Source organism: Panicum virgatum, chromosome 9K (assembly GCF_016808335.1).
Source record: "Panicum virgatum strain AP13 chromosome 9K, P.virgatum_v5, whole genome shotgun sequence".
Taxonomy (NCBI): Eukaryota; Viridiplantae; Streptophyta; class Magnoliopsida; order Poales; family Poaceae; genus Panicum; species Panicum virgatum.
Genome location: NC_053144.1, coordinates 18,976,087 through 19,037,034, shown reverse-complemented (window position 1 = coordinate 19,037,034; position 60,948 = coordinate 18,976,087). Strand labels below are relative to the sequence as shown.

Here is a 60,948-nt window from a genome sequence, read left to right as displayed (position 1 = left end):
ACTATCCCTGGTTTTTTGTTTTATACATACTTGCACTTTTTTTTTTGAGCAACATACTTGCACTTATTGATCGTCAGTGAAAGGGTGAAAGAATCTCTCTACGCTGTGTTGGTATCTTGGCACAGAGACTGACTTACAGGAACTCTACGTGGGCTGTGTTTAGTTCCAAAATTTCTTTCTCCAAATTTCACTATTCGTCTATCACATCAAATCTTTTGCCTCATGCATAGAATATTAAATGTAGATAAATAAAAAACTAATTGCAGAGTTTTGATGTACACGACGAGACGAATCTTTTGAGTGCAGTTAGGTCATGGTAGGACAACAATTACCACAAACAAACGAAAAGTGTCACAGTATGTTACAGTGTCCGATGTGAATTTTTTTACCATCATTTTACGGATCTAAACACAGCCGTGGTGAGAGTTCCTGCTACTGACCTAGAAACATACCGGCAGATTGGTCCGGAGCAAATTAAATTTTGTTGCAGATTCTTCCTAGAAATAATGGCAGGCAATTAATGTCATGCAGAGAATTTTGCAATGAGTTCCCCAAACTTGACGCTTCCTCTCCCTGCATCTCACCACATCTCAAGAGGTATGTACAGGACACACACACACACCCCAAAGATCAGTGAACTGACAAACCTGAAACAGCTGCTAAACTATAGATTTCAACCCTCTCGTCCCCTCTTCTTTACAAATTACAGATCTCTCTGAAGTCTGCTGCTGCTGCTACTACATCTATCTTTTTTTTGGCGATCAAGTTAAGATGTTCATCTGTCCATTAGAACCCTCCTAAGCTTCCCTGCTTCTCTCCGGCTCCACTGCTGCTGCTTCTCTCCCTAGTGACCCTGATGTAGCAGACGATAACGATGATCAACGCGGCCGCGAACCCGGCGAGGATCACCTCCCCGCCGGCCTCGGAACGGTCGGGCCCGCCGCCTGCCCCGGCCTGCACTACAGCATCCGCCGGTCCCGCCGCCGCGGCGCCCGGCGAGGCCGGCGGCTCGGCGATGCCCAGTAGCGGCCTGGCCACGGCAGCACCACCGCCGTGAAGGGCAGCGCCAAGAAGAACCACCAGGAGGAGCAGCAGCCTTGCCAATGGCAAGAAGCCGCAGCGGCCAGCCATTCTACCGCCGCAAAGCTGTCTGCAATGCAACTCCCTCCCTCCCTCCCTCCCTCTCTCAAGGCTCGCTCCAGAGTTGTGCGGCAATTGGAAAATGTGAGAAGGGTGGTGGAGGGGGAGGGGTTGATATGGGCAGCGTAGCGAGCTGAGCTGAGGGAGTGAGGTGGAAGAGGCAAGCAGGAGCAGGAGCCTAGGGGGACCGTGGTCTCGCGCCTGGCTGGCACATGAGAATCGAGGCCGAGGGAGATGGTAAGCTGGGTGTCACTGGGCAAAAATTCTGCTCCACTGTGGTGCGACGCTGCTGCGCTCACGGCTCACCGCTGCTGGTTTGGTTGTGGTTTGGTTGGAAGGGACCCGGGACGGGAGGAGGTCGGGATCGGGGGAGATCGTCTCGGGGAGGGCTGGACCTGGACGACGTGCCCGCGCGCCGCCTGATTGGGGCAGCGCAGCGAACAAAGCATGGGCATGGCTGTTTGATACCCTTACCACTCCTGTCCTTTGCCTTTACCATGGAGTGGTTGTGTACTTGTGTTGTGCTACTACCGGAAGAAGAAGCTATTCTTGCTGGCGAGCTCGGTGAAATGGTGCGGTTGTAGCAAGTGTGCTAGAAGAATCAAAACTCTCTCCTTTTGAATTAAGAGTTATCAAACCTCTAGTATACAACCACACCCATCGGTATGTCATGTGTGAGGATACCGAGGAGAATGTTTGTTCCAGTTGGATTAGCTGACGTCATGCGTACTACCAAACTGCCCTGCACAAAACCAAGTGTTGCACAAAACAAGCAAAGCAAAGCCCAAGCACGCATGCCGCATCCACGGAGAAGCGATCCGTCCCGTCCGGGGAAGGCTCTCACACGGGCAGTAGTACTACGCCCCAGCACAGCACTGCTCCCCGGGAGGTGGGCCCCGCGTTTGACCGGCGTCAGCGTCAGAGCGCCGGCGGCGTCTTTATTTCCCGGCAGCCGGCGGCAGGCGGGGAGGGCCGGAGGACGCCGTGCTGGGGCGCAGCTGGCTCCCTCCTGGCTCCCGGAGCAAGAAGCGGTGAAGCGCAGCCACGTACGCCGGCCAGGTCAGAAGACGCGTTCTCGCAATCCCGGATGTCCGGAGCAGAGCCGCTGTCTCACCTCGCGCCCCCCGCATCGCGACGGTTTGGTACCAGCCGGCGTGATTGGGTTGGGTTGGGTTTGATTGCTCACCGGTGCACAGATTGGTGAGGTTTACACGACCTTGGACATTTCTCCGGCTGCCGGACGCGCGTGTCAGCGTGTGCACTGTGCTGCGCGTGCACGCTCTGATGAATCGAAGCCGCCGGGCATGGCGGGACGGGCGCATGGCCCATACTCTTGTGGTACAACTGATGAATGGTCTCGCTCGCTGAGCTACGCTACAGTTCAGTAGTACGACCACTAGACCGGTGAGATTCAGAGCTGTCCTGCTCCGTGATGGCAGAGGCCTCAAAACTTCGAGAGGTGACACATGCGCAGAGGCTCCGTGAGTATCGCCTTTGATGAGATTTGGAGTTCACCACTCAACAGAGTTGTATGCAGGGTTAACCGAACCGTCGGTAACCGGTCCGGTTTGACCGGTTACCGGTCAAACCGGTCCGGACCGGTACCGGTTCGGTCCGGTATGAAACCGGTCCAAATTCAAAATTTAAATTTGAATTCAAAAAAATGAAAAATTCCCAAAAAATTCCTAAAAATACTTCAAGGTGCAATGAATCTAATGGTGTCAAATTTTCTCCAAAATTCGTTCATTTAGTATGGTTTTCGGAATTTATAAGTTAAATAAAAAAAGAAAAAGAAAAAAACCGCGGCCCATTAAGGCCCATCGCGCGGCAGAGGTCATTTAACGTCGCGTGTCCCTCAGCCGAAGCCTCACCAGCGCCTCCCTCACCCGCTCCCCCCTCACTGACTCCTGTCCGCCGCCAGAAGTCGCCGCCCGCCGCTCGAGGCCGGTTAGCCGCTCTCAGATCCCGGCTAACCGGTCTCCCTCACCGGTAAGCCGGACCGGTAGCAGATCTACCGGTCCCGTCCGGTTTTCCGCCCGGGGAGGCCGGTTTACCGGTATGGGGAGGCGGTAAACCGCCGATTAGCGTCGGTTGCAGGTGAAGGTATCGCATCACCCACTGGACGGGATATTGATGGCAAATACCTTGATCAGAATGAGCAAGACTTGAAGACGAGGTACGTAAAGTTTCAGAAAGACTGGCCCTTATTTGGCATCACGTTAATGTGTGATTCATGGACTGGTCCGACGAGGATGAGTGTCATCAACTTTTTGATATATTGCAATGGGGTCATGTGGTTCCATAAGTCTATTGATGCGACTGGAAGAATTCAAAATGCTGCATATTTGTTCAAGGTAGTCCCTCAACCTGTTCCATTCACATTGTGTATGTTTTGTCATGTTACTAAAAAATCCGTCTTCCATTGCAGGAGATTCGAAAGGTGGTGGAAGAGATTGGACCGGAGAATGTCGTGCACGTAGTCACCGACAACGGCTCGAATTACAAAAAAGCATGCAATGAACTACTAAGTGATGTGTATGACCACATAGCTTGGACACCTTGTCTAGCACACACCGTCAATTTGATGTTGAAGGATATAGCTCGAAGGCCTGAACATGGTGTTATCATCAAGCAGTGCAAGCGAATTTCAAATTGGTTACACAATCATGGTCAGTTGAATACAATGATGAGGAACGCAATCGGTGGTGAGTTGGTCAAGTGGAATGCCACTCGATTTGGAACCAACTACATGTTCCTAGAGAGCATCTATCGGAAACGTGATCGTTTCATGCAGTGGATGGCATCTACTGAGTTCCAACACAGCAAATGGGCGAATACCGAAGATGGTAGATTTACTCATGCAAGTTTTTCAAGTATGGAGTGGTGGGATGCATTGAAATATATCATCGACACAGTTCAACCAATATACAAGTTCCTCCACTTCGCTGATCAGGACAAGAAGCCGAACATGTGCGAAGTCGTGATGGCCTACCAGACTATGAAACAGGAGCTGAAGTCTTTCTTTGGAACAAATGTTTCCACACTGAAAGAGTATGTTGAGGTGGTGGACGAGAGGTTGGATGATGTGTTCATAGGTATATATGAACACTCACCTAGGGAAGAGAAAGTTGCACAAGGGGCCTAAGAAGGGTGACTCGAAGCGTCGAAAAGGCAAAGGAACAGCAAAACCAGTGAGCAGCGACACCGAGACTGATGATGGCGAAGGTGAGCGTAGTCCTCCGTATCAGGAGTCCGAGGATAGCAGCTCGGCCGATGATGGTGATGATGGTGACGGTGCTCAGCCTAATGCTGGTGGTGGAGGTAGTGGTGCTGATGATGCTGCTGGTGGTAGTGGTCATGCTCGTGGTGTTCGTTTCACAGGTATATATTGCACATATAAATACACACATATTTCTGACTATTGACTACTAATTATGAAATATGGTTGATTGCAGGGGAAACTCAGTTCACACATGCTACTCAGGACACCGACCATGGAGCATCGCAATCGCAGAGGAGAACAGGTGGACCGACGGACTATGACAGTCCACAGAACTCTTCTTCCTCCTACAGCGATTCGAGGCACTCTTTTCACTATCCCATTCCTAACATCAGCATGCAGCCACCGACGAGATGGGTGTACGAATGGGAAGACCCCCATTTTTACACTATGTTAGTTCAGGAATGGCAGACAACATCGGCGTGGACGGGCCAAACTTGGCAACACTACAAGGCTGAGCTGCTTAGAGTGCGAGGTATCGCTTTGATGTCCACCGCCGAATACCAAACCGCATCTCAAATGGGGGTCTTCCCATTCCTACGTTGAACTTTTCATTTCATGTGTATAAGTGTATGACTCCGTATTTGTATGCACCCTATTACTATTGTATTTGTATGCATAATTATAACTCATTGCTTTGGTAGGGTCATTTACATTAAAATGTGCATAGCTCATGTCGAAATTTCCTTTTATTTCACACCGGGAATCAATTTTTCAAGCGGCGAAAAAATACTCTAAACAACCGGTATACCGGCCAAACCGGCCGGTATACCGCAGTGAGCCGCAACACAAAACCGGCCGGTATACCGGTCGGAACCGCCACCACGGTAAAATTTGAATTCAAATTCACATTTGACCGGTTCCGACCGGTAACCGGCCTAACCGGACCGGTAAACCGGTACCGGAGCCCGGCGGTTAGGCCGGTCCGGTCGGGAAATTGAACCCTGGTGATGGGTGGTTGCCCTTCAAGAACAGAGTTGTGTGAGGGGTGTGAGGACTGAGGAGAGGGCGGGTGTGGTGTGTATATATATCGGCAGTGGGCGGCTGGAGACCAGAGGGAGCGACGTGGAAGACGATGAGCTAGCAAGGGGGACCAAGGTCTCGTGCCCCGGCTGGCGCATGAGAATCTGAGGGAGACGGTGAGCGGTGAGCGGTGAGCTGGTTGTTGACGGGATTCTGCCGCGACGCGATGTCTGCTGCCCTGCTCCTGCTTGTTGTTGGATTGGTCGGATGGTTGAACGGGAGGAGGTCGGCATCGGGGGAGATTGTCTCGGTGAGGGTGGGATGCAAGGAGGATGCTGTCCTGGGCAGTGGGCACTGCAGCGCGTGCAGCTGTGCTGTCCTGTCAGGTCTTGTTAGTTTTCTGTTAAAAACTTTATACTCAATCACATCAATATCTGAACACATTGATACTGCGTATCAAAAGTAGACGAAAAAAATCGGCTTTCAAATTGTGAGACGAACTTTTTAGACCTAATTAGTCGTAATTAGACAATAAATTGCTACAATAAATATTCGCAAATGGTGGATTAATTAGTTCTTATAAATTCGTCTCGTAGTTTACAAACGAGTTTTGTAATTAGTTTTGTCATTAGTCTATGTTTAATACTTTAAATGTGAAAAGATTTTATTTCAAAAAATTTAACCAAACAAAATAAAAAGAAACTCTTGCGGTCTCGCTACAAGATGATCGTCAATCAACGAGCATTTTGGATTATCGGGCATGGGTATGATAATATCTGAGAAAGCAATAACCAATCTTGCATGCTGCATCCTCAGAGGAACAAAGACCATGTGGCCATGTGGGGAAATCCATATTGGGGAGAAGTTTGCTGGTTCCGGAATGGTTGTGGGGCTTGCAGCAGGTGAGTGCTACAATACTCCAGGTCCAGGAACAGAGGGGCGCTGCTACAATGCTGCACTGCTGCCGAGTGCGTGGCTGATGAGAGCATGGATAATGGATTTCGCCGGTAGCCGGCTGAGATCGTGCCAGGTCAGAGCGCACTCTAGCAGTATTTATTGTGCACAGTAAGAGGAGTAGGTGATTTCGCCGGCTCACAGCGGGCGTTTCGCTAGCCGCCCACACACTCTCTCTCCAGTCTCCACTCAGGTAGGATCCCAGCCGGCTCATCGCCAATCACTATACTTGCTAGCTCTGCATTTGACCGTGGTCGACGTCAAAGCTGGTTGCATGTACGGAGGGAGAACCGAGGACGTCAAAGCTAGATCTCCACGACCTCGAGCTCCCAGGCAACCAGCCGCTCCCTGTCAAAACACGCGGTCCGGACGTTTAGTACACGGTCTGCTTTCCGTCCGTATCGAGACGATAGGAGGCTAGGGCCGTGTTTGGTTTGGTGTGGAAAAATTTTTATGGAAACTTTTTTTTGTCTATTTGACCTCTAATTAGAAGTATTAAATGAAGTCTAATTATAAAATTACCTCCACAATTCTCTGTATAAATCGCAATACGAATCTAATGAGGCCTTTGGCATTTGATTAGATGATAGTTACTGTAGCATCGCTGTAACAAATTAATATTTAATTACCGTTATTAGATTTGTCTCGAAAAGTTACATCTATTCCTGAAAAGGTTTTGTAAATAGACTTCATTTAGTACTCCATGCATGCATTCATCTTTTTTGTAAAGTTGACGTGACAGCTAACCAAAATCCTGCGTGCAACTTTTTCACGGCCTTGTGCTCGAATGTGACTACAAGGCTGGTACGTGCTAGCTCATGGAATTTGCGATAACTAAAATTTCACTGGATCTGCACTACGGCCCCGATGTGAGTGTAAGTGGTACGTAACAGATTACAGATACTACGGCTCCAGGAGATGCAGTAGTTCAGTGCCGTGCATCACTGCCTCCCAGTGGTGGCAGTAAACAGCTAGGGGTTTGTGCATCCTTTTGACTGCTCACTTCTGTAAAAAGTCGAAGCGGCTGCATGATCGGTTGTTCGATGGATGGAACACGCTTTTGGTCCAGGCGTTCGGCGCCTACGTTGCTCCGTATGGACCATTCGATTTTAAAAGCCTCTCTGATCGCCCGGCAGCAACTTTTCACGGCTTTGTGCTTGACCTTATGGCTACAAAGTTTAGTAGCTTATGATGGAGTAACCAATGCGAATGTGAGCGTCCGAGTGTGTCAACCACCAACAAAGCATGCCATGCCATAAGATCTCCAGGGATCGAATCCAATGTGATGTGAAATTGACCAAACAAAAAAAGGTGATGGTAAAAAGGCATCTTTTTATGCCACTTTTGCACTAAATACACTACGCAGCATAAAACTAAAGCTGTCTGCTACTCGTACTACTTGCTTAAACCCCAAGTCATCGGTAACCACTAGGGTTAAATTTACCGACCGGAACCGGTCCGAATACCGCGGTAACCGGTCAAACCGGTCCGGACCGGTTCCGGTTTGGGACGGTTTCAAACCGGGCCAAATTTAAAATTTGAATTTGAATTCAAAAAAATAAAAAAAATCCCAAAAAATTTCTAAAAATACTTTAAGTTGCGATGAATCTAATGGTGTTAAAATTTTTTCAAATATTCGTTCATTTAGTATACTTTGCAGGTATTTGAAGTTAAACAAAAAAAAGCGTGCATACAAAAGTATACAAATACAATGTAAAATATGTTACACATTATATTAATATAAAAGTAGTACAAAAGAGGGTTGAAAGGTTCATTTAGGCTTAAAACATATTATACAAAAATTCAAATTTTGAACTAAAGTCGGTTTTTTTGTTCAACGGACCAGTTTCCACTCAAACTGGACCGGTTTACCGGTCAAACCGGTAGGCTAACCGGTGGAAACTGATTGAACTGGCGTCTATAGTTTGAAATTTGAATTTGACCGGTTTTTATCGGTTTCCGGTCAAACCGGTCCGGTTTACCGGAACCGGAGGCCGGCGGTTTCAGAGGACCGGTCGGTAAAAAAATCCCTGGTCACCACCTCACCAAGTCTAAGGACTAGCACATCTTCACTAAAAAAGTAAATCACATATAGTATACCATATTATATGTTCACTGTGTAGATCTACTCATTTAGAGTCCAACACAATTAGATTTTTTATTTTATGATTTTTCTGTGATTTATTATGATTTTTCAAAACTGCTTTAGGGAGTAATTTGATCGTTTTTGGAAAGTTCAGGGGATGATATAGACCGTTTCATAGGTTGGGGAGTTATGTAGTCCATCTTCTATAGGCGAGGGGTGATATAGACTTTTTTCAAACTAAAAAGAATGTGCGCCGCACCGGCCATGGAACAGACTGGGCTGCGAAGCACATGCAGACGGCCTCGGCAATTTGTGCGGCATCATCTTGTCCGTTACACGAGCAGCCGCCGGCACCCGGCAGGGCTGCTCCACCGGCCTCGGGAGAGGAGGGGAGCAAGGGCGCCCCTGCCCCACTGGGGTAGCCTCTTCGCGCGCCGAGGCAGAAGCCAAGCAGGGGCACGGCTCCGGCAGCACAGGTGCGTGGAGCCTCGCCTGAGCCGGCAGCTTGCATGTTGCTGCTGGCGATCTGCATCGTCAGGGCACTGACTCGATCGAGGGCGGGTCATGTGGTTGGTGATCGTGTCCAGAAAAATGATGAAGGCGCCAGAAAGAGAGATGCAGACACCGGTCGGGGAATCAAACAGTGACCCGGCTGTGTTGTGCAGGGGAAGTCGGTTGACAGAGGCGGCACACGGGTCCAAAACACTGATCAGGGGGCATAAGGCGTTCAGGCCATCCAAGCGACAGGCATCAAAATCTTCACATTTTCGTTTGCCATGTACAAATTACAATCCCTATGAAGTGACACTGGGAGCAACACATCATCGCTCATCAAAGGGGGGGGGGGGGGGGGGGGAGGAAAGTAAGAGCCCCTATGGTGACTCAAAATTGTTTCAGTGCGTCTTTACATCAGTATAACAGTTTCAAAATTGATGGATATCTTGTGGTATCAACAGCGCCTCATAGTCATCCACCATGACCTGTCAACAAACCAACCAATCGTGAATTTCGGCTGTAGACATTCAATTCACTTGTGAATGATCGAGGCTGGATTTTTTCCTTAATCTAAAAAAGTTAAGACAAGATGGTATGTGATGGCTGTATCAACCTTGTATTTCCGACCATGAAATGTGTACTCAACAAGTAACAGCTTCGGATCTCCAGGACAAGGATCGTAGAAGCCCATTATTCCAGACTTCTTTATCCCCTCGTGAAGCTGTTGGTGGCAGACAAAGAACATTCAGTGTCAGATAACGAGACAGATATTTGCTAGCATTCCTTGCAGAAACGTGAAAAAGAAGCTAGTAAAAGGGAGTATGTTTTAACCTATTTGCAAGACGCAAAACCAATGGCAAGTTTGCAAATGCCCCTAATATATTGGTCATCCAATGGAACCAGTAACCAGTAAAATAATAGCACAGATACCATGCAAAAGAACAACTATGACATATTACCAAACTTGCTAGGTTAAAGGTTCATCTCTCAGATAAAAAAAAACACTTGCCAGAAATGGAACTCAAATGTACCTTGAGCTGGTCAGCCTCGGTAACGAGGAAGTTCAGTGGGATGGTCACATCAAATACTTGTGAAGCGACGTCATCATTTATTTCATTCAATTCACTGCTCTCTTTGATTTTTTTGTGATTACCATAAAGAGCCTTGGTAATCACCAACCCATTGTTCTCTAGCTGTCTATTCTTCTTACGGTTGGAGACAGGTTCCAACAATTTTTGAGCTTTTTTAGCTGCCTTTCTGGCTTCAGTTAGCTACACAGGAAATAGACATCTTCAGTTACTTGTCCATTCTTTATAACACTTAAGGATGGAAAAGCATTGCAGTCAGTGAATTATTGCAAACATATATACTGCAAGGTGAGAAACCACAATTTGGTTAGAAAGGTGAAAGGCACGCTACCTGTATGTGTAAAATATGCATACCAGTTAAACTAGCATGTGGCAACCAAACTTCAGTGATTGTTCCGGAACAAAAATATACATTAAAGTGCAAATAGGAAAGTGCAAAGAGTCCCTCATCCCTTTATGTGCATCCTTTTAAGATACGCAAGAATGTGAATACACACAATAACCTCAGGTTACCTGTGTAGATAAGCCTTCCATCTTTTCAAGTGTCTTCTGCTTTTCTCGCTTAAGGTAGTAAGGCTTTACAACATATGTCTGTTAAAAAACATAAGATGCCGCAACTAGGCTTTAGTTAACAGGTGCAATTAAGGTGGAGAAGGTAAGATAGCAGGACTACTCTATATATATAGAACTGAAAGACATCAAGAATAGAACCAAGTCAGGAACAGAACCTGAAGCAGAAAATATAGTGTTGAAGGAATAGCAAATGCACTGGTAACAAATAATGCATTTAAATCAGTCGAAAGCAAGACCTGCAGAATCAAGCAGAAGTCAGTGAGAATTGAACAGAGAATGACATTAGAAAAACATGGTAACAAAACCTCCAGATGTGTCATAGGCATCAATAGTTCGATACTGAAAGCAAATAAAATCGTGTTGCATTGCTTCAATCTTTCTTCCATAGTTATATTCTATCAGATAAACAAAACACATGAAAGCCAGGAGAGACTCCAAGGTGGAACAGCTCCACTTACTGGGATAATTAACTTTTGACCAGCACGATGTAACTCAAATCTCCAAGAGACACCCTACATCAGATATGAAGGAATTCAGAGCACAAAATAGATAAAAGAACATGACAAGCTGTCAAACTACAAGGAAAGGTCAGTTTGATGAAACACGTTAACTCGTTAAGCAATAAAAGTTTTCTACATAATATCATATGAGAAGAAAACTAGTTAAGATTATCAATTTAGAGACAACAGACACCATCAAAGAAAAAACTACATCATGATTACTCCTAAAAAAAGCATGGTAAGATCATCTCGTAGAAAATATCATTAATGCAGTCTGCACCAACACTATAGCACAAGTTCAAGAAGTAAAGTGACAAACTGACAATACATAGCACAAGGGACCTTAGAAAAAAGCAATCACCTGAATTCCTATGTTATACATCATCCTTACAGTACTAAATTCTGATATCCACCTTCCTCCTCCAATTTCAAAATCAAGGGCCGTGCTGCAAGGGAACAGTTCAAAAAAAAAAACAGTAGGTTACAAACTCATATAAAATTGCATGTTCTATAGCCCGAAAGAAGAGATATCAAAATCTTAGGTACCTTCCAACTCTACCGGCAATGCGACCATGAGACTTGGAGGAGAAGCGATGGATGTAATGAGCAGATGCACCAAAGAAATTAGTTCCAAACTGAGGAAGAAAAAGAAAAGGTAATTAATAATTGAGACAACCTAAAAAGCAAAGCATCAGATGTTGGTCTGACATTAGAGGTGAAAAAAAGAAACAGGTAGCTCTTGAAAGCAGAAGGCATTACAAATTTACAACCATGAAATAAATGTGTTTTTTGTTCTGAACGCCGCACACTGGATACAAGCGAGACAATATGTGTTTCTTGTTTTCAAGGCTCCACACTAAAAAAAAATGCAAGGCAGTGCTGAAGTTAAATAGAAAATTGCATATGCTTCTTTCTGTAAGTACTATTTGTTCCTGGTCTTGAAGATCTTTGAACCATTTGTTTTGTAAATACTTTGTATGCATTACCCTATACCAATGATATGACCATTTCAGTAGGGACCTACCATACTGTTATCCTAAAGAAATGAACTTACGGTGGCAAAGGACACTTCTAGTCACTCCTTAATCCTACTCATATATTTATAGATACTTTGACCAACCAGCTAGTTTCAGAACAGAATGGGAAGCTTTTGAAATAACTACAGTAAGTAAACTTCTTCAAATGTTCCAAAGAGATCGACGCGGCTATTCAAAAGAAAGTAAGATAATGTATTCTTATGTACAGAACACTAAGATCACAGCTAAACTAAAATGTATCTGGCGTCAAACATGCATTTCTAAAAAATTATCAACAGTTAAAAAATTGTTTGAATTGTCTTTAAATTTACCTTTATTTCTCCTGTTGCAGTACTTTTTTCATCCTTCTTTTGCCATCCAACAGAAATACTTGAATCATCACCAAGGACTAGCTGTATCTGGAGTTTGATGAAAAGAGAAAGCAATAGACACAAGGGGCAAATGATATCAGCTTACCTGCACACAAAAAAAAGTGCAGTAGATAAACTATCACCCTACTCCTAATATCACAGCTGTAACAAAAAAAGATAGCAGGTAACAAACATCTTGCTGAAATCCCTTACAAGAGAACAAGAATGATCTAAAGGAAGATACATCTTGGACATCTATAGCACTTGAAAAATTCTAATGTGCAATATGTGCTGAAATCCCTTATTCTGGACATACCTATGAGGACTAAACTTATGCATTAACTATGTAAATGTAAAGTTAACAGTTGATGTCCGTTCTAGACATGAATCAAATGTAATATAATGCCTGAATTCATACTAAAAGCTTGCCTAGCTTCAGCAATCCTTTTTAGCTGGAAGCTTTATATCTCAACTAAAAAATTACTTTTAGACTGAACATGAGTCTTCACATAGTAATTAGTATAATGTATATAAGTAACAGAACTGAAGTCATTGTTTCAGCATCTATTATTGAAATCATGGATCACTACCATGTACCTAAGAACGTCATTATATTAAAGAGTGGCGAGTAGCTTTTACATAGACAAGTATTGTGCACATGAGAAAAGCATTTGAGTGTAAGGTTTCATACATTCCCAACAGCATTTTCAGATAGTCGGCGAGTCCAAGCATTTGACAGGTTGATAGATCCATCTCTTAAAGAAACAGCAAGTCCAGAAGTTGCTGTAGAATGTGGTGAAATTTGACTGAAGTACACAATGTTAATGAATTACAATTTGAAGCATGCAAGAAAGTAGTAATGGATGAAAAGATATGGGATAACATTCTTACCGAAATGTCTGCACGCCAATAACAGAGCGTAGTCCAGCTGTTGCCATAAAATCAATATGGGAAACAGAAGATAACTGGTGCCGCAGCACAGTGCTTGCTGCTCCAGTTCCAGCTGAGCCATTGACAACCAAATTCCCACCAACAATGACAGTATTTTGCTTGGACACTGGCAATTCAACTTCACTAGACATTCCCATTCTATCCATGTCCAAAACAAACGACTAAATAACTGTACTATCTAAAATTATTCATATAATATCTAAAGAAGTAATTGAAGGACAGGATATGTCAGGAGGTTCTAAAGTACAAACATATTGCTAAAGTGGCATCATATGTTGTTGGAAGTTTTAAAAAAATGTTGAGCACTGAAATAAAAATGAGAAACATAAATCATGAACGGTAAGCGGCAGTCAGCCATAGCTGGTTCCCAGCACCCAGTGGTCAAACTCCTAATAAATGGTTTGCTTCCCTGTTTTCTATAACTCTAACTTAGATATAAGCAGTTAAGCATTCATACTGGAATGCTATCAAAAGAGGCACAAGTGGTAGTCATGCACATAAACTAGTTAACATTACTAATCAGTTAGAAAAGAACTTATATGTGCCAGTATGAAAAATGTATACTGACTAAACATAGTCCACAAATACAAATGCTGAAGGATGCAAAATAGCATGTATTGATTTCATCATCAAAATTACATTAACATTTGAGGTTAACAAGTAATAAATTACTAAGCATTTTACCATAATGCAACCATGAATTAAACAAGAGAATAGTCGCACATTATTATCATAATTCTTAGCAGCTTCCCACCAATGTGACTAGACAAAAGATTACAGGCATATATACTAAAATAGAATAAACTATGTACCCTTTCATGATGCCATCACCATCTAAATATTGTGGCACTGAGAAATTAGCAATGATTGAGCCATTGGGTCGAGCATGCACGAAAAGTTTTTCTTCCTCCTTGCGCCGCCGCAGTCGTTCCAACTGTTCTCTAATTTCCTCCGGTTTAGTTAGTTTCGGACCAAGTTCCAGGCCAGAATTTAAACCTTCCATACCATAGATGTCATAAATATGTCTTTTGTTCTCATCGGATAGTATCTCATATGCATCGCGTATTCGTTGGAAATTTTCAGTTGCTACTTCCTTCATCTGGACAATCACAGATGAAAATGAAGAAGGTTACTAGTCAGTTCAGCAGTATGCACTAATGCAAACAGCAGATGACTAGTTCAACAAAATACAGATTCATGTGTGTAAGAATCCAACTAACCGCATAATGTTTTTTTTATTACTTGAAATATAGGCGAGGAGTGCACTAGAAACACCTGATGGCATCTGCCAAGTTACCTAAACAGTATGTCAATCAGGAATGCAGGATTCGTCTTAATAATATTCATAGAATCGTATCCGAGAAAAGATGAAAGTTCTCTTTTGATCACATAATAAGAAATTCCTTCTCTAACTAAATAAGAAATTCCTGATTCATAAATAAGAACAGATGTAATAACCCAAGCGGACTAGGAAACCAACAATGGTGCTAGCCATTAAAGCATGGGCTCCTCATGGAAGAGAAACATAAATGGCCCACAACTTGCAATACATTCCAATTTCCCAGTGCCCTGCAGCATTTTGGGAACAAAACTGACATAGAACCAGTGCCAAAGTGCACGCTTATCCAGACTGCTCTGTCTATTTCTACCGCTACTCTGATGCTACTAGGCATATCTTCAGACACAATAAAATAGATACATGAAAGAATAAAACCACATTGCATTCTTACACATATTGCCAAACCCTCACCCTTGATCTCGTGTCAGAAGAGAGGAAAATCCTTTTTGGTTTCTAACTATCATCGCAAACATTTAACAGGCAGAACCTGGAACAAGCATCGCATGACAGCAATGCCAGTGTGTGCTGACCAAACCGCAGCCCAAAAGTAACATAGCACTTGGGGCTAGCTAAACCCGATTGCCGCACCACAACCCAGCTCCGAACGGAGCACGGCGCGGGGACCCTAAGCTGCTAAGCAGTTCGAGCCAATCGAATCGCACAGAAAAAGGGCGGGGCTCTACCTGGGGGTCCTGGTACTTGTCGGGGTGGTAGATTTGCGCGAACTGGCGGTACGCCCTGCGGATTTCCTCGTCGGAGGCGTCGGGCGAGAGGTGGAGCAGCGCGTAGAGCTCCCTCCCGTTCTCCGGCTCCGGCGTCGACGCCATCCCGTCGTGCGGCGGTGGCGGCTTCGCTGCTCCCTCGGCGGCCCGTGGAGGGACTTATTTTTTATTCTGGAGGCGAGGGTTTATGCAGAATTTTGTTTTCCCCCGTTCTCTGGCAGACGGATTTGGGCTTTGCTTACGTTGTCGGCAATGATGCTCTGCTTTTTGTGTGTGTGTGTGTGTGTGTGGAGGAAATGGTTCTTCTACTTCTGCTGCAAGAAGAAGCCGGGTGTAGGGTTGCCTCCTTTCCGTTTTCCTCACTACGCCAGCCAGCCCGTTGCTCACAGAAACGCATTCCTGGGCTGTATGCCTTGGATCCTCTGACACTGACACACACATCACCACCGACCCGGTCTACCGGCCCATCGAGGCCCAACGATACAGCGGGCCACACCACAGCGCGATACAGCGCTGCGTGGGCCGTCTGGGCACTCTCTCTGTCTACACGTATCGCCATAGCCCATGGATCCTTATGGCCATTTTTCATGGCTGGGCCAAAAGTATCTAAGTGAGCTAACGAACAGGCCACGCTCTTTGGGTTCGGAACCCCTGAAAAAGGACTCATGGGTTCGGAAATGAAATACCGACCGACCTGTGGGGTCCGCCAAAATGAATTACCAACCGGAGTGTCGGGGAACAAATCACGGAGCGGGCAGGCGCTCACGCACGCGCATGTAGCTTCTGTCCCGCTCCGAGTGCCGCCGCTCGCCGGAGCTCGACGCCCCCGCGTCGGCGCGTCCGTCATCATCCCATCGGTGCCCGTCTCCCAGACCACGTTGACGGAGCTGGCTCTCCGTCCCCGTAGAAAAAGAGTCATGGGTGGGAGCAGGCTTGGAACACCACGGTTTGGTACTACGGGTCGTAGTAAGGATGGAAACAAATTGGATTATATGAAAACGGATTTGGATATTTTAGATATCCATTTTTCTATTTTCTTCCTCTCATCCCTAGGATGAATACGGCTCGAATACATATAAAAATGAATTTTGATATCCCATATATCTATTTTCTTACCATTTTCATCCTTAGATCGTAGTATCGTACGCACTGATGGCTGCTGCGGTAGTAAAACCAGAATCCACCGTTCGTCCGTGCCCATCACTACTCACTATGTTTGACGTCTTGCTCCGTTACCGTCCCCGCTCACCTCGCTCGGGGGTAATAATTCTGGGCGCGGCCACGGGGCCCATGCACGTGCAGTGTCGCGCGGTTGCGCTGCGCATGCGCGCACCGGCCGGAACCAACCGCCGCGGCCCGCGCGGCTCCCCGTGCCACCGCATCCCCCACGCCGCGCGCGCGCTCCATGGGCCAATGGCCCTGCGCGGAGTCCGGAGTGGACAGAGCCCAAACTGGCCGGCGCGCGGGCTCTCTCGATCGTCTGGTGGCCGGCCGTTCGCTGGCGACTCGGGCGGCGGCGGCCGGCGCCGCCGCGACGTGCGCCGCCAGTTCGGCTCATGTGCGCGAGTGCAGCAGGGCAACATGGGCTCGCTCGCCTCGACCGTAGTCCTCCGGCCGGCGATGTTTTAATACTTGAAGTTGCGATTTAAGATGGATGAGCGCACTGCGACGTGCACATTGCTGTGAGATGCTGCGCGTATTGATCTGCACTAGCACCCATGTTGCCCCGTGTCAGACTGCATGCTGCGTTGCATTCCGTCGTAACGTGCTCCATAACCTCTCAACTTGCATGATGCAAGTAGCCGGCAAAGGGTACGCTGCCCTACTGCCCTGCCCATCTTATCCGTACGGAAACGGTAACTGAATGACGCCGCCAAAACCGCCAGCAAATCTCGCAACGGGGGAAACCCCACGGCGACGCCCGGCCATGCAAAAGCCCTGCAAGTGACAAATCTCCCGTCGCGCCGCGCCGCGCAGAAACGCCCACCGCAGGCGCTGGCGCAAACCCGTACAAAACCCGCGGCCGCCGCGGGAGGACCCGTGCGACGCGACGCCAGGCCAGGCCGGTCCCCGACCCCAATCCTGCTGTGCCTGCCACCCTGTGAGTCTCTGTGACCCATCGATTGCTTTGCCCGCCCGGCCGCCCCCAGCACCAGGCCGCTGCCGGCTGCCCACTGCCGGTCTTCCGCAGCTGCAGGTGAATCCGCTTGGCATCTCGCCTTGCTTTGCCCGCCACTTTCTCCTCCCCACGTCCTCGTAGCGCTCTCGTTTCCCAGGACGAAAGCCCAGAGCCTCGCGATGCGGCGGCTTCTCGCGCTGGCGGCGTCCCTGCTGGCGCTGCGGGCGGCGCTGGCCACCGACCCCTACGCCTTCTTCGACTGGGACGTCTCCTATGTCACCGCGGCGCCGCTCGGCATCAAGCAGCAGGCAAGCTAGCGTTCTCGGCCGACGTACGGCGCCACCCGCGCCGCGCCGGCCATCTATCCCGGCCTGAGACTTTCCTTCCACATTAATTCTTCCAAGTCATCGGAGCATGTTAGTTTGGTGCTGACGAGCCGCGGCTGCCGGCAGGTGATAGGCATCAACGGCAAGTTCCCGGGCCCCGTCGTGAACATCACCACCAACTGGAACGTCGTCGTCAACGTGCTCAACGACCTCGACGAGCCGCTTCTCATCACCTGGTGAGCACACACACGCTCCTTCGAATGCAAGCGAGCATCGTACCATCCATGTTGTGATTTCGGAACGCATGCAGGAACGGGATCCAGCACCGGAAGAACTGCTGGCAGGACGGGGTGCTGGGCACCAACTGCCCCATCCCGTCCGGCTGGAACTGGACGTACGAGTTCCAGGTCAAGGACCAGATCGGCAGCTTCTTCTACTTCCCCTCCACCGGCCTGCAGCGCGCCGCCGGCGGCTACGGCGGCATCGTCGTCAACAACCGCGACGTCATCGCCGTGCCCTTCGGCCGCCCCGACGGCGACATCACCATCCTCATCGGCGACTGGTACAACAAGAACCACACGGTAAATAAATCACTCTTGCACCCCAATTAACTAGCTCAAAAACAAGGCCTCAGCACCACCGTTATCGTTTGGCGCCGCCTGTGCCGAAGAAGTATGGAATTGAAGTGAGCTGTTTCGCTCTGGAATTGCAGGACCTGAGGAAGATGCTGGACAAAGGGAAGGACCTGGGGATGACGGACGGCGTGCTGATAAACGGCAAGGGCCCGTACCGGTACAACGACAGCCTTGTGCCGGCCGGCATCGAGTACGAGACCTTCAATGTGCATCCGGGTAATCGATTGTTCAGGCCCCTCGTGAGGCTCGTGTTACCACTGTACTACTGCATTAATCCGTAAGACTGACGGGCGGGCAAGTGGAGGAGAACTGGAGCAGGTTGCATGGCTTTTGAGTTGTGCAGAGCGAGAGTATTGTTTTCTCTTAGGACAAGAATCTTGACACCCTGTTTCATAGTACTAACTTAGTAACTTTCCAGGTATAAAAATAAGGGGTGGTCACTCACCTTTAGTCTGTAGAGTGTTAAGACGTGTTAACTTCAGAGTTTTCTTGCTGACTTCAGTCCTCTCTGGTGGTGCAGTACTCTGTCCTGTTAGTTCTGAACTGACACTATACACTACCATCATATCAGTCCTGCACAGTCCACGCCATCTTACTGTAGTCTTATCATCCAGTGACAGAAATGTTTGGTAGATAACAGTGACAGAAGCTTGGGAGCAAGAGGTCGTTAGATTGCAGAGTGCTGACATGCTGCCACAATATAACCCAAAAAAAAAACTCCCTTGATCCCTTCAACTATTGTGCCGTTCAACTTACGGCACAATCTTTCGAGAGAGAAAAAATGGCACAAAAAATGATTCATTCATCATTCAAGCATCAATGCCAGTCAGTATAGGTATATAGTTCTGTTACCACGCAAATAGCTTCCAGTTGATAAAGTAGCTGACAATGGGAAACTGAAAGGTACACAACGAACTGAAGACGGAGATCCGAAGTGACTGTATACTGAAATCTCTGCATTTTTCGTTCGTGACAGGGCGGATCCAGGAAATAAAAATTAGGGGAGGCTGGCTATTATAGCCCACTCATCAACACATGTCTTATTCCCAAAATATGTTAACGAAATAGTCTAGAATAGTTTCATGTGAAAACATAGAAAAAGTACATCACAAGAAAAAGTAAAAATGACATATATGAATTCCGATCCATACCAGACTAATGGATAATCCTATGCCTATTTCCATTAGTCGTGTTCTTCACGAGGAGTAATCTACACAAGGGACATTAAATTAGTGACATGGAGAACAATAACTTTAAAAACTCTTAAATTCAGATAGAGGTAATCATACCACTACTTTTTTGTTAGGCACTAGCATGCGGTGTTTTTTCATCTCTTCAAAACATTGTATGATTTTATCATTACTGATGCTTCTAAATATCTCTTTCTTTTAGGAAAAGTATATACTCGGTACATCCAAACTATGTAAGTAGTCTTATTTATGTCCTAGGACTAAACTTTAACCCTCTTATTTGGATGACTATTAGAACGAGGATTCTTGGTGTAGTAAAAATTCATATAATTTGTAAGTATATATTTGGGATCTAAGGGAGCATAAAAAAGAATTCTACAGGGAGTGCTAGCTAGATCCGAAGATTGGCACTAGTACGAAACCAACCCAATGAATCACATAAACTTGAACTATACTAAATTATTGGAGAAAGCTTCTGCTTATCCAACAATGATGTTGCAGCATGAAGAGATACACCTGAACGCTCGCGAGCCTGTATTGTACCGAGAGGCGAGAGCTGTCCCGGCTTACACAGACTCTTGTACTGAGAGCAAGGCGTTTTTCCCGTGTTTGCTTCTGCACAAATTCGCATCTGAAACAGCACCGTCTCTGTACTGACCTGTTCCCAAGGGCAGCAAAGCTTTGTGCTGCCATTGCGACTACAAATTGCCAACCATTTTTACAAGACGAGTTGTCGACCGAGATCGCATCGAGTTGCCTGATAAGCACAATTCAGTAGTGCTACAAAAACCACTTACAATGGCCGGTTGGGTTGATGGCGCAGGCAGGACGTACCGCATCCGGGTGCACAACGTGGGCACGTCGACGAGCCTCAACTTCCGGGTCCAGGGCCACACCATGCTGCTGGTGGAGACGGAGGGCTCCTACACCACTCAGCAGAACTACACCAGCCTGGACGTCCACGTCGGCCAGTCCTACTCCTTCCTCGTCGCCACGGACCAGAACGCCAGCTCCGACTACTACGTCGTGGCCAGCGCCCGGCAGGTGAACGAGTCCCTCTGGCGCCGCGTCACCGGCGTCGCCGTGCTCCGCTACTCCAACTCCCGGGGCCCCGCCGCCGGCCCGCTCCCAGACCCGCCCCAGGACCGGGACGACCGGAGCTTCTCCATGAACCAGGCGCGGTCCGTCCGGTGGAACCTGAGCGCCGGCGCGGCGCGGCCCAACCCGCAGGGCTCGTTCCGGTACTCGTCCATCAACGTGACGCAGGCGTACCTGCTGCGGGGCGAGGCGCCGGCGCGGGTCGGCGGCGGGCGGCGGCGGCGCGCGGCGCTGAACGGGCTCTCCTTCGTGCCGCCAGAGACGCCGCTCCGGCTGGCGGACGCGTACGGGGTGGAGGGCGTGTACACGCTCGACTTCCCGGAGCGGCCGCCGCCGCGGGGCGCCGCTCCCCGGGTCGCGCGGTCCGTCATCAACGGCACCTACCGCGGGTTCATGGAGCTCATCTTCCAGAACGACGACGCCAAGATGCAGAGCTACCACATGGACGGATACGCCTTCTTCGTCGTCGGGTAATGGATCGATCTATATATCGATCGACGTGCCGCTCTTGCCGATCTTGGATGCATGGTAGAGATACTAAAGCCCCGACCCGTGTTCGTGGTCGTCTGCGGCGGCGCGTGCAGGATGGACTACGGCGAGTGGACGGAGGACAGCCGGGGCACGTACAACAAGGGCGACGGCGTGGCGCGGAGCACGATCCAGGTGTACCCGGGGGCGTGGGCGGCGGTGCTGGTGTCGCTGGACAACGTCGGCGTCTGGAACGTGCGGTCCCAGAACCTGGACTCGTGGTACCTGGGGCAGGAGGTCTACGTCAGGGTCGTCAACTCGGAGGACGCCGGCAACAAGACCGAGATGGCCATCCCCGGCAACGCCCTCTTCTGCGGCCAGCTCCACAAGTACCAGAAGTATGCATGGGCCCACCCGCAGATCACCAGCTTCTTATTCAGCTCAACTTCCTCCACACCCTGCTCGTGTTTGCTGATGCTCTCTGCTCGTGCTCCTCCGTTCCGATCTGTTTCAGGGAGCAAACTCCGCATCACAGGATGGGGGTGTCGGCCGCGGCGCCGCGCTCGCCGTCCGCGGTGAGCCGGCTGGTGTCCGCGGCGCTGCTCCTCGCCGGATCCGTCATGCTCGCGCCATAGTGCATTACTTCTGCGGGTCTCTGAACTTGGCAGCAGGTGTCATTTCGGTCCCCAAAATCTCAAAATTCTAAATTTAGATCCCAAACTTGTTAATTGGTTCATGGGAGGTCCAAATCACTATTGCTCTTATTAAACCGCTACTATGTCAAGCTGGCTGGACGATGAGATGGATCTGCCATGTGGGGCCCACACGTCAGATCCACCTCCCTCCTTCCACCTTTCACAACCATGGCCGGCATGGCGGCGGCAAGGCATTCCTTGCCGGCGGGGCCTTGCCCGCATCCAGGGGAGCCCGGCGGGGTGGCACGCTTGTACCACCGCCGGCATCGTACCCGCGTCGGGTGCCTTAGGCGCCCGCTTCACAGTCGCCGGCCGCCGCAGCTCCTCCACACGCCCGTGCGCCGCTTTCTCGCCGAGCCCGCGGCACCCGCACGCACCCGCCGCCGGCCGCTGGCCCCGTGCGCCTGCCCTCTCGCGCACGACCAGGCCATGCCTCCTCACGCCGCAGCAGCGCCCGTGGGCCCTGCACGCGCCGCGCCCTCACCGCAGTAGCCTTGCACGCCGGCGACGACTAATCACGGCAGCGGCGACTCCGGCGGCGCGACACGCCCGTGCGCCCATGCCGTCGAACTGGCACCGAGTACGGCGACCTTTACTCGGCTGCCAGAGTATGGCCCCCTTTCCTCGCCATCCTCGTGCGGTAAGCCGAGCCCTCTCCTTCTCCCGTGCCCTCCCCTTTCTTCTTCCATCCACCATTAACAGAGCTCTAGCAGCTCACCATTGCCGGCCGAATCCACTCGATTCCTTCCATGGATTTCAAATCCCCCGCACTCGAGGCTCGCTCACCTCCCTAGCTCCCTCCCCAACCTCTCATACACGAGCTCCGACTCCGTCCTCGCTAGGAATCGAGGATTCCCCGTCCGTCGGCCTCCAATATCGGTCCACCTCCACCTCACCATCAAACTCCTAGCTTCGGCCACTGTTTTTCACATCCCGCAGCTCAAATCAAACCTAGGTGATGCACTGATGCTCGTGCTCTCCTCGTTCTTGCACGGTTCGCGAGTTTCCGCGCTCATCCATGGTGCCGTCGCCGCCGCCATGCTGCTGCTCATCGTGGACTGCGGGCGCACGGCCTTGCGCTGCGCCGTCACGCGCACCTGCTCCTCTAGGCCATGCTAGCCACGGGCCCCCACCGCTCTGCCGCCGGCCGGAACCACACTCCGATCGAGCAGCTCGGCATGGTTCCCTGCGTACAGAGGAGTGAGGGAAGGGAAACGAGAGATTCAAGGACATGGGTGCAAGAAAACTTTAGATCTAAGGGTCTATCTGTAATATAGCGTCACAACCACGATTAGGTGTTGACATGTGGGTCCCACAGGTCAAGTCCATGTCATTGTCCAGTCAGCTTGACACGCTGGCGGTTTAACAAGGACAATGGTGATTTGGATCTTCTGTGAACCAATTAACAAATTTGGGGATCTAGATTTGCAATTTTGGGAGTTTGGGAATCGAAATGACACCCGCTGCCAAGTTCAAGGACCGGAGATGTCCCTGGAGACGCCGCGTCATGGCGAGGTGCAGAGGGTCCATGGGTACTGCATGCCTCATGATGCCGCGTATGGTGCAGTGGTGGCCTCGGCGATGGCATAGCGTAGGCGATGCTCTCAAAGCGTTTTCGGATGTTCGGATGCTTGGCAGAGCAGTGTCCAGTGTGGCGGGTGGCGAAGTCCCCGTACACTTCAAGGTGGTTGCTCGGAGGAGTATGAGGCGGTGGGAGAGGCGAGGCCCCCACGCAAAGTGGCCAGAATCTGTGTTTTTCAATAATGCTGCGATGGGAGTGTTCTGTTGATGCAAGGCTGGAACTGGGTGATCGATGGTCATGTGTGTGCGGCTTGCGGATGTTGGCCCCGTGGTGGAGGAGTACTAGTAGCCGCTCGGACTTGCAGCGGGCTGCGGTTTTTGGCGTGGCATAGCATTGGCGACGACGGTGCAGATTTCGTCGGCTTACTTTCAGCTCCTCTCCCAGGTGGCGGTGGTGTAGCATTGTGTTGTGTGTGTTTGTTTGTGTGGTGTTGATGTACGCTTCGGCGTGTAATATACTGTTACATTTTCTTATCCTTCTTATATGACAGAGCTTTTCCGTTCAGTGACAGCAGGAGCAGGGCAAACGAAATACAGACATGTTCAAATAACACTGTGTAGACGACAGTACCATTGGTCTTGCAAACAAGCACACATTGGCCATGTTTGGATGCCCGAGTTAGACTTAGATTTAGTATTTTTTGGGGTTCATCTAATCCTAAAACATCCAAATAGGAGAGTTAAATTGGGTTAGATGCATCTAATACATCTAAAAAAACTATCCCCCAAATGGTGTTTATTGGGATTAGACGAGGTGGAGTCCACCCAATGTACAAAATAGCCCGCTATAGCACGCTATTAGCTTTTTAGGAGATCTACCGTTACGCTATACAATATTTGTCCGATATGTCCGCTAAAGGGTTTTTTTTACATAATTTAGTGATAATAAATGTCCGCTATGCTTGCTAAAGATGTAGTCAAAAGAAATAAAGAATTAATATAACTAAGATGGACCATAGAAAAACAGCACGGGCGCAGTTGGGCAGTCAAGAGACGTGTTGAGTCTATTTTAGAGAGTTAGACTAATGATGCTTCTAGTGTAATTATTGATTATTTATTATTCAGCTAAATGATTTAGCTTTCGCTATAGCTCTTTTAGCTTTTTGGAAGGGGTTCCGCGAAATAATTTTGCCCGCTATTTCACCTTTAATTTTCCCTGCTCTCTCACACCTGCTGGAAACAGGCCAAATGATTAGAAATGTGAATTTATTGTCAATCTAACTCTTTTATCTGAACACCTCGTTAGTTAGAGTTAGTTCAGAGATTCTGATAAGCTAGATACTGGCTGTGGCTGGTGGCTGATGCTGATTTATTGTGAGAGAAAAGTACTGTTGACTGGTTGATACTGGTGGCTGGTACTGATTTGGTGTGAGAGAAAAATACTATTGGCTGGATATAGATGAACAGAGTCACTAACTCTAACCTCTAACTTAGAAGTATCCAAACAGATTTGACAGCAGTCATTTCGTACGGAATCCGTTACGAATCGGATCAGTGCGGCACATGCACTGCAGACCTCGCCCCTGTATCTGAATCTGGGTCCAAGCAGGCAATTTTTCACAACACCCAGCGCTTGCGTAACTCCGTTCTTATATCCGGCGCATCTGCCGCCGGGGGCTACTTCGAATTACCGTTTCCTTTTCTTACCCTGCTGTATTTATTTACCTGTGCCGCCGGGCCGGTCGCTTTTTTATCCCCTGATGATTGCTGCAGCAGGAGGCATGCAGCGATCTGCACAGGCGGTGCCTGCAGACACAGCCGACGCAGCAAATTTGACCGGCTAGACGGACCCGACTTTCACGGTACCACACCGCTCGTCTGGGCTCGCGGTCGCCAGGCCAAGCCCAGTAGTAGTGGTACACCAGCACAACGCGCAGTGATGGCCCGCGTCTGTCGTCTCCCTGTTGGGGCTGTCTCCCCTGGTGGTAATAAACCGTGAAATTCCTGGCTGGGCGCGAGACAGATTCAGGAGTCGCCTCGGCCAAAGGTGGTACGAGTACTTGCCTACTAACTCGGCCGTTCACACGACAGTAACAACCAATTGTGGTCACTGTTATTTAGTCGACAAGAAATTTTTGAATGTGCTTAATTTATACGACAGGACGAAACCAATAATGCACTGGTAAGTGGTTTCTTTTCAGGAGGATCCTGGTTTAAGCCCGCAAGTTTCGTGGACCAAGCAAAACAAAGCAAAAAGGAGCTCGTCATAATCTATTTGCAGGGCCCATTGGGCGCATATACAGCCCAGTTCACACAAAAAAAAACAAGCAAAACGCGCGTTGGGCACTTGGGTGATCGCCTGATCGGTGATCCCCAGTTCCCCATGCCGCGAGGCTTTTATCCCTTCCATACCGTTGGTGTGTTCCATCCGCTCGTTTTGCCCGTACACCAATGCCTGCTCCGTGGAAATCTGAAAGTACTGCATTCCGAGCAGATCCAGAGTTCCAGACGGTTTATTTAGTTGCAAAACTAAAAATTTCAAAACTATCCCATCGAATAAAAATTTTATGAGTATTAAATCTAAACGAAATAATTATCTAATTGTATAGTTTGCTTGTAAATTACGAGACAGATCTAATAAATTTAATTAAATCATAATTAGACACCCAACACCTCAGGCCCTCAGCCGCCGTTGAGCTGATGGAACTTTCCTATTTGTCTCCACTTCATCTCCATCACCGCAGAATAGAAAAGCGCTCTTTCCGATCTGCACCCCTGCAGGCCGTGCCTTAAACAAGACATCCCCAGGTCAAAGGGTTAGCTTTTCTTTTCTATCCAGAGTCTCCCAAGCTCTGCAGCTCTGCAACGGCATGTCCTCGCACCTTTAATTATGGCCATCGCCAGATTAACACTTGCTAAAGTAACCCCACCAAGTACCAAAAAGTCAAAAGCACACACGCCGCGCACAAAAGGGAGAGCAAGCACCAAGCCACCAAGCAGTGCGTGTCTGATCTATCCCTACCTAACAATCATTGAATTCACAGGTGCGGAGCTTGATGCTGCGAACCACAAACTACTCGCCACTGGTAATCTATCAGTCTCCCGTTTACTCAGTGAGGCAGGCAGTACGGTTGGAGATCCGGAGCTAGCAGCTGCCTGGATGGGGAGAGGGAGGGAGAGAGAGAGAGAGAGAGAGAGAGAGAGAGAGAGAGAGAGAGAGAGAGAGAGAGAGAGGAGTGCGCTGCCCATTTGCAGAGAAGACAAGAGAATCCTCACGGCACGCACTGCTGCCGTGAGAAGGATGTGGCACCTATGCTGCTGTCATCTTGCACTAACAAATCTTCGGGAATCATTAGCGTTTCTTGGGGATGAGATTTGGAGGGAGAGACTGCGCTCTCGGTTTGCAGGCCGAGACAATTAGACGGAAGCATCTTTCACATTGCTTGTGAGGCGGATGTGGCACCTGTGCTGCTAGCTGAGTAGCTAGCTAGTGTCGTCTTCTTCCATTCCACTTGCAAACCCTCGTCACTTCTCCAAAGAAAGAGAGAAAACGAACGAAACAGGAATATAGAAATCTTCTTCTGTCAAGATCGGCCACGACATCTCTATGCGCAATTATCACGGGTAGCAGGGAGAACAGCAATGCAGCTTGGGATGTGTGTTTGTGAGGAGAGCTGCATCGGGTAGTGTTCTCGTCTAGGGTTTAACTTTTCGGTGAAATTTCGCCGAAATTTCGGTTTTTTTTTCGTTTCCGCTAGTTACCGGGAAATGAAATTCCGGTACTTTTCGCCATTTTCGTTTTCAAATTTAAAATTCAAAAATATTTATAAAAAATTCGAAAAAAATATGATAAAAAACTAGGTGTTCTTCTGAGCAAATAGGATTAGAACACACTCAAATCTAAGATCATTTGCTAGGCTAAAATTATATTTTAGTGGAAAAACAAGGTTATTTGTAGTCTAATGAGGTAGAATTTATAGTTTTTTAGTATCCGACGCAGCTCGGCATTTCGCCAGACCCCTCCTCGCTCTATATAAATTGCATTTTAGGAATTCTCTATACAAATTGAATCCAAAAAAAATTCAAATACTGTCACATGAATTGATAACCAATTCAAATCATGTTTGTTCTGGATTTAAAACAACTTTCAATTGGATCAACCAATGTCCCTGAAATTTTATAGGCATATCCGCAATAACAAAAATAATAAAAGTCTAGTTGAGACCTAAGAGAGAAAATGGAAGTTGTCACATGAAATGACAAGACTTTAAATTGGTGATTTTTGAAATAATTAAATAACTTTCAAACCATTGCTCAAATGAAAAAGTTTCTGAAACAAAAGTTGTAGATCTCGAAAAACTGAACAAAGTTGGTATTCAAAAGTTTTTCATTTGACCTCCGAAGCAGTAGAAAAATAACAACTGACACCATTTCGTTCGGAATTCACCGAAATTTCGGTCGGAATTCATCGAAATTTCGTTTTTTGAATTTAAATTCTCTTTCCTTTCGGAATTAGTAAAATTTTGGTCGAAATTTCGTTTCCGGCAGTTGGCGGGATTCGGTAAAAAAACAAAAAGTAAACCCTGTTCTCGCCTAGCGCGAGCTGTACCGCTAGCAACCTCTGTTCACCGATTAAAAAACTAATTTAGCTGGTGACGTCGACCTCTGTTGGAGGAGGCCTAAGGGAAACAGGTGCGTGTACCATTCCCTCCTACTAATTACTGCGGTCGCCCGTAGCAAAGAAGAAGGAAGCTAGATCCAAGCTCGCAGAAAGAGCCAGCTTAACAAGTTTTTTTCCAGCCCTAGCCGCAACCCTGTTTGTGTGTGCGTGCGTGTGTGCGCACGCGCGTGTGTATGAGTGTGAGTGTGAGTCGCTTTCATCGACTAACAACCCAGGCCGCCACCTCGCCGAATCCGTGCCCGTGACAGTTGAATCCTTGCGAGCGCAACGGAACAAAGCCATCCACTTCACCATTCACACCGCAGGTCAAGTTTTTTTTTTCACAAAGGCAGGCAAGCGGACGAACTAAAGAACGCCCGAGCTGCCGCGGTAGCCTCCAAGCGTTGAACCGGTAGAGCATGACGCGTGGGGCCGGAGAGGCAGTTAGGTGCGCTGCTGCCCTGGCCACCGCGTGGTCGCTGCTTGCTTCAGTGCTTCTGGCGGTCTGGCCTTCTACCAGCTCATTCCGATGCGGCAACTCACCTTTCTGAGAAAGGGCCAGCCAGCCAGGCAGGCCAGTTAGTCAACGGGACCATTGACCATCTATGGTAGTGACTAGTAAGGCAGCAATTCAAGTGTTTCAATCTCACATAGGTTTTTTTTTTAAAGTTAATCTCACATAGGTTTGAATGTTTGATGTAATAAGGATCTATTTGGATGGATTGAAGTTTACAACTTCAGCACTAATTAACATTCATACTATTGCTAAATTTTTTAAGTCTTGATCAAAATTTAGCTCACCCCATTAACACTCCTGTTTATATATGATAGTGCTAAAGTTTAGTGAGGTTTTAATATTACGAGTTCAAGCTCCTGCCCAGGTTTCAAAGAGGTTCAATCTGAATCTAAAGTTTGCATAATTGAACACATCACTATAGTCATCAAGCTCTTCTTCGAGGTTCTGAATGCACAAATCTAGTGGGATTGCAGTTTTTTTTTATCTTCATATGTTATGCATGAATCAAGTCTTCACATCTTCTCTTGTTTCTTTTTCAAAAGTTAAAATTGCAGGAGCTCTGCCAATTTTTGCAAACACTCCAAAACTTCTGGCTCTGAAACTGGAATGTTTTCTGCTAGTGTTTTTACCTATGGGGCCAGCCCCCGAAATTCTTATTCGACGCTCGTGCGCCGCTAGAGGAAGCGGCGAACGGGCATGACCAACCCGTCGTCTTCAACCTCTGGACACCGCTGCGACCTAGGGTTTGGGGGGAGGGGGCGGCCAGGGAGGGTGGGAGGTGGGCGGAGCGGCCGCCTTCATGATTCGGGTTGCTGGGGGTGGGGGTGGCTCGCCGGCTCCCATGGCCACCGGCCATAGAGGAAGGGGCTAGGGGTGGCGCGGCCCGGCGGTGGAGGCGGGTTGTCCGGCGGAGGGAGCGGCGGCGCGGGAGCGCCCCGCACCGCCGGCCGGGCGGTGCCGAACAACCGGTGGGCGGTGGCCGGCGGCGGGGGCGACTGGATGGCGCGACGGCGGCGCGGTGGCGTGCTTGGTTAGTGCGGCGGTGGCGGAGGCAGCGGAGGCCGCCGGAGTCGGAGGAGGCGGTCGGCAGCGGGGGCGGCGGAGAAAGGAAAAAAAACGGGAGCGTACCTGGCCCTGTTTGGTTTTGTAGCGCGCTAGTGAATAGTGACACTTTGACTGTTAATTACGGTGTCAACTAAAGCCGGTTTACAAAACTAACTCCAGAACCCCTGTGCTAGTGACCCTGAAGAATCTAACGAGGCATTTGACCGCGCGATTAGAGGATGGTTACTGTAGCATCACTGTAGCAAATCATTAATTAATTAAAATCATTAGATTCGTCGCGAAAAATTACACTCATCTCTGAAAAAATTTTATAAATAGACTTCATTTAGCACACTATACATATGAGATTCTTTTGTATCGCTAGGTAGCGCTTTGAAAGCAAATAAGGCCCTGTTGGCTGGCGACGCACGCGCGTCGACCAGTGCCCCCCGCCTGCCCCACCGCCCACCCATCATCTCTCGATCTCTTCCATGGCAAAACAGAGACCTCCCCGAGCGTACAAGCATATTTCCCCGAACACCTACCCTGCCTCCACGCACCCCTTCCATTCCACCACCCCCTTCTCCCGACGGAGACAGCCTTGCTTCTCTTGCTCTCCTTCCCAGATCCCCCCCACTCCTCGCTCACTTCCACCCCACACCGCCCCCAACCCCGCGCCGCCCCACCGCCCCGCGCCACCCACCACTCGCCTCCTCCCCCCACCTCCGCGCTCCCGCAATTCGCGTCGCCGATCCCCGGCCCCGCCCGGCGGCGGAGACAGAGAGGGTGGGCCGAGGGGCGCGGCGGCGGGCGCAGCAATGCTCCACAAGTTCGCGCTCGCTTTCAAGACCAAGACCATCGAGTTCTTCGCCGAGGACGAGGAGTACGAGGACGCCGACCGGTTCGCGCGCTCCCCGGCGCCGGGCGCGGATGGGGTCCTGGCGGGGCAGCGGGTGGTCGTGCTGAAGCCCGACCCGCTGAACCCTAACCCTAGCGCGGGCGGGGGCAGGGGCGGGGGCGGGCGGGCGGGGTCCGGGCAGGAGGCCGCCGTGGAGGCGGCGCTCGCGACGGCCTCGTCGTTCCAGGCGGCGTACCTGCACCTGCAGGCGGCCCACGCGCCGTTCCTGCCGGAGGCGGCGGCGGCCGCGGACGCCGCCGCGGTGTCGCACCTCCGGCGGCTGTCGGAGCTCAAGCGGATCGCGTGGGGCGCTCCGGCGGACGCGCCGGGGCCGGACGGGGGCGGGACCCTCACGGCGCACCTCGAGGCGCAGGTGCGCGAGAACCAGGGGCTGCTGCGGTCCTTCGACGCCGTGGTCAACCGCCTGCAGGCCGCGCTCGACGCCAAGGACTCCGCGGCCGCCGCGCTGCGGCTGGACCTCGAGGCGCTCGACGACGCCAACGCGCGGCTGTCGGCTCGCCTCGACCGCGCGCTCGCGCCGCCGCCGGGCGGCGACGCCGTCGGCGCCATGCTCTCCGCGGGCGTCTTCGACTCCGTCCTCCGCGACGCGCTCCGCGTCGCACACCGATTCGCCCGCGCGCTCGCCGAGGTCCTCCGGTGCGCTGGGTGGGACCTGGCCGCGGCTGCGGCGGCTGCCTACCCAGGCGTTTCCTACTCCAAGGCCGGCCACTGCCGCTACGCGCTGCTCTCCCGCGTCTGCCTCTCCATGTTCGACGGATTCGACTCCTACGAATTTGGGGCCACAGCTGACTCCGCAGAGCTTGAAGGAATCGAGCTGGCAATCCGTAGGAACGAGTCGCTGCAGCAATTCATCGAGCACTCAGATGCAGACCCCATGGAGCTCATGAATTCAAGCCCGGATTGTGAGTTTGCCCAATTTTGCGGCCGCAAGTACAAACAGCTGATCCATCCTGGCATTGAGTCCTCGCTGTTTGCGAATTCAGACTGCGGGGCTTTGCCAGTGATGAGTGTGGCTGGCCCACTCTATGAGCTGTTTGTTGTAATGGCAAGCTCAATATGGACACTCCACAGGTTAGCTTGGGCATATGATCCGGCCGTCGCCATATTCCAGGTCAGCCGGGGCACGGATTTCTCAACAGTGTACATGGAGAACATTGTCCGGTCGAAGGGGTTTTCAGGGAGCAGGGAGCTTGGGAAGCCAGGGCGGCCGAAGGTTGGGTTCACAGTTGTGCCGGGCTTCAGGCTTGGAGGGACAGTGATCCAATGTAGGGTGTATCTAGATCATGGGAAGAGGGAAGAGGAAGACAACGTTATAGATTCAATTTGAGGTGAAGTGAGACTATATAGTGAAAAAAACAAACTGTACATTTGGAAACAAAAGGAGGCTGTGTAAAGGCGATCAAGAACAGTGTATCGGAATAACCTTGGAGGATCAAAGCGGCTGCTCAATGATGAGTATAAAGAAAGCTATTTATCTTTTCTTTTAGTTTTTTTTTGTTCGGCTGAAAGGAGGGGGCAGTGTTGTACAAAGGTCGTCAGGTTCATATAGCTGTGTGTTCTAACAGCGTAGAAGAGTTATTATCTAATCTTCGGTAACTTATTTGTGTGTAATTCGATTTCATCTGTAAATGTATATTTATGAGCATGTGCTCGCTAATATCTTGCATATTCAGTAAACCAGATAAGGAGTTGTCTCACTGAATGCTATCTTGCCATTGTTGCCCGGTCGATTCAGAAATGTAGCATAAGCCTTTTAGTCATTCAATATTGCTTCTCGTCTGCACTGTCATTGCATCAGTGTGTTCTTCTTCCCAGGACATCCTAAATAATGCCTGCGAAATCATTTCGGGTCCAGAAGCCAGTCAGGTGGCGCGCAAACCCCTTCTGCCTCCCAAGAAATGCTTGACGCCTTCTGGAACATGAGAAAGGGATTCAGGTCTCATTCAGGCGGCACACGCTCTCCTCTAACCCGCAAGAAAAGGATTGAGTTGGATCCGTGGGTTTCATTTCAGTCCAGCCTCCCATTTCTTTTACCGTACCTCCTTCCGTCCGTTCTCCCTGGAAGCCAGTTGAATGGCGCCGTACGATCATCAACGCCCCCCGGATCTAATTTTCCACGCCCGCCTTTCTCTTTTCCATTGAAAAGGTTTCGTACCCGTGCAGCTACTCGGCATTGATTCCCGTCCTTGACTCCGCACAGCCGTCCGGGCCAGGGTTTTAAATCCCGACCGGAACCGGTCCGGATACGGCAGTTACAGGTCAAACCGGTCCAAATTCAAAATTTAAATTTGAATTTAAAAAAATAAAAAAAAATTAAATTTTTTCTAAAAATACTTCAAGTTGCGACGAATCTAATGATGTCAATTTTTTTCAAATATTCGTTCATTTAGTATGCTTTGCGAGCATTTGAAGTTAAACAAAAAAACGTGCATACAAAAATATACAAATACAATATAAAATATGTTATACATTATATTAATATAAAAGTAGTACAAAAGAGAATTGGAGGGTTCATTTAGGCTAAAACATATTATACAAACATTCAGTTATTATACTTTGCGGGCATTTGAATTTAAACCTAAAAAAAAAAATTAAATTTGACCGGTTACCACTCAAACCGGACCGATAAACCGGTCAAACCGGTCGGCTAACCGGCAGAAACCGGTTGAACTGCCGTTTTTTGTTTGAAATTTGAATTTGGCCGGTTTTTTCCGTAACCGGTCAAACCGATCCGGTTTACCGGAACCGGAGGGCGGCGGTTTTGTCAAACCAGTCGGTAAAAAAAACCCTGGTCCGGGCTACCATCAGTCCATCACCATGATCCCTCGTGGCCAGCCAATCTTGCTGCATCCTGTCACCTGCCCAGTACATTAGCAGCAACTTGGAGTGTGCTTCGCTTGAATGATAACCACAGGAATACATCTGCTCCGCTCTTGCGGCAGCATGGTCGGTCGCTTGCTGAACGGTGACAACTCTCACTCTTCAGTTTGGCAGTTTCAGAAGCGTCTGTGCTTGGAGCGAGGCAAAAAATCCAGATTCTTGCGAAAACTGAAATGTGTCGCGTCGAATTTCTATTCAGCCTCGGAATGAGGGCCTGTGCTTGAGAGCCATGATTGAGGCCGTGTTTAGTTCACGAAAAGTTGGGTGAAAAGTCACTGTAGCACGTTTCGTTGTTATTTGACAAATAATATCCAATTATAAACTAATTAGGCTTAAAAAATTCATCTCGTGCTAATCAGTTAGACTGTGTAATTAGTTATTTTTTCCAACTACATTTAATACTTCATGCATGTGTCGAAAAATTCGATGTGACGGATAGTGTAGGAAAAATTTTGGGAACTAAACGGGGCCTGAGACGCTAGCTTAGCTGGCTCTGTGGAATGGTCTGTGGTCTGAAGCACAGGCACAGGCAGTGTCACAGGCACAGGTAAACGGTGTGGGGGCTGCCGGCTGGTATGTTCGTTGCTTCCGCTTTAGGCCCTGTTTAGTTCTTTGCGTGTAAACGCAAAAAAGTCGTAAACGCATTAAAGTGAAACGGTATCTTGCTAATTTGAAGTACTAAATGAAGTCTATTTACAAATTTTTTTGTATGGATGGGCTGTAAATCGCGAGACGATTCTAATGAGCCTACTTAATCCATGATTTGCAACAGTGATGCTACAGTAACCATCCGCTAATTATTGTTTAAACATGGATTAATTAGCATCATTAGATTCGTCTCGCGATTTACAACCCATCTATGCAAAAAGTTTTGCAAATAGACTTCATTTAGTACTTCAAATGCCATATTTACATCTTTACACAATTTTGCAAAATAAACTAAACACACCCTTAGTCCAGCAGCCTGCCGCCCCGGCGGAGGCTGCAGGCTCGGGCGTCGGCTCTGATGCCCTGTGACCCTGTCCCCGTGCGCCAACCCTTTTTGGGTTTTGACCTGACCTCGCCACAGGAAATGGCTTGCCGGGGCGCCCCGAATTCCTGTCGTGCTCGCCCCGCGGCTCACAGCGCGGCGCGCTGCAGCGGCAGCGCGTGCCCGTTATTCCTTGAGTTGGCTTTACTCCCGTGCGACCTTGCCGCCGAAGGCGAGCATATTTCGGTGGTCGCCTGCCGGTGCCAGAGTCGCGGAGGCCGGACCGTGGCACGGCACCAGCAGGCTGCAGGCTCCTCTCCCCATCAGCCATCATGCTGCCGTCGGGTGAACTTTTTAACGGCACGGGCGTCGGAACCCGTGCAGAGACGGAGGGAGACGCTGGTTTTGTGTCGGAGGATTTCACTGCTGCTTCTCTGATCTGAGCACAAGAACAGCTGCGCGAGGCAACGCAAGGGTTTCAGCAGTTCGGCTACCACTGTTGTTTCGGTTTCAAGTGTCAACGCTGCGAGATGCCGGGACACTCATCAAGAGTCGAGGCCGTGCCGTTTTGGGGGGATCCAGGCACGTGCCTTCCGGCGATCGGAGGCCACGGCCTTGACGAGATCCAGGACGCCGAGAATCAAAGTGTCAGTTGGAAGGGGGATGGGTAGTCCTTTTGGGAGCGCCCTTGGCGCTCCCACAGGCGACGCCGCCGGCGCACCTCTTGCCGCCGACGAACCTCACCCTGACCCACCATACTTCCCTCACCTGAGCTCCTCTCTTCCTCCTCTCCTCCCGCTACCCACCTCCACCCTCCCCTACTTCACTCCCATTGGTGCCACTGTCCAGTCCCCCCGTCGTCGCGCTTCTCGGCATCCGGCGACTGTGTTCTCGGAGCGCGCTACTGGTGCGCCCCCCGCCGGCGCCATGGTGTGCCAGTGCCCGACGCGGCGTTCAAGGACGGCTGTCCGCCGGGGCGCGGGGCAGCACCGCCTCGGATCCCAGTCACCAGGTGTGTGCTTCTCCGATTTTGCGCTTCTTCACTTCCACCATCTTGCTGTTCCCGCCGTTGCCAGATTCCGTAGTTCCTCCGACGGCACCTTCTGGATCCGCCCGGCGGCTGCCGCCGGCAGCCCTTCCAGGGTGCAAGTTGCCAATGTTCTGAACTACTGCTTTTCACGTCCGCACATTCGTTTCGATGTCGTTTGTATTGCGCCGGATCTGTTCTCCACTCGTGCAGTGGACAGGAACATGGCGAACTACATCGTCTCGCGCGGGCGCTGCGTCGTGGAGAGCATTTCCTTGCTTCTCTTCCCCACCCTTGCCTCTGCCGTGGCCGCCGGAGCTTCTCCCGGCAAGAGCGGCGGTGACGTCATGCCTCATTTTGAAAATCCTGGAACCGCGGGCGGGGGCGGGCCTGCCACCACTGCAAACGTTCTTGGGCCGGCCGTGTGCGGCCCATGTCGCGACCCCGGGGTGGATTCCACACCCTGTATTCACTCCCCTCCCACCCGCCTGTCAGGGGGGCAGCTTGCCGCCATTGTTGCTCCTGCCCCGTATCTCCAGGAAATCGGGGTGAGCTCGCCTGCTCCAGATTATCCCTCTCTCCGAACTGTCTGCAGCTCTGTGCCGCATTCAACTCCCAGGGCGGTGCTGTCAACTCACGCGCCGAACGGATGTCGCTCGTCGCGCGCGCCGAACGGCGGTCACACCACCCAGGCTACCGCCTCTACGCCGCTCGCCGACGACTCTACGCCGACGTCCCCTCCAGGAGCGGTTCGCCCATACCTCATGGCTCTGCTCTCCCCTGCCTCCCCGCCTTTAAAAACCGCGGATGGCAGTCGTCTTCGCCGTGCCAAGTCCCTGCCTTCCCTGCATACTCAGTGCTTCCGGTGCTTAGCCGCTGACCACCTCGTCGACGCCAGCCGGGATCCGGTTCGGTGTCGCCAGTGTCTCCGCTACGGCCACCGCAGCGCGTCGTGCTCGATGGCCGGCCGGGCCACGCTCTGGGCGCGGGTCGCCCGGAGGCCGGCGCTCCCGACAAGCGACGACTCCGACTCGCCTCCCCGCCCCCAGGCACCCCCGCCATCCGGTGCACTCCCGCCTGGGCGTGAGGCGCTCGGGCGATCGCCGACGCTCGACGAGCGGACGTCGATCCTGGGCGCCCCCGCCACCCCCACTCTACCTCCGGCCTCCTCCGGCTCCACAGCTGGTCCCGGGGGCCGACGTCGCACTCCAGCCATCCGCTTCGCCGATGCCGCCTTTTCTCCTGCCTTCGCCGCAGTTCACCACCGCCGCCCCTATGCTTGGCGTGCCGCCACCCCTTTCCCCGCCGCTCCTGCTGCTGCACCCTCTGGCGATAACTTCGCCGTCGGAGGCGACTTTGTTGAGGTCCATATGCCCCCAGTGGACATGGGGCCATGTCGCCGCCTCGCCTACGCCTTCATCGAGCCTGAGTGCGCTGACCCAGGGCTCTTCATCCGAACCGCTCTGGAGCAGCGTGGCGGCGACCCTCCAGTCCGGCTGGCACCCTCCTCCCACGGGGCCATGATGGTCGTCTTCCGGCATCCTTTCTTCCGGGAAGAGACCATTCGTCGCGGTCTGATCTGCCTCGATGGACACTTCCTCCGCCTGGTGCGCCACGAGGAGGCCGACTTCCGCTTCGTCTGCCGCTATCGCCGCCTCGCGGTGTTGGCGGCGAAGAACTTCCCCCCCGAGCACTGGACTAGGGCGCGTATCACGCGTGCCATCCAGGTCTACGGCCAAGTCTGCTGCATCGACAAGGAGTGCCTGAAGGTGGTAGACGATCGCCCGGCCGACGAGGTCACCGGTGCGGACATCGCCGACTTCTCGGTCGTTCGGGTGCTGGTGCTTCTCGACAACGAGTGCGAGGTGAAGCCCTCCCTCATGGTGCGCAACCTGGGCGGTTCCCTCGCTGGGATCGCCAAGGTTCGTGTGGTGCATTTCTGGTCGCACCCGGACGGCGCGCCGCTCCCTGCCGAGGCGGACTTCTCCGATTGGGGGGACGACGACGGCGGTGACGGGAACCCTCCGGCGCCAGGGACTTCCCCACCCGGGCAACCCCCATTTCCGCTGGTGGGCCGCTATCCTGCTGCGGGCACGGGTCCCCCCTCTTTGGTGGATCTGGGCCTCCAGCTGGTGCTCCTGGGCCTACCCCACCGGCCTGCCGTGAGTTGGGCCGCCCTTTGTACCCTTCTGTTCCCATTTGGTCATTTGTCGCAGGTGCTGTTAGCGCACTGGGGCGTGCTCTCTCGCTTGCTGCTGTGCCTCAGGTGGTGATCCGTGATCTCCCGCCACCCGTACTGTCTCCTTCCCCGCTGCTGGGGGCGCGGGAGATCGGTCGGTCGCCGTCTTTTGCACCTTCCCTGAGCGATCTCTTGGCGGCCGAGGAACACGAGGTTAGCATCCGCCGTCGCCGTGCTCGCCGCAAGCGGGCCCATGACTCTATGGCCAGGACGCGCCGCCACAGCCTCCGCCTCGCTGCCAAGGAGGACCCGCTCTACGTCGACGCCACTTCCAAGGCAACTCGCGTCAAGGCGGCCAAGCTGGATCTTGCGCGTGCCTCCGCACGCATGCGGGAGGCGCTCGCTCGGTCTGGGGCTCTCGAGCGCCCTCCGCCTCGCCGCATCTCCTCCAACAAGCTGCGCTGTCTCGGGCGTGTGTGCGGCCTCCCAGACCTCTCCGACGACGACGAGGTGGCCGAGGTGGCCTAATGTTGTGTGTAGTCAATAATCAGTACTGTGCACACCCTGCTAGAGGGCGCTTCACTGTCCGGCGTGAACCTGTCCTTCATGTCCGGACTGCTCCTCCTCCGCTGTGTGAGCTTGTGAGTCCTTGGCCTGATGCTTTGCTCGCCCCCCCCCTGCACTAGGTCGTGAGCGTATGGTGGTTTGTTATGTGTGGTTGGGGTCCCAGCATTGTGGCGGCCGGTGTAACTTGTATGCCTCTTGTTTGTCTAGTGAACTCAGTTCTGTGTTGTGCTTGTGTTGTGCGCTTCGTTCCTCCTTGTTCTTGTCCTTGTTCTTCTGGTGCCGCTCATGCTCGCCATGAATAAGAACCTCTCAATTTGCTCGTGGAACGTTCGTGGACTCGGCCATGTTTCCCGTCGGGACGATGTGCTTGCCGAACTCATCTCTGTTCGGCCCACTATTGCGGCGCTTCAGGAAACCAAGCTCCCCTCCCTCTTGGTGCAACGGCCGGCATCCTTTCTCCCCAGCCGGCTGCGGCACTGCGTGGCTCGGGACTCCACCGGTGCATCGGGGGGGATCCTCACTGCTTGGAGCGATGATACTTGCTGCCTCCGTGCCTCCAGTGCTGAACAATTTACCCTCACCACCAGGTTCATCCTCGCGCAAGACACAACTGAGTTTACTTTCACGAATGTCTACACTCCTGCCAACCACGAGGACAAGCGATGCTTCTTCTCTGAACTTGCTGCGGTTGCTGCCTCCGTGAATGGTCCCTGGGTGGTAATGGGGGACTTCAACCTCACTCGTGGTCCTGGTGACAAGAACAACGGTCGTTTCAACTATACCGAGGCAAATGAGTTTAACGAGTTAATCAACACCCTCTGCCTAATTGAAATCCCGCTGACTGACCGGGCTTACACATGGAGCAACAAACGAGACGAGCCTACTCTGGTACGCCTCGATAGGTGTTTCGTTAACGTGGATTGGGATGCAATCTTCCTTAACACCACACTCTCCTCTCTGACACGCTTCTGCTCGGACCATGTCCCCCTTCTCCTCACTGCTAGCACCAGAATCCCTCGTAGTGCTTGCTTTCGGTTTGAGAATTCTTGGCTCCTCCACCGAAACTTCCGGGCGATCATCCACTGTAACATCCCGAAAAACTCACTAATTCAAATCATGCGCTAAAACTGTTTTGTCGTTGAGCTCGACTCCCCGTTAAACCCTGAACCCTAGCCCTAGAATTTCACCTGAACAACCCGACACCCGAATTCAATTCACGTCCCATCTCTTTCCCATCCAACGCGACGCGTCGTGACCGGCCGCCGCGAATCCAGCCCCCTCTTTTTCCCCCTCTCCTTCTTCCTCTCTCCTCCGTGGTCCGCACTCTCGCGGCCCGCACGCCACGCATGGCTGACCGTGGCCGCAGTCGCCGCTGGCGCGCACCGCCCCCCCTCCCTCTTTTTTTTCCTTTCCCTCCCTCCCATTTTCTTTTCCTCTATTTCTTTTTCCTTTTTCCCATTTCTTTTTCCCCTTTTCTCTTTTTTCTTTTTCTTTTTCTTTTCTCTCCCTCCCTTCTTCCTTTCTCCCTCCTCTGCCTCGCTCCCGCTCGCCCCGAGCCCCGCCAGGCCGGCTCCCTCCCCCGCTCGCCCCCGAGCCCCGCCAGGCCGGCTCCCTCCCCCGCTAGCCCCCGAGCCACACCCCGCATCCCGCTCGCCCTGCACGACCGCCCTGGCCGCGCACCGCACTGCGCCCGACCACTCCGGGCCGTGCTCACGCACGCGCAGGCGCGGGCTCGCCACGCCAAGCCGCGACGCCGCCGCCCGAACGCGCACGACCGCCGAGCCGTGGCGTCGCCACGCGCGCACGCCCGCAAGCACACGGGCTTGCCACTGCACGCCCCGCCGAGCCAGTCCACGCACGTGGACCGCGTGCTCGGAGCACCGCCGCGCCGCCCGCCGCTGCCAGGCTGCCCGCACACGCGCGCCGCCGCCTCGCCGCCCGCGCCACCCCGCTACGCCTCGCCCCGCTTGCGCGCCCGCGCGCACGGAGCACCGGGCCGTGGCGAACGCGCCGGGCCGCAGCGACGTGAGCTCCGCCGAGCCCACGTGCGCGCTGGGCCGCGCCGCGCGACGCCCGTCGCTGCCCTGTCTGGCTGCACAGTTCGGCACTGCTCGCCGCCTCGTCGCCCGCGCTACCACCACACGCAACTCCACGACGAACGGACGCGGCTGGAGCACCATTACTCTGGCCCGTGCCGCTCGCCGGCCGCCACCGCCGCATCTCACCCACCCACGCCGCTCCACCGCCTTAGCTCGGCTATAAAAGAGCCCCGAGCTCCCTGGCCACCCCCACAACATCACTCACCGGCCCTAGCCCCTCCTCCTAACCCGCAGCGCCGCCGCCGCAGCCATCTCCCAATCGCCGCCGCCATCTCTCGCCGAGCCGCCTCTGTGCGCCACCCTAGCTCAAGGTGAGGCCGGGGATCGGTCCCCCGTACCCCCCTCCCCCTTTTTCCCCGGTCCACGGCCACCCCCGGAGCCCGGAGCGGCCGGATTGGCCGCCGCTGACACCCCTGGGCCGCCTCCTCTGTTTCCCGTGGAGGAGGGAGGAAGGGGATGGCAATTTTGCCAAAAACCCGTCCCCCTTCCCTCTATTCCTGAAAGGGACCTCCCACCTTTTTGGTCTTTTTACGAAAGAAACCCTGTCTAAGTTTCTATTCTCAAATAAACCCTTTTCACCATATAAACAAAATTCTAATTACATCCTAGACCTTTCCAGAATAACCCAGATATTTCCAAAAATCTCAACCAGGCCCCTACCTCCTCCAGATTAATTACAACTAGGCCCCTGACCCTTTATCCGATCCCGAACCTTTACTAAACCTATCATTTCATGTACCAAACGACCCCGAAACAACCCGGGACTTTATCATGCCTCACTTAACCAAGTTTTGGCCTTACCATTAAGAAACCACTCAAAAATTCCACTTCTATCTCCATATTTTATGTGATTCTGACTCGGGCTCAACGATAGATCTTTATATTGATTGGATGCTTGTTGGTGTGTGCTGTAGACCACGGAGTGAACGAGGGAGAGCCCGTCAACGAGCAGTACTGTGAGCAGGAGAACGAGGACCAGTTCCGCGACCCCGAGCCCGAAGGACAGGACTTTCCCGAAGGCTACGAAGACGGCAAGTTCAATCCCATCCTTTGATGCATATTGTGTCCTAATTTTTATAAACACAACCCAATGGCCTGCTTTATAAAACTGCATATGTTTTTGCTTGCATGAAAATATGGTTGGATAGCCACCCCTTGAGTTGTGATGACCATTCCTTGACTACCTAGATTAATGTCTGATTTTGCTTGAACGTTAATCGATATTAGGACGCTTAGGACTTTACTCATAATACGATTTATATTATAAAGAAAATGTGTGCGTGTGGGATGGGATAAATGTGGTGTTTTGTAAAGAAAGTGTAGATGGGATGGATGTCATTTCTACGGATTTGTCATTTGGTGTGCTCGTGCCAATGTGGCAGGGCAAAAGAAGGGAGATATCCATCTTGTCGTGTCTAAGGACCGAGTTGGTGTGTCATCTCACCTAACTCCACTATCGTGCAAATCACTCGACCGTTGAATGGGCAACGGCGTAGCATAAATCCCACTAGTTGGTGTGATAGCCATCAGGAGAGCTGAGAGCAACGGGTGACTAAGGAAAAGGGATAAGCCCCGAGTGACTTATGCCCGGTCATACCTAAGTGAACGGTCGATGACCCCTTGGTGCATCCCGTGATGGCAAGTCAGGCTTAGCTATGGTGGGTAATGGCTATGTTGGGATCTACACCGACACGACGGTGTTTGAGTTGTGGTATCCTACTTGTGGGTAAAGTTGCACACCTCTGCAGAGTTAAGAATCTATTCGAATAGCCGTGCCCACGGTATTGGGCGAGTTACGGTGTGGTCACATAACTAGTGTTTCTTGGGATGGGCTGGTGTGAGTTGTTTTGGATTTGTGTCCGGCAGTTGTGCCGTGTGCTACGACGGACGGGGAGTCCGGTAGCAGTTTTAAAACCTGAACTCCGTATTACTGCAAAAACTGATTTCTAAAAGGTTTCTGTAAAATAAACCCCCGCATAAAACACCGTTTTTTTGCAAATTAAACCGTAACCTTATCCTTGATTTACCTATGCATATTATTCTGTTATAACCCCCCTCCGTGGGTGTGGTTGGATTTGCTGAGTACGTTTGTACTCACCCCACTCTTACTTTTTACAGAAGAAGACCCAGACTTCGTACCAGACGACGCCGAGTAGGGTTATCGTTCTACACCCAACCTTGCCTGTGGTACCGGTCCTGTTCGAGATGCCTCCGCTGTCGCAATACTCTGAGCCCGTGCTAGACCCCATGTGGTTTGCGGTCTGGTGTTATGTCGTAGCTTGGTTAATTATTATCATTATCTGTATCGAGTGTCCTCCAAGGTTTGTACGATTTTGAACCATCTGATGTAATAAATGTGGCATCAGCCTCCTGGGGACTGGTGCTTTGTATCACATTTAAGTCTTCTCTTATGAGGGGACACTTCATCCACGATGTGCTTGCGCGACCTGCGCGTGAAGGAAGCAGCAAGGTTTTCGTTCAAAAACTCAAGCATTGCCGTGGTGCCTGTCGCTCCTGGGCGAAACGCCTCATCCCAATTGATCAGCGGGCGCAGGACACGCGCATCTTGGTCAACACTCTTGATCTCCTTGAGGAACAACGTGCCCTACAGCCAAATGAGAAGAAGCTTCGGTGCATTGCCATCCGAGGCCTGCAGGATATCCATGCGGAAAAGCTAGCGTTCTGGCGCCAGCGCTTCTATGTACGTCTTGCCGTGGAATGGGATGAGAACTCCCGTTTCTTCCATGCGGCCGCTTCGGGGAGACGTCGGCGCAACAACATTGCTGTCTTGGAGTGTGGTACTGTCATTGCCACGACGCACAGCGCCAAGAGTGCTGTCCTCCACAACTTCTACTCGGATCTACTGGGAAAAACCAGGGGCACCTCTTGGAACTTCGACCTCGGTGACCTCTACCCCTCCCTAGATCTCGCCTCTCATAACGTCTCCACCCCATTCACTACAAGCGAGATAACTGCCGCTCTGTTCGCGATGGACATGCATGCGAGCCCTGGCCCGGACGGTTTTGGACCTTCTTTTTACAAGCACTTCTGGTCATTGCTACGGGAGGATGTCGCACTTCTGTTCCATGATTTCCATGGGGGCGTCTTGACCTGGATGCGCTCAACAGGGCCTTGCTCGTCCTGCTCCCGAAGAAGGATGTCGCGCGCACCGCCGATGCCTTCCGTCCCATCTCCCTGCAGAACTGCCCAATGAAGCTATTCACCAAGGTGATGGTCAACCGGCTGAAACCGGTCATCCCGCTCCTCATTGACGCTGATCAGACTGGCTTCATTCATGGGAGGAGCATTGCCGAGAACTTCGTGTATGCAGCTGATCTCTTAAGCTGTTGCTACAAACGCAAAGTGCCCACGGCGGTTCTGAAGCTTGATTTAAAAAGGCCTTCGACTCGGTCGAATGGGGGAGCTTAGACAGGATTCTAGCTGCTAGAGGGTTCGATGATCACAGGAGGAGCTGGATCTCCAAGATCCTAACCAGTGGTAAAATGGCTGTCATGTTAAACGGGGTCCCCGGCCGTTGGATCACCTGTCGGCGTGGACTCCGTCAGGGTGATCCCCTCTCCCCGTACCTCTTCATCATCGTGGCGGACGTCCTTCAGCGACTCATCCGATGCGGCGTTGAGCGAGGGGAGCTGCAACATCCCATCGACGCCACGCTCTCGTGCCCCGTCCTTCAGTACGCGGATGACACGTTGATTCTCATGAAAGGGGATGTAGCGTCCATGACTGCGCTCAAGCGCATTCTTGAGGATTTCTCTGCCGCGACCGGCCTGACGATCAACTTTCACAAATCCACCTTTGTTCCTATGCATGTTGATGCAACCACCGCTGCGGAGATGGCGGAGATCCTGGGTTGCTCTGTCTCTTCCTTTCCGCAAACGTATCTGGGACTCCCCCTTTCCCCACACAAGCTTAAGTTTGCTGACTACCAGCCCCTCCTGCTCTCTTTTGATCGCTACCTTGCGGGATGGAAAGCGAGGCTACTTAGCACTGGTGGCCGAATTGTGCTGGTCAACTCTGTGCTCGGTAGCTTGCCCATATACTACATGTCCTCTATCCTGCTCCCAAAGAAGGTCGTGGAAGCTCTCGATGCCAAGCGTCGAGCCTTTCTCTGGACTAGTGAGGAACAGTGCCATGGTTCGAGCTGCCTGGTGGCTTGGACGGGCGTGTGCCAGCCCAAAGAGTTTGGTGGCCTCGGTGTCAAAAATCTCACTGATATGAATCACTGCCTCCTCCTGAAGTTCGTGCACAAACTCCATGACCCCGAGCCGCTCCCCTGGAAACAATGGTTCCTCTCCCACTCGGATCTCAGCAGGGAGGCGGCCCGGGACTCTTATCTTGGCAAACTCATCTCCCACGAGCTGCAGCGCTACCAAGACCTGACGAGGGTGTGCGTGGGAACTGGGGATCGCACCTCCTTCTGGCATGATCGCTGGCTCTTCAACACTCCGCTGTGCGACGTGTTCCCCGCTCTTTACTCTCATGTCCTAAGACGGGATCTCGCTGTCCGAGCTGTTTTGGATGTTGGCCTCCATGCACATCTGCGACCACGACTCACCAACGCTGCTAGGGCTGATGAGAGCGTCCTTCAAAGCTGCCTAGAGCAGGCGGAACTTGGCGAGGGCCCGGAAACGCGCCTTCTTCATGCATCAGACCGGGAGCTTTTCAACACGCGGGGGGCGTACAGAGCCATGCAGGAAGGGGCGCCTGCTGTGGACGTGCTGAAGATTTGGTCTACCAAACTCCCCACTAAAGTCAAGTTCTTCGCCTGGCTGCTTAGCCGTGGGCGCCTCAACACACGCGCCTACTTGCACTACAGAAACATCAAGACACTGGAAGAATCCTGGTGCGAACATTGCACTGGCGTGCTGGAAACTGATGCTCACATCTTCTCTGAATGCCGCAGGGCGCGCGATGTTTGGGCTAGCCTGGGTTTCTCTGTGCCTGGTAGCCTTGTGCAACGCCCTTGGGATATAGGAGTCAGTACTCCTCTCCCTAAGAATGTGCGGCTTGACATTGTCCTCCAGATCCTCTGGCACTTATGGAAGTCCAGGAATGCTGCTATCTTCGATCAAACGGACTCGAGTTCTCAGGACATTATCAACCGCGTCGCCAGGAACATCGACAGCTGGATGGGCAGATACAAGAGAAACTTGCCGTATGTACGTGAGTGGAGAACGTGGCTAGACCAATTTGTAACTATGTCTTGAAATCTTCTCTCCTGCAACCTCTGTCCTCTAATTTCCTCTCATGTAACTCTCTTCCTGGGATGCTAGGAATCTTTTTGTAACTATGAAGTTTCAAGTTAATGGTAGGTGGGGATCCCCCGATATTGCTCGAAAAAAAAAATCCAGGACGCCGATTTGTTCCCGGCTCCGTTTTCTCGCCGGCTCCCTCCGAATCTTTCTGCCGGCGAGGGCGCGGGACGCCCAGATCGGAAGCTAATGCTACTATTCGCCCCACTCTCTGAGCACTAGCCTGTGCTTGCGTTTCGCGTGGCAGGGTCTCCGCTCCGAGCGGTGTTGGAGTAGATCCGGATTCGAGTAACCTGCGGCGACCGCGGACGATCTGAACTCCTGATCCTGCAGCTCGCGGGCGTTTGTTGGATGGGCGCGGCGTGTCGGGCCGGATCGGAGGATACAGAGAGAGGTTGGGCCATGACATTTGACATCCTTTTCAGCTAAGCCCATCTAATCTAAGCATGCGGATCTGCGGGCAAAAGTGCGTGCATGCGCGAGGCCCACCCAACAACACTGGCGGCCCCGTGGACATTGGGGCTTTCTGGGCCACCGCCGCCGGCCCGGCCGCAGATCCGCGAGGAACACGCGCACCACGCGGCGGCGGCGGCACCCGCGGCGCAAACGCCGGAGCCCCGCGCGGCGTGTGGTGTGGCACGGCTTGCCCCTGGCCGCGGTGCGTGCTGTGTGCGTGGTGCGCCGCGGCTGTGTGGCCGTTCCGCGCAGGCGCAGCAGCAGGTTCAGTCTGGCACCACTCCCTTGCGGCACGGGCCACGTGCGCGTTGCGGCCGGTGCAAAACCGGAAGCCCGGCGGCGAGTATGCTGCACGCCCATGGCCGCCCGGCCTGGCGGTCACCTTGCGCCGGCCGCATCGAGACACCAACGCCTCGGCCTGCAGTGCCAGCCTGCCGCGTGCGCGTGTTCGATTCCAATGCCCCTTCAGGTAACGGCAACGCGTTGCTTTGCAGCACATCGAGCTAGGCTTCGCATGCGTGTGCCCCGTGACCGAAAAGGTGGTCTGCTTGGACTTTGGACTGTTGTGGAGTAGCCGGCTTTCCATGTTACCTCGATCCGTCATGTCCACCGGTCGAGAATTCCCGCCGGCGTCTACACTGCACGAACATACTCGTAGTACCGCCCGCCACGCCCACGCCCCCGGCACTTTCCCCTGTTGGCAAATTCCCCTCGTCAAACCAAACAGCGGCTGGCCCTCGTGCCCCGGAACGGCGGGGCGGCGCCGGCGCGGCCCCCCAGAACCGGCACGCACAACGCAGCCACCGGGAACGCGCCGTTGAAAGCTCTCCCCCGTACCTAGCCTGCTGCCGCCGCTTTGGGCGCCAACTTTAACGTAACAACCCAATCGCTCGCATGCAGCCTCGGCCGGCCGCCGATCCACCCGTGCGCCGCCCACTAGTCCCGCACTCCGCTTCATTATCCGCGGCGGCCGGCCGGCGTCCATAATTACCGCTCGCCGCCGGCCCCATCTTCTTGCGCTCGGCGCGGCGGCGAGCCGGCGATCGCAGCAAAATTAGACATGGCCGCGGCCGGGGGCTCGGAGGCCAGGACCAGTACGTACGCCGTGCGTGCAGGGCAGCAGCAGGAGTGCGCCGCGCCCGCGCGCGGCCCTGCTGTTGGTCCGGAGGGGCGCAAAGGGAGACGAATTCGAAGGCGAAAATGCAAGGAACACCGAGCTCGAAACGCGCAGGTCGGTCTCGGTCGATGCCGCACACTACTGTCCACTGCTATCGACTGGAGGCGCCACTGCGTATGCGTGCTCGCACAGGACAGAGCGGGCCTGGCCCTGGGGCCTGGGTTGGGCGCGTTTGAATTGAATCCCAGCGGCCGCAGCATGCGTACAGCAACGAACAGCACCACACCAAGCGAGCCAGGGGCCAGGGGGCAATGCAAGGAGCCAAAGACCGGCGGTCTCTGGGCGGCAGGAGGATTCCAGACAGGGCGAGCCCGTGGCGACCCTGGCCTCCCTTTACTCGACAGGGGGCCAAGAACAAAAACAAAGGATAAACTGGTACTAAAAAAGAAGAGGAGGAAAAAAAGACACAGTAAAGATCAGAGCGCAGGATGGATAAAGCTAGCGACTGGTAGCCCGGGCTCTGGTGCTAGCACAGTGTAAGCAGCCGCATGCACTAGCAGCTAAACAGAAGGGGAAAGAAAAGAAAGGGGGAGGCAAAAGGGGTGTTCATCCATGACATAATTAATCAACGGCAAAACAGAGACACTAGAGCAGGATAATTGACCATGCAGGCGATGAACAGCTCGATCGATCAACCCCTGCCTGCATTGCAGGTAGTGCTTGATTCCAACAGCGAGAGCTATAGCACAGATTAACAAGAGAGGGATCGATCGAGTAAGCCCTAGATAGATATATAGCTTGGCTGTTCACAGGAGCCAGAAGTTAAAGGAGAGTCTCGGCAGCTAGGTAAACAGCAGCAACTCGCTAGCAGCTAAGCTTGAGTAATTAGTATGGAGCAACCCCCATGTTGGCCGCAGCCGCCGCGGCAGCGGCTGCCGCCGCGTAGAGCCCGTCCTTTATTAGGAGCCCGTCCTTTCTCTGGTGATGATCCTGCAGGTAAAGCCAGAAGCACAAATAAAATATCACTTAATTTAAATGATTATATTCACCCTGATTCGTTTTCATCAACATGGAAATGCATGCATGCTTTACTCTCCCTACTACTAACTCCTATTCACACCATTTATATAGATCATCCTTCAAGCAAAATGCTCCTTCTCATTAAAAAAAAGTTGTACATCTTGAAAATGATGGCACCCACTATTTTATATATCAAAATGCTATAATGAAATCCAATGATTTGTGGGATTAATAATATTATTTACAAGTATATACAAGTGCCTTTCATTTTTCCTAAATAAGTATTTCAAAATTCATTGATAGCCAAAGTTTCTAAAGTTTGACTAGGTCGTATCCAAAAAGTCAAGTATTTGTGAATGGAGGGGTATATATATGTATAATAATTATTATAAAACCCGACCTACTTATGTTTATACGAAAATGTGTGTCTTGCACACACGTCTCAATTTTGAAAGGTGACTCAACCAACAAACAGAGAATATAGACAGGTAAGAATAAAAGAAGAGCCAATGCAAGTTTGAATCTACGAGAGAAGTTCTATAACTCTATACTACCAAAGCAAGATTGGTAGATTTCATTGCTAAAAAATGGCCACCAGACATTGTGGTTTCATTACAATTGGCTTGAGACCACCCAGTTTGAACCAGTTCCTTTTCACCCACATCATACCGTCTATCCCAGTTTTTAAGCTCGATTAATCTAAGGGGGAAAAAATAGGAGACGATTTGTGCTGCTAGTAATATATACCTATGGATAGTTTGAAAACTCTACAATTCCCATTTTGTATTTCATGTCCTAGAATAATTTTGGTAACATAAATTTCTAAAAGTAGTAATTTTCAACGCTGCATCATCCAAAAACCATGAAAACAAATAAATGCTACTATATATAATCCTTCTTATCCTTTCCCAGAACATGTGAGATATCAAAACCCGTTTCCATTTTGTCATAAAAAATCACTTATATATAAAAAAATACATTTGTTTTCACACTCTAATTTGAACCTTGAAAAAAAAGGGAAATGGTATTAGCCAAAGTATGCATTGACAAGCTAAGGTTGGATCTGTTTATCACCTGAGGTAGCAGGCTTGTCTTCTTGAGCCCCTGCTGGTGATCCGGCATGAGTCCAAAGTGGATATGCGGAAAGTGCGCCCACTGCAGCAACAAACAAAACCACCACACCAAACAAAGGATTCAGAAAGGGGGATGCGTGGAGCCGTATCATGCGATTTTGAAAGATCGGGAAATCCTAGGAATGCACGCTTGCTTGCACAGTAACCAACCGCGCTTGAGCAAAACCCTAGCTAGAGAGGTTGAGAAGAAATTGAGAAATCTTTTCAAAAAAAAGAGAAGAAATTGAGAAAGAAGGAGAAGGATCGTAGTCTAGAGAAGAGGAGGGAAACCGCACTGACGTTCTTGGCCGCCGCGCTGAAGGCCTCCCTGTGCGAGATGTCGGGATTGCCAGCCTTGATGCGTTGGATTTCGTCCCTGCAATCGCATTCCCCGGCCCCGAGGAAGAGCCAGAAAAAGAAAAGAGGAAAGGGAGACGTCAGATCGATGCACATATGATCAGCAGGCAGCTATATATATATCGATCTTGGCGTAGCACGACACTCGCATTATTTGCAATCACCGATGCATCATTTGCCGTGTCTCATTAACGAGTGCCGACACCTCTCTCTCTCTCGCTCTCTCTCTCTCTCTGCGCGTGTGTAGACTGGAGAGAGAGAGAGAGAGAGAGAGAGAGCGCAAAAACAAGCAGGTCTCTCTCTCTGCGTCTGCAAAAGTTCTTGCCTCTGCACCCCGGCCCGGCCCCCGGCCGGATGCGGCCACCGAGGCGGCATGCATTGCCGTGACCGAAAGAGCCACCGCCGGTCGTGAGTCGTGACTTACTGCAACGCACAGCATGATGAAAAATGTAGAAGATAGTTACTGGCACACTCACTTGATGAAGCGGTTGTACGCCGACGGCACGCGCTGCCTCTTCTCCGGAGCTGCACACACAGACACGAGGCGAAAACAAGCCTGTTAGCCGCACAGTCAAGAGCATGCCGCCGCATGGAGCACGCACAGGCACAGCATGCGCGCTGGGCCGACCTCTCGGCGCGCGCCCTGCTGGCCTGGTCTACCCGAGCGCAGGTAGAGCGAGCAGTGTATGTAGCACGCCGTGGCGGCACGCCGGCACCCACTGCTCGCCGGCCGGTGTCCTCCTCACAGTGAAAAGAGCTCGAGAAGGAAACAAAAAAGATGGCATGGCTCGCCGTCTCCTGGACAGTTGAAAGAGAAGGTGTGGGCGACTGGGCGTCCCGCACTTATTGATGCGACATGTACAACGACACACCTAGCTAGCTAGGCGCGGCGGCCATCCACAAGCCAGCCATACGCATCCGGCGGTACGTGTGCTCAGTGCTCGTCACTGATCTGGTCAGCAAGAGGGGGCACGGAGCTAGCTAGAAGATGAGTTCGACGGCTTCACCTCAACTTCGTCGTGGCCAAGCTGATCTCTATGTATGTATGTATGTTTGTATGATCGATCGATCTCTCTCGAGAAAACGAGGAAAGCTTGGACGATCCAATAATGGCGAAAAGAAACAACGAAGGGAGAGCTTAGCGACGTGCATGGAAGATTTAGGCGCGGGGCTTACGTCTGTTGACGACGGGGTTAGCGCGCGGCGACGCCTCCTGCTTGGCCCCTTTATTATTCCCCGCCGCGGCCAGCGGCGGCGGGGGCGGCGGCGCGGCGGCGTTCCTGCCGCCGGGGATCAGGCCGCCGAGACCGTGCTGCTCCAGCAGCTGCAGGCTCGGGTTCGCGCTCGATATCTCGTCCTGCATGTACGCGGGCGGAGGATTAGGCATGCGATATGCGCGAGATCGGAGCTAGCTAGCTCCGGCCGGGACGTGGCGCCGCGTACCAGGAGGGATTGGTGGGGAGGGTTGGGTGCCAGGTTGAGCGGGTGGGGGAAGTGGAACTGGCCGTTGTTGGCCGACGAGGCGGGCGGCGGCGGCGCCGTGGTGATGGTGGTGGTAGTGCTGGTGACTTCAGTTGGTGTGGCGGAGGCGGCGGTGTTCGTCGTCGTCGGCGTGCCCGGGAAGAGGAGCCCCCTCATGTTGACGGTGAGAAGGCTGCTGCAGTGGCCGCACCGCACCGTCACCGTCTTGAACAGGCTGCTCGTCGGCACGCTCACCTGCACCCACGCACGCCCTCACGCTTAGCTTGTAAAATCTTTTGAGATTCAGATATAACACGGCCGGAGGAGAGCTGTATGTGTATATATTGAGAGAAATAAAGAGATCGAGAGCAGGGGTTCGATCACGGACGACGAGGACGGTGTCGCAGAAGTGGCAGTGCACGTAGCAGAGCTGCTCGGCGGCCGGCGGCGCCGCGGCCACCGGCGTGAGCTGGTGCAGCGGCGGGAGGTTCTCCACCAGCAGCGGCGGCGGGGAGGGAGGGAACACGGCGGCGGCGGAGGACGACGACGAGGAGGACGACATGCCGGGCGCCGACGACAACCACCGACCGGCCGACCGATCGATCGCTGCCTCTCCTTCCTGAGTTCCTGAAGGTACGCGCGGTGCAAGCAACAGCGGAGCACGCGAAGCAACAGGATGACTGGCTCCGCTTTGCCCCGATTTGACGCGGCAACGAACCAACCGAGCCGAGCTGAGAGGCGGTGTACGTGAGTGGAAAGGCGGCACGCGATTGCTGGCGAGCTACCTGATTTATGGATAGATGGGCTGCTGCTTTAGTAGCAGCATCTCTCTCTCATCTGCTTCCTCCTCTCCCCCACTCCCTCCCCGCCCCCCCCCCACTCTCTCTCTCCTCGCCTGTGTGATTTGATGGTTTGGGTGACTGATGTGTGATGCAATGGAACCTAGTATGTATTGGATCTGTTGTTGCTGCTGCTGCGATTTGGGAACTAATAGAGAGAGAGAAGAGGAGAGAGGCCAGGGAGAAGACGGGATGAGAGAGAGAGAGAGAGAGAGAGAGAGAGAGAGAGAGAGAGAGAGAGAGAGTGCCTTCGCTTGGTTGGTGAGGAGAGGGGCCGGTGGGAGCGAGGGAGAGAGAGAGAGATATAGGCAGAGGAGAGAGTGTGCGAGGGTGGGGGTGTTTTGGGAATTCCTGGTCAACAATGAGGGAGGGACAGTGGCAGCCGCAGTTGTGGCTAGGCAGCGAGCTAGACGACGGGGGTTGTGGGGCTTTTTTCTCTCACCTCTGCCACGCCATACATGCCATGAGAAGTTGAGAACCAGGCTCTAGAGGGAGATGGCAAAGACAAAGAGGAGTTATTTTCATGTACTAGTAATACTGCTATGTGTGTCATGACTCATGACTCATGTGCATGCACTGTTATATAGGGTTTACTGTGAGTGAGAGATTGTATAGATTAAAATGTAAGCCCTCGATTCCAAATTGTAGATCATTTTGGTAAATATAGATTCATAATTTTTGTTATGCATCTAAATATACATTAATATAAGGCTCTGTTTACTTTTTACCGTTATTCGTTTGACATTAGTTTTCACTTTTTATTTATGCAAATAGATGATATGTTGGTTGGTTTGCACCTGATATTTTTCCATATTTATATGTATATTCTTGATGATAAATGTAGTGTCACTTATTTCACATTACTTAACTAATTGAGAAAGTAAATATTGTTGATTGAAGTTTGAACAAAAAGTCAGTGGTGTAAGGACGACAGAGATAGCAGAATGTAAGATATTATCTTTATTAGACTTTATTTGTATCTTGTGCTCTAGGCCAGTAATGATGATAATTTTTGGATTATGTTGTTATACAACTACGCTAAGCATGCTTCTCTTCTTATAAGATTGAGTGGTGCTCCTATTTCTTTTTTTAAAAATGTGCGGATCTTGTAGATAGTCCGAGAGCTGACAGAATCGATTGGTTAAGGACTTTTCCGCTGTCGTTGGTTAAAACTTGAAACCAGTTGGTGATGGAAGGCTATGCACAATGTCAACCGACACATTAGTATATATAGGCGTTCATGATTTTACATATGTCGTACACAACAATGTACGCGTGGGCGAAAATCTGTGTGTGGACGCCTGGATAATTATCAATCTTACCAGCTATATATTGTCAAACCCTAGAATAGTAGATGGTTCTAATAATCCCTAGAACCTCTCTATGGTGCAACATTCCCATGGTCCATCTGTCAATATCATTACAGACAAGGACGACGGGCCGGTGTGTCGGTACCCTGTAGCAGGGATACCCACTCCTACTGCAGTAAGATAGGACTCGCGTAGTCATCCATAACTACGCCAAAAGGGGCGGAGCAGCCGGTCCCCGCGGGTTAGGCTGTTACCTCACCGGGCCAACGGCCCCGGACCCGCTCCCCGCTCTGGGACGGATCCGGTGACGCCACGTGTCCCTGAGGAGGGGAAGCTCCGCGCCAACAGCCGAGGGCTCGGACCCCCCACAGGGGTCCGAGACCTCCCCGCGTCCGTCCGGACCTCCCACGCGCGTAGAACCAACATACCGCCGGGGCGGGGTCCGGGGGCGCCACGTGTCCCGCAGGCGCAGGCACGTGCGCGAGTCTTCCGCTAGAAGACTCGCCCACCCACCGCATTCAGTGCGAGTGGTTGAGGCGTGCTCTGCCGCAGCGGCACACGGGGCAGCCTTTGTCAGGCCTCACTGTAGACCGCATATTACCGAGGTACACAGTGCAGCCGCATGCGCCGTATCTGCGCAGAGCCCGTCTGCCGCATTAAATGGATACGATGGCACAACACCTTTTCATCATACCGCCTACGCCGCAAGCTGCACGGCCCGTTCAGCTACGCTGCAGGCAACGCCGCAAGCTACACCCTGGCACCGTTTCGACAAGACAGGGCATGGCCATGCCGGACGGATGATTCCGACAGGCAGAGCAAGGAAATCCAGGAATGAGATCTCCGTCGCCTGCAATGCCATAATGTCTGTACAGTATGTCATTTTATACTACATCGTTGGGCCCACCTGTCGGGGACTCAACGGCCATGTACGCGCCTCCCTTGAGATATAAAAGGGAGGCGCTCGCTGCACACTTCAGCTAAGGCCAAGACTCTCACAACACAAGCTCGGTTTCACTCCGAACAACCCTGCTCTCAACCTCTTGAGAGCGCAAGCAATACAACATACAGTTGACGTAGGGTATTACACTCCGGCGGCCCGAACCACTCTAAACCTGTTGTGTTCATCGCGTTCTTCCACCGAGATTGGGCTAATCTCAGCTAACCCCCGAGTACTCACCCTCTGGGTTTAGTCGGGTGCACTACACCACCCAGCTGTGGGTTTGTACACCACGACATTTGGCACGCCAGGTAGGGGTGCTTTAGCTAGCTTTAGCTCATCTCTTCTCCATCTCCATGGTTCAGGTGGTTGAGCACTCCCACCGCGACGACGACATGGAGATGACGGAGGGTGTGGCGTCATCCGCGTCACACGCCTCTCGCGTTCCTGCGCCAGGGGCAACCGTGCCTGTGGAGCAGCCACCGTCGGCAGCGGCGCGCGCTGCACGTCAGCAAGAGTCAGGGCGCCCGTCAAGGGCCCCCTCACAAGCTACGAGCGGCGGAGCACTGGCGGCAGCTAGGGAGTTGCTTCACAACCCTCCGGCTGTTGCAGCCTCGCCAGACGCCCTGGGGCAGTGGCGGGATGACGTTGACCGTCTCCTCCATCTGGCTCAGGCCTCCCCCAGTTCTGCAAGGACTGGGCAACGAACTCCGCCTGGCAATGCGGTGGTACCCTACCACCGGCGCCAGGGCGGTGCGTCGGCGTCCATGCGCTCCCCATGGTAAGGGGTGCATGAACAGAAGACCTGCGGGCGGAGCTTAACCGCAGGCACGCGGCTGAGGACGCCCGCATCTCCGTGGAAAGGGCGCGAGAACGCCGCCTCAATATTGAGGGCCGCAACCTCAACGCCGACTTGGATACAGCGGCACCCATGCCTCCGGGAAACGCCCGGATACAGGCAGGCACCCCGGTGGCTGGGGTGGGTTGCACTGCGTTGGCGGATCACCTCCGCGCGGTGGCATGGCCGTCCAAGTTTCGCCCGCACCTGCCGGAGAAGTACGACGGTACCACTAATCCATCGGAATTCCTGCAGGTGTACATTACCGCCATCACATCAGCTGGTGGTAACAACGCTGTTATGGCGAGCTACTTTCATGTAGCCTTGACTAGGCTAGCCCGGACTTGGCTCATGAACCTCACTCCTGGAACGATTCAGTCCTGGGAGGAGCTCTGTGGCTCCGGAGCTACCGTCCAGGGCGGTGGCAAGAAAAAGAAGAACAAGAATCGGGGTCGCGGGGAGCCACATTCCGGCGGTCCAGTCACTGCAGCAACGGCACCAGCTGCTGCGGCAGCGGCTGGGGGCCAGAATGCGCATGGCAAACGCTCGCGCCCACAAGGTGGCAATGGAGGTTCATGCCCAGTTCATCCCACCGCTCGCCACAGCGCCGTTGACTGCCGCGAGATCCAGAAACTCGCGAAGCGGGTCAGTGCGCGGCGTGAGCAGGCCTCCAAGGACGGCTCACCCCCTCCTCGCCAGTGGTCTGGCAAGGAGAAAGCCTCCGATAGCGAGACCGCTGTCGGGGAGAAGGAGCTGGGGTACCAATCCCCCGCTCGGGAGCTGAAGGGCGTTTACAGCCATGACAACTCCGACTCTGACAACGTGGATCGCCGCAAGAAGCTGTACGTAATGTACGGCGGAAGCTGGGAGCTTGTCTCCCGGCGGGATGTGAAGACCCTTCGCCAAGAGGTCCTTTCGGCGAAGCCGGGGGTCCCGAAGGCGGCGCCGCACCAGAGGTGGAGGAACACCACCATCTCTTTCGGGCCATCTGACTGCCCGGAGAACATGGCCGTGGCTGGTGTACTACCTCTAGTCACTGCCCTTGTCATAGACAACATCAGGCTCTATCACGTGCTGATTGACGGTGGTGCTGGCCTCAACGTCATCAGCTATGCAACGTTCAAGCAGTTGTAGATCCCGGAGTCCAAGCTGACTCCCTCTCGCCCATTCTCTGGAGTGGGCCCACATCCGGTGTTCCCTCTGGGGAGCATCACTCTGCCGGTCAGTTCGGGACCGAGGAGAACTTCCGCACAGAGAGCGTCCAGTTCGATGTTGCGGAGGTGAACCTCCCGTTCAATGCCATCATTGGCAGGCCGGCTCTCTACCGCTTCATGGCCATTGCCCATTACGGGTATTTGGTCCTGAAGATGCCTTCCCCTGCCGGCGTCCTCACCGTGCGGGGTGACCGCACCGCTGCTGTCGCTGCAGTTGAGAAACTGCATGCTCTGGCGGTAGAGGCTGCACGTTCCGAGGAGGACCCATCCACCTCGCGAGCCAGGGCACCCACAAAGGCACCTAAGGTTCAACCGTCTGATCCGGACAATGTTCCCGTGAAGACCGTGCAGATCAGAGCGGACTCCTCCAGGACCACCCGCATCGCGGGAAACCTGGAGGAGAAATAGGAAGACGCGCTCATCACTTTCCTCCGGGCAAATGTGGACGTGTTTGCCTAGGAACCGTCACAGATGCCCGGGATCCCCAGGGAAGTGATCAAGCACCATTTGAGGATATACTCCGACGCCACACCGGTACGCCAAAAACCTTGGAAGCAGTCCGTGGAGCGGCAGAACTTCATCCGTGAAGAAGTCCGCAAGCTGCTACGCGCTGGCTTCATCGAGGAGGTCCACCACCCCGAGTGGTTGGCCAACCCAGTTATCGTCCCAAATGCCAACGGGAAGCTTCGGATGTGCATCGACTACACCAGCCTCAACAAGGCATGTCCTAGAGACCCTATCCTCTTCCCCGTATCAATCAGATTGTGGACTCCACCTCCGGGTGTGACCTTTTGTCTTTCCTAGATGCACACTCTGGTTTCCACCAGATTCAGATGTCTAGAGAGGATAGGAAACATACTGCTTTTGTAACAGTGGATGGTCTTTATTGCTATATTGTCATGCCATATGGTCTGCGGAATGCCTTACCCACGTTTGTGTGAGTTATGAACAAAACTTTCTGTAATCTAATTAGAGATATAGTTGAGGTGTATGTCGATGATATTGTAGTCAAGACTAAGGTAGGGTCAACACTAGTTGAGGACCTGTCCCTCGTCTTCGACCGACTGCGCACCACGCGCACGAAGCTGAATCCCGAGAAGTGCATTTTCGGCGTCTCGGCAGGGAAGCTGCTGGGTTTTCTGGTCTCACATCGAGGCATCGAGGCAAACCCATCCAAGATCAAGGCGATTGAGGAGATGAGGCCTTCCGGCCGCATCAAGGACGTCCAGAAGCTTACTGGATCTCTGGCCGCTCTTAGCCGCTTCATTTCGAGGCTGGCTGAGAGGGCCCTCCCCTTCTTCAAGCTATTAAGGAGGTCCAGTCCATTCACTTGGACAGAAGAAGATGAACAAGCCTTCCAGGAACTGAAGCAGCACCTCACCTCACTACCAATATTGGTGGCTCCAGAGCCAGGTGAGACGTTGTTTTTGTATCTTATTGCGTCTACAGAAGCGGTCAGCATGGTGCTGGTCGCCGAGAGGACGGAGCAAGCTCGCCAGGGGGACACCAGGGTCTCCCCGGCCAAGGTTGGTGAGCCGAACCACGGACATGGGGATCCGGCAGCCACTCCCCTGTTTGAAGGTCCGGACCCCGGACAAGGGGTCCGGAGGAGCCTCGACCCAGTGGGAACCCAGAACCGCTGGGGGCCCAAGGACCTGACGTGGTGGACAAGGGCGAGCCGGACCCAGTGGCTAGGGTCCAGACTATCCAGAAGCAAGTCTACTACGTCAGCGAAGTCCTCCACGAGGCAAAGGCCAGGTATCTTGAGACGCACAAGCTTATCAATGCCATACTTTTTGCGTCCAGTAAACTGCGCCACTATTTTCAGGCACACAGAGTTGTCGTAGTGACCTCTTACCCACTGAGAGCGATCCTGCATAACTCCAACACCACGGGCAATTTCGCCAAGTGGGCAGCAGAGTTGGCTGAGTTCCAGCTGGACTTCCAGCCCCGCCATGCAGTCAAAAGTCAAATCCTTGCTGATTTCATAGCAGAATGGACTCCTTCCCCAAGCAATTCTGGGGGTCCAGACCTCAACGCGGGACCCCTGGAGCCGGAAGTCAGGACACCAGTCTTCACCGAGCCCCACTGGACACTCTTCTTCGACGGGTTCGTCCGCAAGCAGTGGGCTGGAGCTGGTGTGGTCCTCATCGACCCAAACGGAGATCAACAGAAGTACATGGTGCACCTTGAGTTCAAGGCCCCCAACAACATGGCAGAGTACGAAGCTTTGATATTTGGCCTGACACAAGCCCTGTCTCTGGGGGTCCGGCAGGTCCTGGTGAAGGGAGATTCTCAGCTAATCATCAAGCAAGTCCGAGGGGATTGCAGCTGCAGCAATCCCCAGCTCGCGGCATACCTCATTCACGTGAGGAAGCTCGAGAAGGACTTCGACGCCTTGGAACTGCAACATGTTCCCCGCGAATTCAACTCAGCAGCAGATGATCTCTCCGCAAGAGCATCTACCTAGGCATCCGTGCCCGAGGGCGTCTTCGAAAGACGGTTGCTGAGACCTACCGCCTAGCCTGCAGAACTGGGTGAAGGGGATCAAGTTAGCACCTCGAAGCTAGTGGTCCCGGCGGCATTCCATCTGTGATGCCCGCCCTGGGTTGTGTGCTCTGTTGAGGACCCTGCAGACCTCATAGAGCCACTCCCACCTGCTCAGGGAGGTCCCGATGCATGGATCTCCGAGATCCGGGACTACCTGAAAGACAATATCCTTCCTGATGACGATGTGTCCGCTGAGCGCAGAGTACGATTGGCTAAATGCTACGCGGTGGTAGAAGGGGATCTCTACCGCCGTGGCGCCAATGGTATCCTCATGCGGTGCATTTCCTAGGGAGAGGGCCGCAAGTTGCTCGCGGAGATCCATGGAGGCGAGTGTGGAAGTCATTCCTCATCTCGCACGCTTGTTGGTAAGGCCTTTCGGCATGGCTTCTACTGGCCGACAGCACTCCAGGATGCAGCCGAGCCGGTAAGGTCCTGCAAAGCATGCCAGTTCCATGCAAAACAAATACACACACCGGCTCAAGCTCTGCAAATGATTCCGCCCTCATGGCCATTCGACGTATGGGGCGTGGATATCCTGGGGCCGTTCCCCCGGGCCGTCGGCGGGTACCGGTTCCTCTACGTCGCCATTGACAAATTCACAAAATGGCCGGAGGTTACCCCTGTGGTGAACATCACCAAAAAATCAGCAGTCGCATTCCTCAAGTCCATTGTGTGCAGATTTGACATCCCAAGCCGCATCATCGCGGACAACGGGACCCAATTCAAAAGCAGACTCTTCCAAGAGTACTGCGAGGACATCGGCATCCAGCTATGCTTTGCATCCGTGTCACATCCCCGCAGCAATGGACAGGTCGAGAGAGTGAATGCAGAGGTCCTTAGGGGACTCGAGACCCGCGCCTATAACTGCTTGAAGAACATGGTGCAAAATGGGTTGATGAGCTTTCGTGTGTGCTATGGGGCAACCGGACCACACCCAGCCGAGACACCGGGGAGACCCCATTCTTCCTGGTCTACAGGGCTGAAGCATGCCTTCTCCCGGAAATTCACCTGGGCTCACCACGGGTCCAGGCTTTTGACGAATCCATGCAGGAACAACTGTGGCGTGATGATGTGGACTTCATTGACGAACGAAGGTGGCGAGCAGCAATCCGAAATGCACGCTACAACCTGGCGCTCATGCGCTATCATCAACGATTCGTGCACAGTAGGGAGCTCCGGGCAGGGGACCTCGTCCTAAGGCGGATTCTGAACCGAGCAGCGCTCCACAAACTCTCCCCCAGCTGAGAGGGTCCCTTTAAGGTTACAGAAGTATGCCGGCCCGAATGCGTTCGTCTTGCCACAGAAGAAGGGGTGCCGCTACCCAACCCATCGAACATAGAGCATCTGCGTAAGTTTTACACTTATACAGAGCAGGAAAATGAATTTTTCCTTTGTAATAAGATAGAATTAGCGTGCGGTCCAGAGCGGTGGGGGTCCGTCCTCGTAAACCCGGCCTCTGGCATCATCGCACCATCGGCTAGCATTAACGCGCGGCCCTTAGCGGTAGAGGTCCTCCCTCACAAACCCGGCCTCTGGCATCCATCGCGCAAGCCATGTATATCAAGTTGCAATGGAAAGATTTGCCCCCAGTTCTATTTTTGTGTCAAAATCTTATTTCGCATTTCGATTCTCGAGCTTTTGCCTTTCTAACCCACGTGCGGACTTTCACTCTTGTCGCTACAGCTAATATCTGTATTGAGTTGCCGGACTGCCGTACAGGTCCGGACCCCCTTGCTGCTGGGAGAGGGGTCTGGACCCCTAGGGACTTGCTCTGGAGAGGGGGTGCTTGTTTCCTGGGGTGGTCCGGAGTCCTGTGTAGCCGCTTAGCCGGTTCCGTACCCAAAGCCTACACGCTCCACCACCCTGTAACGAGTGCTCTAGTATCCGGAGCTAGGTAATTAGGGGCCCGGACCTCGTTCTAGCTCAAGGGTTGGCTTCCTAAGTCCTACACGGCAGGTCCAGCTCCATATCTCAAAGGATCGAGTACGACAGAATGGCCTCACCCACTCGACCACACTGTAACAAGCATTGAGCTGCCTGGACCTGCGTATCCGGAGCCAAGGACCTCG

At 52.4% G+C, this 60,948-nt stretch overlaps 5 protein-coding genes across 7 annotated transcripts; 2 read left to right on the top strand and 3 right to left on the bottom strand.

The window, feature by feature from the left end:
* Nucleotides 1–523: 523 nt before the first annotated feature.
* Nucleotides 524–1,476, bottom strand: LOC120648562. Its single transcript, XM_039925309.1, has one exon. The coding sequence runs from the start codon at nt 1,129–1,131 to the stop codon at nt 787–789; it is 345 nt and encodes a 114-aa protein (XP_039781243.1). The 5' UTR covers nt 1,132–1,476; the 3' UTR covers nt 524–786.
* Nucleotides 1,477–9,149: 7,673 nt separating this feature from the next.
* LOC120650564 (chaperone protein dnaJ 13-like) lies at nt 9,150–15,759 on the bottom strand. 3 transcript variants are annotated; one of them, XM_039927739.1, is made up of 14 exons: nt 15,440–15,571; nt 14,638–14,714; nt 14,230–14,516; nt 13,358–13,555; nt 13,158–13,272; nt 12,428–12,514; nt 11,626–11,714; nt 11,441–11,525; nt 11,038–11,091; nt 10,735–10,815; nt 10,520–10,597; nt 9,950–10,189; nt 9,532–9,642; nt 9,150–9,403 (listed from the first exon to the last, which is right to left on the bottom strand). In XM_039927739.1, exons 3-14 carry the CDS (start codon nt 14,514–14,516, stop codon nt 9,347–9,349), a joined length of 1,482 nt encoding a protein of 493 aa, XP_039783673.1. In that variant the 5' UTR covers nt 14,638–14,714; nt 15,440–15,571; the 3' UTR covers nt 9,150–9,346. The 3 variants fall into 3 exon arrangements, with proteins under 3 accessions (XP_039783673.1, XP_039783672.1, XP_039783671.1); XM_039927738.1 differs by lacking the exon at nt 14,638–14,714 and having other exon boundaries at nt 9,532–9,639; nt 15,440–15,759; XM_039927737.1 differs by lacking the exon at nt 14,638–14,714 and having other exon boundaries at nt 15,440–15,724.
* A 1,763-nt stretch (nt 15,760–17,522) lies between these two features.
* On the top strand, nt 17,523–24,066 carry LOC120650563 (monocopper oxidase-like protein SKU5). Its single transcript, XM_039927736.1, has 7 exons — nt 17,523–17,905; nt 18,050–18,159; nt 18,234–18,504; nt 18,636–18,774; nt 20,572–21,316; nt 21,431–21,712; nt 21,829–24,066. Exons 1-7 carry the CDS (start codon nt 17,777–17,779, stop codon nt 21,947–21,949), a joined length of 1,797 nt encoding a protein of 598 aa, XP_039783670.1. The 5' UTR covers nt 17,523–17,776; the 3' UTR covers nt 21,950–24,066.
* Nucleotides 24,067–30,301: 6,235 nt separating this feature from the next.
* LOC120650562 (protein GRAVITROPIC IN THE LIGHT 1-like) lies at nt 30,302–32,367 on the top strand. The gene has a single exon (XM_039927735.1). It carries the CDS (start codon nt 30,570–30,572, stop codon nt 31,995–31,997), a length of 1,428 nt encoding a protein of 475 aa, XP_039783669.1. The 5' UTR covers nt 30,302–30,569; the 3' UTR covers nt 31,998–32,367.
* A 15,476-nt stretch (nt 32,368–47,843) lies between these two features.
* On the bottom strand, nt 47,844–52,289 carry LOC120650561 (protein YABBY 3-like). Its single transcript, XM_039927734.1, has 7 exons — nt 51,577–52,289; nt 51,171–51,443; nt 50,904–51,084; nt 50,204–50,252; nt 49,671–49,746; nt 49,333–49,413; nt 47,844–48,228 (listed from the first exon to the last, which is right to left on the bottom strand). Exons 1-7 carry the CDS (start codon nt 51,748–51,750, stop codon nt 48,124–48,126), a joined length of 939 nt encoding a protein of 312 aa, XP_039783668.1. The 5' UTR covers nt 51,751–52,289; the 3' UTR covers nt 47,844–48,123.
* Nucleotides 52,290–60,948: the final 8,659 nt, after the last annotated feature.

Coding starts and splice junctions, on each gene's coding strand:
- LOC120650563 (XM_039927736.1), top strand. CDS start 17,777: ATGCGGCGGCTTCTCGCGCTGGCGGCGTCCCTGCTGGCGCTGCGGGCG. Junction 18,775..20,571: donor GACCTTCAATGTGCATCCGG/GTAATCGATTGT, acceptor TTGATGGCGCAG/GCAGGACGTACCGCATCCGG. Junction 21,713..21,828: donor CAGCTCCACAAGTACCAGAA/GTATGCATGGGC, acceptor GATCTGTTTCAG/GGAGCAAACTCCGCATCACA.
- LOC120650561 (XM_039927734.1), bottom strand. CDS start 51,750: ATGTCGTCCTCCTCGTCGTCGTCCTCCGCCGCCGCCGTGTTCCCTCCC. Junction 51,444..51,576: donor TCTGCGACACCGTCCTCGTC/GTCCGTGATCGA, acceptor GCGTGGGTGCAG/GTGAGCGTGCCGACGAGCAG. Junction 49,414..49,670: donor TCAGCGCGGCGGCCAAGAAC/GTCAGTGCGGTT, acceptor TTGTTGCTGCAG/TGGGCGCACTTTCCGCATAT.
- LOC120648562 (XM_039925309.1), bottom strand. CDS start 1,131: ATGGCTGGCCGCTGCGGCTTCTTGCCATTGGCAAGGCTGCTGCTCCTC.
- LOC120650564 (XM_039927737.1), bottom strand. CDS start 15,583: ATGGCGTCGACGCCGGAGCCGGAGAACGGGAGGGAGCTCTACGCGCTG. Junction 14,517..15,439: donor ACAAGTACCAGGACCCCCAG/GTAGAGCCCCGC, acceptor GTGATTGTCCAG/ATGAAGGAAGTAGCAACTGA. Junction 13,556..14,229: donor GGTGATGGCATCATGAAAGG/GTACATAGTTTA, acceptor GGACATGGATAG/AATGGGAATGTCTAGTGAAG.
- LOC120650562 (XM_039927735.1), top strand. CDS start 30,570: ATGCTCCACAAGTTCGCGCTCGCTTTCAAGACCAAGACCATCGAGTTC.